Below are 60454 nucleotides of genomic sequence, written 5' to 3'. Positions count from 1 at the left end.
GATCTCGATGCCTCAGCAGTGAGGGGCAGGGAGGCTCCTCCCTCCCTCCTTCACACTAGCTTGGGGACCGGGTTGGGCTTAGGCAGGTGGGGGTGGGGCTTTGGTGGGGCTTCATCAGGCGGGGCGGGACATGCTGGGGGTGAGGCTGGGGAATGCACGTCACTGGTTCACACCACAAATGAGCAGAAAGGTGAGGAGTGGTGAGGTGCAGAAAAATGCAGCATTTTCCACAACGCACGTAAACTAATGTAAAACTTACATGGATGCAACTCGACTGAAAGACAATTAAACTCACCAAAGGGAAAAGGAAGTAATAACACTGGAACCGGGGAGAAATGTTTGAAAAATACGTATGTCAGCGGATGTCGATGTGTAAAAGAAACAACAGAAAATGAAATAGATATGCATGTACACACGCCGATGCATGCCAACTCACCTGCGGTTTTTCATTCCTTTCTTTGTGTGATATGCACATGCCAATATTATATGACTGCAACAGACAGGCTCTGCCAAGCATTCTATATTGCCGGTAATTATCCATTTACGCCTCTGGCTCTGTATCCTTTGCAATGTACAATGCATACCGCAACTAGTAAATACATTTTGGCCCAGTGCGATATGCATGCCACTATTAACCCCACCACTACCCTGTACCACCACCATTCTCAGGCCTGCTGATTCCCAGGCATACCCAGGTATGTTCATCACATGTATCTGTTGGTGTGTGGCGAGGAGAACATGGTACAGAACTGACATGCACATCATGGCTTAGGGCTTGTTCACACCAAATCAGGACCAGATCTGCATGAGTTGCTACATATGCAGTGCAGTGCGTTTTGACGTTTTCTTGACGCATTCCGGTCCATTTTCTTTTTCCTAAAATGGGCTTCCAGGTGTAGTCCTTTTGCCTTCCATGGCATTTGCATGTGATTTTGATGCGTTTGCATGTGTTTTGGTGCGTTCCAGAGCAGAAAAAATAGGGCATGCTGCAGTTTTTTCACATGCTCTGGAAATGAACGCTGTGCTGTGAACTAGAGCCCAAAATACCATTGGAATACATTGGATGCATTTTTTGATGCGTTCTGTAACTGCTCTGCACTTGGTGTGAGCAAGCCCTTAGAAATGTAGTGGCCCACTACTACACCCAGTGTGTACATCTGCTCTGTACCAGGCACTCCTCACTACAAACTAACAGGAATTGGATAAGTATAGTTTGTTATTATTCTCATAAGCAGGCACGATATTTCCTTAGCACAGGTTTTCTTTATTATATCTTATATTATATCCTATTTAGTTCCACTGTAAACACAGACAGCACAAGGCTAAGCATACTGCATGTCAGACGTGCACATACTCTTCTAGCCACAGAGGGCGCTGCAGAGAAGCATCTACCGCAAACTCTATTGTTTTTACCAGTCTTCCGGCTTGGGGACGTCACATCCGGTGTGGTTTGTGTTGGTTCGGCGGTGCTGTTCTCCTCGTTGCTCCTGTGGTGAATAGCCGGGATGTCTCAGCGGGAATGGAGCGTAGTGGAGGTGAGCGACAGAGTGTTGTCACTGGGTGGATGTATAGTGTGAGTGACAACACTGCTCTCCCATCATGTACCTTTGTCTGGGTCTCACTCACCATGTGTCAGAATGTACGTGAGAAGTAAATACTGAGGCACGTCCAGAGGGATGATGGGGGTAGCTGATCTCACGTGTGTTGTGTGAGAGGAATAAACACTAGTGATTCACAGTGTAGGTTAATCAGTTCATGATATGGACGTTTGAGTGCTAAATAACCGTTCACAGATTTTGCATTGTATTTCCACTGTTACAGACAAATCTTGTTTTGCTGACTAGCTGGTGAGTGTGCTGGGAAAAGCTTGTATTGTGTTTGCTCTGTGCAAAGCCCTTCCATGTGCACCTTACTTTACAAATTGACTGTAGCGACTACTTTTATAGTTAACTGTTCCCATTCACATAACTACTGGCATTAATATTTGAAAAATGCTGCTTACTGTTTTACTTCAATCCTACCGAGCATCTATGTAATCTTAAACAGGAACTTCACCAACCCAGGGGTTCATTTGCTTTTAACTGCCTCTTATACTTTGAGCACTGGCTTGAGCTCTGATAGTATATTCACTCACCCGTCCAGAAAATCCAGCATTGTCCTGCTGTGATCTGCTGATCCTCCACCGCATGCCAAGACCCGTGCTACCACCTTGAAAAATATCCAGCACATGTTCAGACATGGTGCGGTTCTTTGCCCAGTCTGTGGGATCAGGGAGACACCCGCGGGCATGTCTGTGTATGTGCTGGATCTGCCACACGTGCAGAGTGCTGTGGTTCTCTGCCAGGTCTGTGGGACCCGGCAGAGACCATTGGCGGTCTGCACGTGTGTGGAATCTTCACATATGCAGACCACCAATGATCTATGCCAGGGACCAGCAAGAAACCCTCAGTGTGTCTGCGCAAGTGCTACATCATAAAAATAGGCAAGTTAAAAAATGTATTTACATTTAAAATACAATTCTTGCAATTTTGTTAGAGGGCGGTAATAACAAATATCCAGTGGGAGTTTCCTAAATTTAGCTGCAAAACAGGAAGTACACTTTAGGTTTGGGTGTCTAAGGTTGGTGACTCTCAGGTAGAGCTCTCATTGATAATGATGTGTTTTAATATCATAGCACATGCTGCAATCTTCCCATTAGACTCTACCTACACTTGTCTGCAGTCAGCTGTTATTTATCCGTCTCTGAAGCATTCCAATGTTTTACATATTCTATGTGGATGAGAATATGCTTACAAGCCCTTTGTTGTTTGCAATAACTCACCTACACTAGATTCATTTTAAGAGGTGATCAGATCTGTTGTGCTGTTTGCTACACACAGGCCTTTGTATGTGTTTATATAAAGCTGTAATCTGCCTGTAGGCTTATAATGTCTGCATAGCACAACATTCTGATCAGTATTCCATGATATTGTATAATGACTTTCAGAAGCTGTGCTGTTGCTTCTAATGATTTCTTAGATGATCACAGAACACTGCAGTCCCATTGTGGCAGGTTTCAAGGGAAATTATGGGGAGAGTGAAATACATTCATCCCCCCCCATAATTAGATCCGACGTGGGACACTGAAGCTGTCACGCGTTGGCTCTATTGATCGACAACTAAGCGAACACATACCGCCGATCCGCTCACTTCCAGATCTTCTCCCTGCAGAGACTGGTGACTGTCAGTCACTGCTCCCCACAGGGATTCCCCCCTCCCCTCTCTCTATTTCTCCAGCACTGACTGGGGTGAGGCATGTACAGCTGACTCTGCCTCTGGAGAGGCAGAGCCAGCTGTCAATCAGGCAGCGGGGTGGTGGTGTTGGGATCTGTCCCAGCTGCGGCACTGTGCTGTCAGCATATAGCAGGCATCAGCCCACTATATGCTGAGTTTGAGGTCACAGGAGGACTTTAGTATGTGTCCTCCGGTGACCCTAAAAAGAATTATGTCAAAAAAAAGGTTGGGCCAGAGTTCTCTTTTAAAAAAAAGTGGACTGTAACACATTTTCTTTAAATTTTAAATGCTGCTGTTTAAAAATGTGCAACGTCCTGGGCCGAACGAGCTGGTGCTACACCGGAACAGATTTGTAAGGCGGCAACATGGTCAAGTTTCTCCACCTTTGCAAAGCATTATCGCCTAGATCTCAATACCGCAGGGGATCAGGCATTTGGCAGGAAGGTACTACAAGCTGTGGTCCCGCCCTAATTGGTAAGTTCTTGGTTATCCTCTCGTGATGCTGTCCTGGAAGACGTTATGGGAAATTCAGAGTTAGGACTTACCGGTAACTCTATTTCCATTAGTCTTTCAGGACAGCAACTGCCCGCCCATTGATGCTTGTAGTATTAATGTGATGTAGTGGTATTGCCTGTATGTGCCTTGTCTTTTTCCAGCTTGCCTTCGGTTCTCGTGATGACTGAGGGAGTGGAGGGTCTTTTAAACAGATTAAGTGACGTGTTTCCTGTGTGTGGGGGAGGAGATTCCATCTCGTGATGCTGTCCTGGAAGACTAATGGAAATAGAGTTACCGGTAAGTCCTAACTCTGAATTTTTAAATTCTAGCAAGTCTGTAAGTAATGGTTGCATATAACATTCTGCAGAGACAGGTATTATTGTTCAGAGCCTGAGCATTAATATTTCAGGGACAGATTTTACAAACTGCTATTGTCCAATGAAACCAGGAACTATTGGAAACTATATACCATTCATGTACAATGCATGGGACAAAGTGTATTCATAACTATATATTTTTAGCACTGTGCCACTTTTTTGTACCTGTTTTACTTGTTATATATGTGTCTGCTAACGGATTGCTATTATGAGTCTCTAATATGTTCTTAACTTTTTTGTTGTGGTGGTGGTGGTGGTGGTGGTTGTGGTGGTTGTGGTGGTTGTGGTGGTGGTGGTGGTGTGTGTGTGTGTGTCATTGGAGTTTTTGTGAGGACCAGAAAAGTGCAGTTTTGGCAGGTGCAGAAGCGCATTTAGGTGCGGTGCCGGCTACTGCAGAATGTGTGGAGGTGTGATGTTGGTGAATGTAGTAGTGTTTGGAGGTGCGGTGTAGTCTGTGACAATAAATGAGCGCAGAGTGTGTTGTCAGCAGGTGAATTATGTGACGGTGCAGCTTCGACTAGTGCAGGGTGCAATAAGGTGAAGTGGTGCTTGTCAGGCGCAGTGGCACTGAGTGGGTTTGGTGATGGAGAAGTGGTGTCCTACCAAAAGTGTGAATTAAGCCAGATGGCTCGGTGCACATAAACATTTAGCGAACGATTCACCTTTAGAATCTAGATGAGCCATGTGGCCAGATGCACACTGTAAAGGCCTCTGAAGGTGGGGGGGGGAAGTGGTAGCCCAGTCTCTTGTTCATTGAAGGAATGGATGTCACTCTCCCTCTCTCTGACAGGGATATAGTGAGAGGAAAAGAGCTGGATGGAAATGGTGTGGGCCGGGAACATGCCCTCAGCCATTGTTATGGAACCTTCTTTTTTTTTTTACCTGCACATGCCTGGGCTAAACTTGTTACTCACTGCTATGGGGCAGCCAAGAGTCTCAAGACCCGCTGTGAGGGGGGTGGAGTTAGCTGTTTGTCTGACTTCCTGAGTTTTTGTTTTACATAATTATAGGATATAATGTATAATAATCATTTGGTAATTGTGCATATGGATCAGTAACAATGCGCTCTAATCATGAACCTAGACTTTCTCAACCAGGGTGCCTTCAAATTTTCACACAGTGCCATGCATTTCCATAGTGCAGGCTAGCTAAGCACCCGCACCATGGAAATGCATGATATTGCTAATGCAGGGTGGGCTGCATCCAGGACCTTTGTCCACACATGCTCCACCTCCTGCCCTCTGCCATACTGCTGCAGTGTGGTGAAGTTTATAAGGTAGGACTAAGGACTTCTGACTGGAAGGAAGGGGGGAGGCGGGAGAGCCCTTATTGGAGGAATTTTCATGTGTGTTTTTTTTGCATGAAACTCCCTTCTTAAGATGTATAACAGACCCCTGTCTAGGATAAGGGTCTGTATAGATTTTGGGGAGAACCACAAGTATGAGATTTTGAATACTTTCAAAGGGTGCCAGAACTGAAAAAAAAGGAAAAACTGCACTTAACTATGTGATGCCCTTGCCTGCTGGTGTAGCAGTCCATTTACCACACTTCACAGCCCCATGATCATATTGCTTACAAATGGCGAGCGTTCATTGGTTAGCATGCTCACATGAACCTATATAGTTACCTTTTTCCAGGCGTCCGGGGGGGTTTTTTTTTATCGTTCGTGCGCGGTGGGTGTGGGGGGGGGGGGGGGGGGGGTCCTAACTGCTGCAGAGATCATTACCATGTAATGTGACGTGGCAGAAGTCACTGCAACAATCTGCAGGGCAGGGGCTGACAAGTTGACTCCCTGTGGCAATGGCCTAGTGAGTCTACAGAGGACAGTGCCAGAGATCAGGTTTTTTCTGTTTAGAATCCTGTGGGGGAGCCATTTCTTTCAGTTTTGGACAAGGTAGAATTGGGCTTTAGCCTTTTAGTTAAAATGTTTTTATTAAGTTTAAAGGAGAACTATGAGGTGAGTGAAAATCACTTACCTCATAGTTCGAGCTGACGTGTGACAATTAAACTGTCACACATCGACTCAATAGATGGGGAAGTGAGCGAACACATACCGTTGCTCGCTCACTTCTCGATTATCTTCCTGCAGAGAGGGAAAGTATATTTGTTTGGGGTCAGTTTTCTTTTGTTTATAAACTCATGTTTTATGTATTTGTAATTAGGGATGTTGAGTACTCATACTCGCAAAAATGCTCTGATGCCTAGCCCGATACTTCGGGTATCGGGAAGCCGGGCAGCGTGTCATTACACCCTGCCCGGCTTCCTGATTGGTCGGAAGCTGGCTTCATGCTCCCTCGTCACCTCATGACGAGGGAGCATGAAGCCGGGCACCGCGTCATTACACAGCGCCCGACTTCCTGATTGGCCAGAAAGCTGGCTCCATGCTTTCTCGTCACCTAGTGATGAGAAGCATGGGGATGGCTTCCCTGCTAATCAGGAAACCAGGTGGCGAGTCATTAGACGCCGCCTGGCTTCCTGAATGGAACTTCCGGTATTCGGTTTCATCGAGTACCGGAAAAAAATATCGGTACTCGATACTGAAATGCCGGTATCGGTGCATCCCTATTTGTAATCCCGGCTCAACGATAAAAATTGAACAGATTCTTCCATCCGCACTGAATAGCATGGATGGACAAATCCCCTGCTGCGGCTTTTGTATTCTGACTGTGGGTGTGCCACTTCACAATGCCGGAACACTGCTGCAGTCACCATTTAGCCAAGAATTTTCAACCTGCCTTCTTTGATTTTCTGATCAAAGGATGTCAGGTGGGAGGCTGCCAACAGGGCACCCACAGAGCGAATTTCATCAAGAATCAGCCAAAAATTTGCCCAGGGTATGGGCTACTTTAGTCTGAATTTCCATAGGGCCTGTTATTCGGTTGTGTATGTAAATTTAGCTTGATTTTTAGCTTAAATTTTAACGTACTGTATCTTTAGTAAAGAAGGACTCCAAGCAAATAAATTAACCCTTACAGTGGGGCTACCCCCACACTGCAAGGGTTAACTGCGCCTATGGAGCTAAAATAACAGAGATATACTCACTAGTACCCCAATCCTGGCTGGCTCCTAGACTGGTTCTTTCAGCCTCGCTCCAGTGGTCTAAGGCCCCACTGCAAGGTTTAAAATTTAGATTTGCTCGGAGTTCCTTCTGTAATCCTTTTGAACAGCTTATGTTTGTATCAGGGATCCCTGTGTCTGTTTCTGTGTGTGTTTAAGCTACCAGTGACTTGCTGGGAAGCCTCTGTGAGCACAGTTGTAGCTTGCAGCATATACTCATTAAAGGAGAACTATGAGGTGAGTGCTTTTCATTCACCTCATAGTTCTAGCCGACCTGTGACAATGAGACTGTCACAGGTCGGCTCAGTAGATCGGGAGGCGAGCGAACACATACCGGCGTTCGCTCACCTCTCAATCCTGTCACGGCTGGATTCCCCCCTCCCCGCTCTGATCCGCCAGCGCTGACTGGTGGATGGGACGGGGGAGAGGGCGGGCAGATAGGCAGAGCCAGCTGTCAGTCACGCAGCTGGGCGGATCCCGGCACAATTGTCGGGTTCCGCTTCAGCTGCGGCGTCTCAGTATACCGCGAGCTACAGCTCCCGGTATACTGAGCCTAGGGTGACGGGAGGACGCTAGTTTGTGTCCTCCCGTTACCCTAAAAAGAACTATGGGGAAATGACTTAACCCCATAGTTCTCCTTTAATGTGAGTTAGAGCCATAACTTAGACCCTTCCTAGTTTTGTTGGCTTGTGAACATATGTATACCATGACCTGTGTATGTATAAGAGGTGAGAACTGCATATGTCAGATCAAAGCAGCATGGATGTCAGTCTTGTGCCTTTGTCATTGAAAGGACACTTGAACTGTCTTTCCTTGGTGCAGCAGTTTCAGAGTCCGTTCTGTGGTTTTATTTTCTGCCATTTTACCAGTGATATTTATTCCACTTCTATCTATCTTCTATTCCCTAGACTTGCATAATTTTATTCTGCTGCATTAACTGGCTGTTGTCATGATTTTATTCTGTGCATGATCTAGAACGACTTTGTACATTGATCAATTAGTGAATGCTGCCCTAGGAAAGATGATGAAGGTAGTTTGCCGTGCATTTGGTATGCGCAGTAGCCTTCAGATATTGCATAGTAATTCAGATCATGTTCCTTTCTGACTGTCTGGAGGGGCTGGGTGAATTGCCAATAGCTGGCAAAAAATGTTACTGTTCTAATAAATGCAAACCTGGTGAATGTAGGAGCAGCTTTAACGTGTTTTCTACCTTTGCAGCAGAATTTGAGAAACCCCACAATACTGTATGTTATGTGTTCCCATTCACACAGCATAGCTAAACATTTATTTAAAAATCCTTCCATACCTTTCTAGTTTCTTTAGAGCAAAATTATTTAGAAAACTCTACGTGCAGCATGTATTGTTCAGAATAACTTGCAATGTGTTTATTTAGGGACATTTTTGGCCGGATTGAAATGCATTAACATGCAATGTACCACCCAAGCGTCAATATCTTTACCGCTGAGCATTTCTTGGTTCATAGATAGGAGAGCCGGGGGAAGGCTGTGGCCTCGATCGGATTTGCCTGTGTACAGAGGAGGAATCGGTGGTCCAAAAGACCCCTGATGTCTCCATTAAGCGTATCTGACACTAAAATAGTGCTATCAGTCCCCCCTTGTGATAATACACTGCTCAACAAAATTAAGAAACACTTTTTAATCAGAGTATAGCTTCAAGTCAATGAAACTCCTGGGATATTGATCAGGTCAGTTAAGTAGCAGAGGGGGTTGTCAATCAGTATCAGCTGCTTTTGGTGTTAATGTAAATAATAACAGGTGCACTAGATGGGCAACAATGAGACGACCTCCAAAACTGGAATGGTTTTACAGGTGGCCTCTTTTCTGACTTTTTTTTCCACTAGTTTTGCACCTGGCTAGAGTCAGTGTCACTACTCGTTGCATGAGGCGATACCTGGACCCTATAGAGGTTGCACAGGCATGCCAACTCCTTCAGGATTGCGCATCAATACGTGCCATTGACAGAAGGTTTGCTGTGTCTCCCAGCACAGTCTCAAGAGCTTGGAGGAGATTCCAGGCAGTTACTCTAGGAGAGCTGGACAGGGCTGTAGAAGGTCCTTAACCCATCAGCAGTACCGGTATCTGCTCCTGTGTGCAAGGAGGATAAGGTTGAGCACTGCCAGAGCCCTACAAAATGACCTCCAGCAGGCCACTGGTGTGAATGTCTCTGACCAATCAATCAGAAACAGACTTCATGAGGGTGGCCTGAGGGCCCAACGTCCTCTAGTGGGCCCTGTGCACACTGCCCGCCACCGTGGAGGTTGATTGGTACATGCCATTGAACACCAGAATTGGCAGGCCCGCCACTGGCACCCTGTGCTTTTCACAGATGAAAGCAGGTTTGCCCTGAGCACATGTGACAGATGTGAAAGGGTCTGGAGAAGCAGTGGAGAACGTTTTGCTGCCTGTAACATCGCTCAGCATGAACGGTTTGGTGGTGGGTCAGTGATGGTCTGGGGAGGCATATCCATGGTGGGACGCACACAGACCTCTACAGGCTAGACAATGGCACCCTGACTGCCGTTAGGTATTGAGATTAAATCCTTTGTCAAACCCTACGCTGGTGCAGTGGGTCCTGGGTTCCTCCTGGTGCATGACAATGCCCGTGGGGGCCATACAAACTGAGCACCATTTTGAGTTGCTGCAATGAAATTTCAGCACAATGGACTAGCCTGCTGCATCATTTGTTCACTTTGATTTTTGGGGTGTCTTTAAATTCAGCCCTCTGTAGGTTGATAAATTTTAATTTCCATCAAACAATGTGGCAACCTTTCGTTCCTAACACATCACCCAGTCCAGTATACAGTAGATATCCGGCATGATATTTTTCCCCATTGGGATCTGATGTGTTTTCAAAGTGTTTCTTTAATTTTTTTGAGCAGTTTACATTTTCTGCACCAGTAAAAAAAAATATTTAAAAGTGCAAAATAAAAAAAAATAATCTGTGCACAGGTATGCATAAACAGCAATAATTTCACAACACTTGCTGGTTATCAGTGCTCATGCCGCAATGAGAGGTTGTCTATGGACAATTTTGGGTATCGTAGGTTGTCATCTTGTGAGTGCGCACAGTTTTGAGTCTTTACATTTTTGGTATCCATTTACTTAATTCAGTCTCCTTTTTTTATGTTTTACAGGTAATATGGATTTTTTTTTTTTCTATTTATGTGCTCTAAATGAATTTTAATGTTTTTTGTTTTTTTTACTGAAAATATAGGTATGATAAACAGGTACACAAATAACGTGTTATGGGTTTTTTCCCCTAGATATATGCAATCTTTGTTTTGCAAATAAATATTTGCTACATAAGAAAGCATGCCCTGCAGACCACAGGTTTACTAAAAATACAACACTGCAGTGGCTGCATGCCAGTGTCGCCTGAGTGTCTGAATTTCCTATTAGCCCTTGTTCACACCTGAACGTTTTGTAGCGCGTTCTACGCTCGACTAACGCTCTACAAAACGCTCAAAAATATAAATCTCATTGTATTCAATGGTCTCGTTCCCACCTTGGCGTATTTCCGCCCGTCCCTAACGCGCTACAAAACGGCCCATGCCTGAAAAGGTACAGGTACTACTTTGGGCCGTTTTGTTGCGCGTTTCCATTGGGCTACAGCCAAGTAGCCTTCGGAAACGCGCGAAGGTTGCGCGACTTTTTTACCGCGAACCGCGGTAAAAAAGCGCATATGCAATACGCCTAGGTGTAAACGAGACCTTAAGCATCCTGCTAAGTCACTGCTGACCCACCCAATTCTGTATGGAAATTTCAGCTTGAATTATGAAGTTGTTAAAAAGTGTTGTTTTTTTTAACAAGCTCTAACTGGGTTTATTTACAGTGGATATAAAAATTCTACACATCATTGTACAAATGCCAGGTTTTTGAGATGTAAATAAAACCAGACTAATATAAATCTCTTCAGAATTATTTTCGCTTTTAGCCCTCATTTATGCCTAGCATTTTGTAACACTTTTTGTGCCCTAAAAGGTGCTAAAAATAACGCCCAAAACAAAATCCCAATTATTTCTCTAGCCATGTTCACATCTGAGCATTCTGTCGCTTGTAGCAAAACGCCTATCGCTGGAAAAAAGTACATGAGCTCTTTTCTGGCAGTTTAAACGTTTCTTGGCTCAATAGACTTCAATGGAAACGCTCAAACACATGTATTTGCGGTGTTTTTGCTCATGTTTTACATGCGTTGCCCGTTTATATCAAGTTGTCATAATGAGCTTGCAAAAACAGTCGACTTAATGTACGCGCATAGAATGTGCAAAAAAACATGCAGCGAAGACGCTGTTGCCAAGGTGTGAATACAGCCCTATTGTGACCTATAATCTATACAACTCAATTGGCCGTGTTTTGAATGGAGCATCAATGGGACTAATGCTAAAGTCCAAGATGACCAAATAGAAAAATAGATTAGTGTATGGAAGCCCAAATACTAAAGCTGCCTAAGTACAGCAGAGATATAAAAAGTCTACACACCCTGTAGATATGCCAGGTTTTTGAGATGTAAAAAAACAGCATATCAAGATAAATCACTTCAGATTTTTTTTTTTACACCTTTTAGGGCCTGTTCAAACAATGTCCGTTTTCTGTGCTGACCTGATCCGTACGCTCCTGCACTAAAAATGCATCCCAATGTATCCCTATGTGTTTTATGGGCTACAGTTCTCATGTGCGCAGTCCGTTCAGGTTACGACAGAAAAATACTGCATGTCACATTTTGTCCGGAAACGCAAAATGCGTCAAACGCACTGCACTGCAGCTAACATACTGACAGCCCCACTCCAGGAACGCATCAAAAACGAGGCAAAACACATAGCACCGCGTCTGCTGATCCGCACCTGATCAGGACCTGAAACTCATGTGAACAGGCCCTTAGGGCACAGTCACACCATCAAGAGTGCGTTCCAGTGCATTTGGCCTCTGGAACACAACCCGGACGGCTCACTTTGTTTTGGGTGGGAGGGGGCGTGGCGGTGCATTGAACTCAATGGCACCGCAGCCACGCCCCGCAGTGCGATCGCCGGCATCCCGAACACGTGGCACATTCGTGCCTGCGTTCCGGTCCTGTGCGATCTGCAAAAAAATGCTGCATGCACTTTTTTTTGCAGATTGCACTGGACTGGAACGCAGGCACTAATGTGCCACGTGCTCCGGTGCTCGCAATCACAGGGCGGGCATGGCTGCTGTGCCATTGAGTTCAATGCACCACCACGCCCTTCCTGCCCCAAAACAAAGTGAGCCGGCCGGGTTGTGTTCCAGAGGCCAAATGCACTGGAACGCAATGTTGTTGCCAGTAGGTGTTGTGTTTTGTATACTTGGGAGGGAAAAACAAACAAAAACTGAAATGGTTTAGGTGGAAAAAAAAAAATGTGGCTGCACATTATTTTATTTCTTTTTAACACATCCTCTTATAACTAGGGATGTGGCTGTGTTCAGAATTAACCAATCACATTCAAATTGATGTTACATAGTAGTCAGCACATGTCTGCCATCAATTAAAGTGTATCTGATTAAGCCCATGAAAAGTTTGGTTGTTCTAGTTGGATTTTTCATTTTTGCCATGGTGTGCAAGGAGCTTATAAAGCAACAAAGGGATCTCATTGTTGGAAGGTATCAGTCATTAAAGGGTACAACATATTTTTCCAAGGCATTAGATATACCATTGTACACCGTGAAGACAGTCATCAACAAGTGAAAAAAAATATTACCAAGAATTGAATGTTCCTCCTAGAGCTGCAACAGTTAATCGATTTAGTCGATTAAAATCGACGATTGAAAACGTTGTCCTCTGAGACATGTAATTTAGAGCATTCAGAGCCTTGGAAACCTCCATCTTTGGGATGCATACCAAGATGTTTTCTACCTCTATAGCTGAAGGTGAACATGTTTATGCTTGGTAAAAGGATCACAATTGCCGGAATGTAGTATATTTACACCACATTCAGAAAGGTACTAAGAGCTCTTGCAATTAGCTTATCCTGCCCTGAGTATCGGCTACCTGCTCGGCAGTGGTAAACTGTAAGGCCTCATTCACACTGCCGCGCATATACGCACGTATTGTATCATATGCAACACATGCAAATAAATGGCTCCATACACATAGCCGCGTATGGAGCCGTATATTTGCGTAGCGTATATATGCACAAAGACGGAATAGAACAGAGATGTGCCCGGGCAGCGTATTTCTGCGTATTTACGTGCGTACATGCGTACAGCACATTAAAAATTCCATTACGAGTGATGCATTCTGGGATTGCATATAGTGCACGCATAGACGCTTGTATATACGCGCATAGACGCTTGTATACGCAATATACAATTTTGCTTGCGTTGTGTGTGAATGAGGCCTAATGGTAACATTTGTAGCCCTGAGCGGAGTGAGAAGATAGAGGAGGAGAGCCTGGGGAGAGGAAAATGTGAGACGGTAGGAGCAGGAGGAGACGGTAGCTTGCAAAAAATAATAAAATATGTCTCAGAAAAGGCTAGGAAGTAGCAAACATTTGGTTATTTGTGATGCCACCATTTTAAATGTTCTGCTGCTGTAAATAAAATGTATTAGTAGCCTGCATATAATTTGCATGAAGTGAAGATTGCATCAGTTATTAAAAGTGTAAATACAATCCTACTTTAGGGACTTGTCTCATTATCAAACATTGGTGTAGCTGTGAGACTGCTGTAGTCATAATTATTTGCTTGGAAGACTAGAGAGCATTTGAATTGTGCAGCATGTGGTTTGCCTCACCATCCAGCCAAACTGCTAATAATGTGCAGAATCTAATCTCCTTCTCTGCTGGTATTCTTTACCTGCCAGTATGCTATCTGAATGCATTCACACTAGTATTTACCATCATGCCTGGTAGCAATTCTTCTAATTGGATGGTTGTGCTTTTCAGTGCTGTAGTTTTTGACTCATTCAAAGGGCTTTCTTACAGACCCTGGCTGTACACCCACCTACTTCATACCTCTTGTGATGGGCAACAGGGCAAATGTGTAGTTGTTGTTTTACAGATGTAGACCCAATGTGCCCGGGCTCGTTATATGGAAACTATTAACAGCTTTTTTGTTTCCCAGATCACTTTTTCCTGCATTCCACACATTTAGTGTAAAACCAGGTGTAAATGGTCCCAGGATGCAGAAAGTTTGTGTTTGTGTAAACACAGCTTCACTGAATGCACCTAGATGTTGCTGAATGTCTAGGTGCACATTAAGCCATAGCAAAGCATTTCATGTTAGAGGTGCCTATAGAAATTGGCTCCATATGCACTTGGACGCATGTATTTTAATTCTTGTGTGCATCGGACCTTAGGCTGCCTATAGACATAATAGGATGTTTGGCTGTAGTATTGGCTAACCTCCATCATGCTAGGAAATCTTAGGTCTTTCCGAAGCCTTCAGAAATTTGCATGCTTGGTCCTGCTGCTAAGAAAATTATGGCAATGCTAAGACTAGAATTGAGTGGGGTATTGTGTAGGCAGAGTATGCTGGCATCATTTATCTTGGGGTAAACATTAGTGATGGGGATTTTCTAATCTGCCATTTTGAGCTCTCAACAGTTCATGGATTGTTCATGGGCAGACCTTACAAATAATTTGCCCATCTTTTGTGAACTTTCAGAATCTTTCTTCATGGCTTAACCAACTTATTTTTCAAGAAGCACTCGCTGAGGAAGAACACTTGCTCAGAACTTGCTATTATTGCTCAGAATGCCTACTTGACCCAACTGAGGGCCAAATGATGTTTGGATTGGATTAGTTGCTGTAAAATATTGGAGCATGCTTGACTACCCAAAATCTAGCTTTATAGCCTTTTGTCTGTGTTTTCAACGTGAAATATGGAAAACTGTAGGAGGGAAAGCTTAGGGGTCTTCCAGGAGCGCACAGTCACTCTTCGTGCAGCTGTGAAATTATGGAGGAACAATTTTGAGCTGCAGAGAGAAAAATAAATTATTTGACCCCCCTGCAGATTTTCTAAGTTTGCCCACTTGCATAGAATTTTTATCATAGGTGTATTTTACATGATCGAGACAGAATATCAACCAAAAATCCACAAAAACCACCTGATACAAATGTTATAAATTGAGGTGCAGTTCAGTGAGTAAAATAAGTATTTTGATCCCCTACCAACCAACAATAATTCTCGCTCCCACAGACTGGCTATGTGGTACACAGATTAGTCCTGGTACACAGTCACTGTGTACCAGGACTAATGCTGCTATCCTGCCTATCCCGGAGATGTTAGTCATTCCAGGTTTTTAGTAGATACAAGATGAGCCTGATACAAGGTATAGTTGAAGTAGATAGCCGGTTTGCATGGCACCTCTGCATATATGGAACAGTTCAGACCGATGGCCCACATAGGGTACATGCCATCATTTTTGAATAAAGGACTTTAGTCGCTTACAAAATGTGTTGGCCGAAGCCCCACCTCTGTAATCGTAAGAAGAGTTGGCCCTGCACATTTTTGGTGTTAAAGGAGAGCAGCATGTGGAGTATATGTGTACTAAATGGGATTTGTGATGGGTATTGTCCTCCATCTGCCTCTGTGGGATAAACCCACACTTGATTTCTGGCAATCAGGGTGTGAAATCGGTCAGTAATTGGACAAAGAGGTAGTGTCTGTGTTGGGTTTCATAAGCATACATATAGAGGCTGACAGGTTGCTTGGAATGTGTTTCCCTTACGATAATGGGGCCACCAACATCTAAGGACTGGTAAGCTGCAATATTTTATGTTTATGGGTTAAGATACTTTTTTTTTATTTGTTTACACCTTCATGGAGTTCAGCCTTCACCTGTCTTCCTCACAAATACAAAGTAAAAGGATTTTGCTGGAGTTGGTAGATGTCAGTCAGTCGAAACTCCCTAATTGTAAAATGCCTGGATGTTGATGTAAGCTGTTCAGTTCTACATGTTTTTTTCTTTTTATGCACGCCTCTAATCACATACTAATTTTGTTCCCAGGATGTGCAGAAACACTCTGTCCACACGCTGGTGTTCCGATCTCTGAAGAGGACCCATGACATGTTTGTGGCTGACAATGCTAAAAGCGTGTCTTTAGATGAAGAAGGGTATGTTTTCATGACTGTATTTTCACGCTTACCGTATATACTCGAGTATAAGCCGTCCCGAATATAAGCCGATGTACCTAATTTTAGCAAAAAAACCTGGGAAAAAGTATTGACCCGAATATAAGCTGAGGGTGGGAAATGAGGAAGCTACTGGTAGATAGATACCAATAAAATTACATTAATATTTATTTAAAAGAAAAATAACCTAGCTCTGTAAGTGGAAAAGGGGGTACAGGGCTACATATCATGTACTACGGATCATTTAACCCATTCATATTAGCAGAGGATAATTGTAAATCTATTGTTCAGTGCACTCTATATGTAGTATATAGTACATGTACATATAGAGTGCCTGCAACAATACATTTACAATGATCCTCTGCTAACATGAATGGGTTAAATGATCCATAGTACAGGGCTACATACAGATCATTTAATACATTCATGTTAGTATAATTGTAAATGTATTGTCTGCACTGTATTAGCAGTATATACTCTATATAGAGTATATACTGCTAATACAGTGCAGACAATACATTTACAATTATACTAACATGAATGTATTAAATGATCTGTATGTAGCCCTGTACTATGGATCATTTAACCCATTCATGTTAGCAGAGGATCATTGTAAATGTATTGTTGCAGGCACTCTATATGTACATGTACTATATACTACATATAGAGTGCACTGAACAATAGATTTACAATTATCCTCTGCTAATATGAATGGGTTAAATGATCCGTAGTACATGATATGTAGCCCTGTACCCCCTTTTCCACTTACAGAGCTAGGTTATTTTTCTTTTAAATAAATATTAATGTAATTTTATTGGTATCTATCTACCAGTAGCTTCCTCATTTCCCACCCTCAGCTTATATTCGGGTCAATACTTTTTCCCAGGTTTTTTTGCTAAAATTAGGTACATCGGCTTATATTCGGGACGGCTTATACTCGAGTATATACGGTAATCCTTTTCAGTGAATTCTCTCTTTTTGTTTTTAAGTAAATTTGTGGTCAGCCTGAGCAGACAATGCATTTAAGCTATAAAGCAGAGGCACTGATGGTAGTGGCAATTCAAGCATGTTTGAAGACTCCCCTAAACAGTATGTGGTGAATTAAATGACCTGCATCTCGCTGGCAAGTGTTATTTTCTTCTCCTTTTTATGTGCAATAAGTAATGTAGAACAGCAAACAGGATATCATTTATACCTGCTGTGTAGGTTCAGAGCGGGAAGTGGTTGCTGATCATTTGCCTGAACAAAATGAATCCACTTGATGCTTCTTTTGTAGAAGTACATGTAATGGATAAGGAACAATGTGTATGTGCAGTTTTCATCCAGCCTATGTCAAATTAGGCAATTGACATTGCATTTGTTAGAATGCAGAATGACTCATTATAATAAATTGAAATGAGCTGTAACTAACGCTAGGCATAGAGCAGGGCTTAAAGTCTCACCATCTGCAGTTTTCACTGCCTTTGACATGACTGCAAGTCAGTATTCAAAAATTAGCTTCCCCAAAACTATTTTTTTGTATAGAATATGCAGAGGTTTTCAGTGCCTCATCATACCCGAAACGCGCTACCATTCCTTGCTTGCCAAGGAGCAGACTGAAATTTGAACTACAGGCAAATGGCTAAATACATGATTGTAATACCTCTTATTTTTACTGTTTTACCTGCCAAAGGCTGTCATTTTAACAAGCCATTCTTGTAGTAAACATACCTTTGCTAATCCATAAGGTCACTCGGCTTTAGGCCCATTCATAGCAACCGGCACAGTTATGTTATGGTGCACTTAATGTGTTCACTGCTGTACAATGTACAAGCATGCCACCTCATAGTTCTCCTTTTAACCTTTTGTATTGTGTCTGTCTCTTTCCAAGCTTTCCCTCACCCTGTCTGGTGATACACTGTCAATGCGTTGGCAAGTTAGGACATTCCTTGTAACAGAACAGAGAATAGCATTAAAACTTAATAGGGGTTCTAATCCTTCCTCACCCTATCCAAAACTAAAAAAGTAAAAGGTTTGGGTGGATTTACACTTTAATAAATGTTATGCTTTCTGCTGATCTAGATTTTTTGTTTCCTTCCTATTAGTCACAAGCTAAAGATGTCTGTGAAATTACGGACTGAATACGGCCCTGTACTACACATGCCCAAACCTAAAGAAACCCGTGATAAGGCCCAGCTTGCCATTGGTGATTCATATGAGCACTATACCACTAATCAAGGTCTGTTGGATGTTTTAATCAGCATGATTTATTATATTTTGTGGCTTTTTGTACAATTACCCAATTGAGCAGTTTTACCTTTTGTAAAAAAAAAACAGTTACAGGCCTTTTTTATTCTGATGACCTTTATCACATTAGACCCACCGTCTTGTTTTTAAGGGAAGAGGTTCTGGGCTTTCTACTCCATGCAGAGGAGACAAAGGTTGGACTGCTTTCCCCCACTTTCAGATAGTTATCTTTGTATCTGCTATGTAGCTTCTATAATGGCTGTCTGGATCCAACATACAAAGACGTCCATTGTAAACCTTTACTGAGATAAACATGGAGGCTGCCATTACTGGCTTACCTGGCTGCCAAGCTGACCTCATTGCTTCAATACCTCGCTCACCCAGAACACCTATGCAGATAAGGACTTTGAGCTTTACTCTGACTACACACATCTGTACATGTATTTCAAGTCAGTAAAAATATTAGTAGCCATTGGGTCAAGACAACAGACTGGCAATGAGTGTTTTCACAGGATTTCAATAATCGTAGCCTACTGTAAGAGCAATGTCATATCTGATGGCCAGGAGAGCAGTTCAGATCTTTGAATTCTAAACATTATTTAAAGTTGACCTGTAGCCAATTGGATAATGCTTTAACTATTCATCAGATGTCCTGATGTATAAATAAAAATGTATAATTTACTATTAACATCTTAGCCATTAGAAATCAGTGTGTCTCGAACAGGGGCGCCCACTATTTTTCATCTGGAGATCTACTTTTCAAATGACGAGCTCATTGAGATCTACCAACGAAAAAACACCTGCGTTCAGGGGCGGGAGGAGGCGTGGGCTGCACAGGCAGGCCCCTCGCCCACAGAGCGATCGCCTGTATTAGTGCCTGTGTTCCAGTCCAGTGCGATCCGCAAAAATGCTGCGAGCACTATTTTTGCAGATCGCACTGGACCGGAATGCAGGCACTAATGTGCCTGCGTTCCGAGTGCGGGCGATCGCACTGTGGGCGATGCCATTGACTTCAATACAGCTCCACACCCCCTCGCGCACCGGAATGCAGGGAGTCGGCCTGCTTACATTCCAGTGCATTCCAGTACATTACAGGTCCCGGCGTCCTGTCCTCCCGTGGTGCTCGTGTGGCCGACGTTGCACAGGGTGTCCTGCACCTTTCCATCTGCAGCGTCTGACACATTCAGCCGCACGAGCACCACGGGAGCATAGCCGTAGCCAGCTCCTTTTGCGCCTCAGGCAAGAAAAAAAACAAAGTTTTTTTAAATCTATTTTTTACTATAAAAAATAAACTCGTCCACGCACAGGGGGGCTGCAACTTCTCTGGATCCCCTGCTCTCCCGTGCATACGACGAGCCGCGGGATGGGGGGGGCGGAGCCGCTGTGACACAACGGACGAGCAGTGAGGGGAGAGAGAGAGGCGCCGGCTGTCAGATCCTGGCCGAGCGTCTCTCTCTCTCCTCACTGCTCTGCATTAGTTAGTGACAGCGGCTCCCTCCTCCCCCCCTGCTGTAGCGCTTCCTTCACTTCTCCTCGATCCCCACTGCATACAGGCAGGTAGGAGAGCAGCGGGCATCCAGAGGGAAAGCTGAAGGCTGAGCTCTGTGTGTGGCTGAGCGGTGGAGGATGGGTAGATATCAGTGATATCTACCCATCCTCCGTGCAGAGCAAACGCTGGAGCGATCAGCTGATCAGTACTATGTGTCTCCAGTTATGAATGAACAGGAAATGCTTTACATCACTTCCTGTTCATTCTGAGGCGCCGGCTGTCAGATCCTGGCCGAGCGTCTCTCTCTCTCCTCACTGCTCTGCATTAGTTAGTGACAGCGGCTCCGTCCTCCGCCCTCCCCCGCCGCCGGTTCCTTCACTTCTTCTCGGATCCCCGCTGGGGAGAGCAGCGGGGATCCAGAGAAGCAGCGGGAGGAGAGGACATGGCGATCTACCAGTGATCGCTACGCAATCGACTTGTAGATCGCGATCGACCTTATGGGCACCCCTGGTCTAGAATAACTTATGTACAGATCTTTCATATCAGCAGAGAAAGATGTGTGTACTTTGTGTGAAATAGCTTCTTCTGACTTCAGTTGGCATGGTCACAGGCTGCCCCCTTCCATAGTACACACTATGAAGAGGATCACATAACTGTACTCTGGCTTGCCCAGAATCCCTCTGCAGAATCAGCGACCTTGCTATCTGTTTTCCAGCTACCAGCACGACATAGTACTACTTCTGGCATAAATCAATCCAGTCTATTGACATAGGGACCTGCTATTAAGACAAAGCATGTTTGCGGTTGTTTGCTTTGATGGCTACAGGCGAGCTATAACATAGTTGTTAAGGATTTCAAAGTAAAATGTATATTTTAATATATTTAGGAAGTAAAATACATCTGCATAATTGTGTTCTGTTTCATTAGGTCTTGAGTCTGAATACATGATAACTGGAACACACCCATATCCATCAGGCCCAGGTAATTTACCTATTTCTATTAAATATTTTACAAAACGTATCTGTCTCTGTCTCTCTTTAGAGGAAACCTGTATTAAGGGCAAAGTTGTCTGCCATTGCGGGCCTCATCTTCTGATTGGTTTTCACGTTGATCCCATTATTTTCTGAGTCAGTGTCTTGGAATAGGTATAGAGTTAATGAGCTAACCTCAATTTGACTTCAGAAGCTGGTAGCCCCTTTATTTTCTTAACTCTGTTCATCATAATGTTAAATGCTAGACTGTTGACTAGTCCAGCGTTTTTCAACCACTGTGCCGCGGCACACTAGTGTGCCGTGAGATATTGTCTGGTGTGCCGCGGCTTTGGCTCACAAATAGACCAATCATACCGGTGCGAGAGCAGGGGACGCGGGTCGGCAATGGAGCCGCGACGAGAGCTGGGAGCGTGGAGCAGCCGCGATGACATAGCTGGGGCCGTGGAGCGGCGGTGACCGGGTATAGAGCGGTGATGCAGCCGCGTGACAGAGCAGGGGGGCGTGGAGTAGTGACGGCGTGGAGAAAAGATGAAGCAGTGACAGAGACGGAGGGGTGGAGCGATGAAAGGTTCTGTCACGTCTCCAGCTCGGAGGGAGGAGCCGGTGACGTGACAGGAGCTCTGAGCCGGAGCATTGATAGAGGCAATTCTGCCAGCATCCCTCAGAGGACCCCCCTTTCTGCAGGTCTTGTCACGCTCCTAGCAACTGGGAAGGTGAGGGGGTTCTTTTCCATGACACACCAGCAGTGTGCACTTGACTAGTGTAAAGAAAAAGAAAAAAAGTGGGGCTTTAATGGTGCCAAAAGACAATTCTGAATAAAAATGTATTTTTATTTGAGATATGTATACACTTTACACTTTCAACCCAGGTGTGTGGTGCTTAAATACTCAGGCCTTGGCCAGCACTTAAATGTATGAAGAGTGTGCACTAAAGTTAAATTTTTTTAAGATTTTCTAATGGTGGTGTGCCTCGTGATTTTTTTTCATGAAAAAAGTGTGCCTTTGCACAAAAAAGGTTGAAAAACACTGGACTAGTCTAAAAGTTTTTTGTTTTTTTTCTTATTTCAATGCACCCAAAATGAGTCAATAAAATCTGATATCTGGTTTTCACCAATTGCTGGATGCTTTACTCACAGTGCCTCTGCCCGCCTCTCTGTTTACAGCTGCCCTTGATTTGGCATGCCTGTGAAGTGTTGACTGACCTTGTTTAGTAAAAAAAGACAAGATGTGCATTGTGGGGGTCTTTAAACATTTGGTATGATATTCCCATATCTTATAATCACCGTCTTACTAGCGAGAGTAATGTTATTTGCTGATTTAAAGGTATTTTTGTCACTTTTAACTGGTTTATGCATGCATTGTGCAACAGTAAGATTTGTGTTTTTATCTCAATATAAACTGTTGATGTACCCATCCATGCCATTTATTGAGTATTTTAAATCTAATTTTGCATTAATTGCTTTTTATATGGACTATTCTAACTTTCCCATATATTTTTGTGTATTGGGGTATTTCACAAAGGGGATGGAAAATAAAATTACATTGGTAGCTGAAAGATCTAGAAGTTTGTCAGGGGTGGGGAATGACTGACTCATATGCTTTTATCCATAGTCATGTTAGACCATACTTGGATTAGGGAAACTTGAAGCTTCAGATGGAGCTTGCCATGTTGTATCTGGTCAAGCACTAAAAATGGACAAAAGGTCTGCAGAGTATTTTCTGCCCATTGCCCTAAGTCAGGTGTTCATTTTTCCATTATTCAAATGCACACCTACCCTTCAAGTGATCATTTGTGTAATCCTAACATAGTTTTAAATCCATATGCTTCTTCTAATTCTTAGCAGCTATGATTATAAACACAAAGAACAGCCATGTACTATCCCAGTTGTACATATTACACACAGTCGCTAAGACACATGCAGTAGAAACCAAAATGCAAAGCCATCTTCATACTGCCTTTTAACATGTCATATGGTATCCCCATTTCTTAGGTCTTGCTTTGACAGCTGATACTCAGATCCAGAGGATGCCCAGTGAATCAGCTGCACAGTCTTTGGCATTGGCACTCCCACCTTCACAGTCAAGGTATATATTTATTAAGCTACCTCCAATTAATTGTTTTATTTCAGTAAATATATTGCATTGAGGTATATCTCACAGCTTGCATTGAGGTATCTCTCACAGCAATCTTAAAAATGCATTCAGGTACCTTTTTTTTTGTTTTTGTTTATTATTGGTATTTATATAGTGCTGGCAATTTACGCAGCACTTAACAGTGCAAATACCTTAACTATTAACAGAAATGTAGCTTATTTGTATATCAGTCAGCGGTAGATCCTCAAATCATCTCTGAATTGGTGCTAACACTGTCCTTCCTTCTGGAGGGTGGCTACTTGTGTTCCCAATGGTCACTGTGTGTGTTGTAAAGTAGCCATCGCTCTAAGCTCACTCACAATCCTCTGTCTCCGAGCAGATTCTGAAAAGTCACAGAAGCTGTGAGATGGGCAGTCCTTGAATCAGGAATCTGGCATGCAAACTCTGTCATGCAACACTGTATTCCAATTAGTCAGTTTTAGCGGAAAAGAGATGTTATCCATCTCCTACCGCCAATTGACACATCAATATCTAGAAATTGTATCTGGCTAAATGAAATGCCGGGAAACATTGATTTATTGAACTTCACAAATGCAATCAGTTCCTCCAAGAGTCCCCCTGTAACATGAAAATGTCATCAATATACCTTCTCCACAGCTACATGTTATCACCAAGTGGTGCCGAGGGAAAGATATTTATAGGGCCCCATTCACACATAGCGACATACCTTTTGCAGCGGCCGGGATAGCGCGACTTTCGAGGGGGGGCGTTCCAGCGACGGTAGCGCGACCTTCTCCGTCGGGCTCCATTAGAAAAAGAGAATTCCGCAAAGAAAAAAAGGGTCCTGTAGAAGCGACTTGCGACCGCGACGAGCGACTTTTGGCCATCATTGGCCAAAAGTAAATTGGCCAATGATGGAGCAGGAGAGCTGCCTATTACTGTCCCACATATTTGTTAATATATGCAAAGGAAATTAAATAGTTTGAAAGAATGAGCTCAAGTCCTGCTAATAGAAGTTGAAGTCGGCATATTCGAAATCGGATCCGTCAGCAGAAAGTACCCAACCGCCTTGACTTGTTGAGAATCAAATTATACAGCGTCGTAATGTCCATCATAGCCAACAGGACCTTCTGTGTTTGTGGATGGAAACTATAAAGACCTGTTAAAAAAATCTTGCGTGTCCCTGCTATATGCAGGGAAAGTTTTTAATGTGCTCTTGTAGAAAAAAAAAGTCCATTACTTTAGAGAATGGTTGTTTGATGGATACACACCCAGAATCAATAGGTCTATACTTAAATAGAGAAACTCCAGGAAATGTAAAAATCAACCCTTGCTGTCGGGCTCCCCCCTTACTGAAAGGGCTAACTGTTCATTTTGGTCTAGGGGCTAAAATAAAAGATCTGATCCTTGGTCCCACTTGACTGTTAGACAGGTCCCTGCAGACTCTTCCTCCTCAGGCTTTAGCGGTCTAAGGACCTGTGACATCACATCTAATGCAGCTGCATTAGACGTTAGGACGCCGAGGAATATTCTTACATACACATGGTTTGTGCCATGATTGTCACTGCTTGCCTGATGAAGTGGCTATGTGCTCCCAAACGTCACCTTACAATGTGAACAGTAAATATGCTCTGCTTTGAGCAAACGATGTGCAGTGAGACTTGAAGTTTAAGTATCATCTTAGGACAGGACTTGAAGTTAGTGGTAGAGAAAAACTGATATGTGTGACATGGGACAATGTGTGGCATGCTTTTTGATTTGATGCTTTATGTATTTATGCATAGGATTAATGAAATACTATACAGTTTCATTGTAACTCCAGTAATAGCTAATAGACATTGCCAGATATTCACAAATAAGTAATAGTTTTTTCTAGAATAACTGTTTATACTATTACTGAAATGTTTTTATACAATTTATTTGAAGAATGTTTTTGATCTGTATCATCTTTCATCTGTAAACAGGTTAGATGCACAACGCACAGCTGCTAGTGTTGGAGATATCTACAGACAAGCTGGCATTCCAGAGCGCTCACAGCCCCCTGGCTTATCAATGGTAAAGTTACTCTAGACTTTATTAGCTTGGTAAAGGAGTTTCCTCTGGTGGCTGGTCAGGTGATCAGTACCCTAGTATTTGCCACCTGTTAAAGGGCTTTTTACAATTAATGTTTAGTCAGAGATGGCCAATGAGAAGCTAAGTGTTTCGGCCTTTTGGTTCTTGTGTCTAGCCATCGGGGGTTGCCCTGACTCAGGTTATCAGAACTAAAGTCAAGTTTTTCATCTGGTTTCTTCGCAAGCATGGATCATTGTCTATTGAGGGACACAGGAAGCCTACCGTCTTTGGGTCATACTGACAGGAGGATTGGACACTGGCGCAAAAAAAACTGTGGTCCAGCCTATGATAACCCCCCCCCCATTACCACCATGCCTCAGCTTTTTCCTAGTGTCCTAGGAGGACATCCTCTCCAAAGACTAACCTATTTTTTGCTAGCACCTTTTTTACTTTTTAAGACTTAATTCTTTAGTCAACGCTCTTCTCTACATCACTCCTAAAGCTTGCCTCTTCAGTTGCAGCTATCTGATGCTGTTATTCTCAGCTTGACTTTTGTAGTGCTGCATCCAGACCACCAGGTACTGTATTGTGCATAGGGCACTTTCCAGACTCCATTCTAATAGCCGCTGTGCAACTTCCCAGGTCCAAAGCTGCTTGCATTGCTTCAGCGTTGGCCCGGTCTTTGAAGACTCATTTCGGTTGGGCCGGGTAGCAAGAGATCCCTCAAGTACATAGCTTGCTGGTCACCTTTAAACATTCCTTGTTTCCAGAATGGAATGCCATCTCACCTTAACTTGCTACAAGCTGTATGGGTTTTATGAGTACTTTAGACCTTACCTCATACTGTGAGCCTTGAGTTGCCTTACAACCATGCAGTCACAACATGTTTCATTCTAGACACAGTGGGGGTACACAGTGCTGCTGTAACAGGCACCCCCAGCTTATAATCTACAAATTGCTCGAGACCTGCTTATGGTGCCAACATCTGCAGCCTGGAATCCTCTTTCACCCGGGTACTAATGTCTACCCCATCATCGGAGTCATCGTTAGCTCCATCAACTGTTGCTGGCCCCTTTGTACTCTTAGCCAAGGTTTTCACTATAGTCATGCAAGAGTTTATTGTCCAAATCACCTAGTTGTTTGCTGACTGTGTCTGCAGAGGCCAAAATCATGTTTCTTTGCCCTCTCCATCAGATTCTGTATCTAATCTACCTGCAGCCTTGGTGACCCACAGCTGGTGAGATTTGCCAGACCTCTAGAATGCAAAATTGTGTCATCATAGGACCAGTCGGTCAAGTTCATGGACATTCCAATTCGTTTGGCAATGAGGACCTGGTTGTCCTTGGCCTGGTGGCTCAAGGATCTAGCTCTAGAATTTGGAAAGTCTTTTATTTGTGTCTTCATGAAGAGCCTTATGTCGGATACCAGACTGTTGGGCTGGGGAGGAGTCCTGGGCACCCTGTTGGTGCAGGAAACTTGGTTATTGGAGTAGTCTTGTCTCCTGATCTTAAAACTTTGAGCAATTTGACTGTATTGCGCTTTCCTACTGGAAAATCATTTGATTTATATTCAGCTGGACAATGCCACAGTGGTGATGTACATCAACCATCAGGGAGAAACTAGAAGTCTCGCCGTGGCAAGAGAGGTAGATTGGATCCTGCCCTGAGCAGAACTTCACATTCCGACCTTGTCCACTGCAATGGTCCAAGCATAGACTATTGCCTGGCAGACTTTCTACGCTGACAGCAATTTGACCTGATGCATTGGTCCCTTCCCCTAAATGTGTTCCAGGACCTATATTCCAGGTGGGGGTGTCAGATGTAGACCTTCTAAACAGGTTCAACCACAAATCTGACAGGTTCAGGAAGCATCAAGCTGAAGCAGTGGATGCCCTTGTGGCTCCTTGGAATCGGTACACCATGATCCATGCTTTTGCCCTCCTAAAATTGCTTCCTCATCTGTTTCGCAGGATGGATGGAGGCCATTCTAATGATCTTCATTACTCTGGACTGGCCCAGGTGGGTGTGGTGCATTGACCTGGTAAAACTCCTGATGGACGCTCTGTGACCAGATTGTCAGGATTTTCTGTCTTAAGGTCCGATTTACAATCCTGCTTGACCCCTCTGGCTTTATTGGCATGGATGTTAAAGCCCAGGTTTTGAGAGATGTTGTGATTCCTGCAATGCTAAAAGCTACTTCTGTAGGGTCGATTATAATAGACCCTACAGAAGGTCCAGACCCTACTTCCATGTCTATCAGACATGGAAGATATACTTCACTTGGTGTGAGTCTCGGGCTTCCAACATAGAAGTATTTTCCGTGGGATGAATCCTCTCCTTGCAGGTGGGTCTGGACCAGCATAAGGCTCCCAGGTCCAGTTTTTGCCTTTTCTTTCTTGTTTCAGAGACTTTTGGCCTCTCATTTCTTGATTAATACCTTAGCACAGAGAGTCCCCATGTAGTGCCCCTTGTTTGTTATCCATTGCTTCAGTTGGATCTGAATCTGGTTCTCAATGCAACTACCACTGTTTAAGCACATTAGAGACATTCTTCTCTCTACTGTCACTCAAAGGGGGTATGCCTTGTAGCCATCACCTCTGGAAGGCAATTGTCTGAACTGATGGCCTACTGCTGCATGGAATCTTTTTTCTAGTTTTACATAGAGACAAGGTGCTCTTGAGGCTTAGGACTTATTTTTTGCCTAAGATAGTTTCTGCATGTCACCTCAACTTTCACATTTTTTTTGTACCCTTTTGCCTGGCTCCAGTTCACCAAAATAAATGTTCCTCCTTTACCTGGATGTGGTTCAGACTGTGGGAATATTTTTTATCAGCCACTGCTGGAAGACTGATTGCCTGTTTTGTCAAATTTAGATGATCCTTGTAATGGTACACCGACTTCTCATTCCACCATCTCCTAGATGGCTTGGACAGACCATCTGAGTGCATCCTGGACCTTATGGTATCGAGCAACTGTTTCCTAGATTGGTGAGGTTGACACCAGGTCTTCTGTTCACACATTCCATAAGTTCTACCCGGTGGATTTTGCCACGTAATGCTTCAAACTTAAGTTCCTTCAGGCGGCTCTTTGTGTTGCTGGTTGTCCCAGTTCTCCTCAAGAACAGAAAGACAAGAAGAGAAGAAAGAAAACATAATGTTTGTACTCGCTGTAAAAAACTTCAGGTCCCATCCCTCTGTTTATGATTATGTTCTTGGTGTTGCTTTGTGACAAAACTAAGGCATGCTGGGGTTATCCTAGGGCTGGTCTACAGGTTTTATTTTTATTTTTTTATCCTCTTGTAGACGGCCCTGCCGTATTACCTCCTAAAATCTGGAGGTAATATATCCTGTGTTCCTCAATAGACTCCAAGAAATAAGTTTTACACCGAGTACAATAATCCTATTTTTCAGTATATGTGTGCTTTTCTAGTTTAAATTTTGGGGGCTACTTTGTTTTAAAATGACTAAAAGACACATAAAGGCTACCAGTTGTCATTCACTTCTTAAAATACTAGCTGCTGGCACAATACTTTGAGTCACTGTCCTATAACAGGTTTGCATATAAGGACTTTTGACTTTCTCTGACATTTGCATAGCTGTTCCAGGGAAGTGTCACCCTCCATATTTTGCGCATTATATTTAACATTTAAGTATTTGTTTCTGGTTATGTTTTAGGCTTCCATGGAATCTGGTGGAATGAAAAACTCTGCATTAATGGCAAAGAAGGCACCAACCATGCCAAAACCACAGTGGCATCCACCGTGGAAGCTGTACAGAGTGAGTATTGGCTTATGTCTTCACACTGTTCTATAACAGCAAATATTGATCATTAGTCTTTAGAGGTGCAGCTATCGATTATTTTCAAAATCGATTAGTTAGCCGATTATTAAAGGAGAACTATGGGGTCAGTGTTTTTCCCCATAGTTCTCCTTAGAGTAACGGGAGGACACAAACTAGCGTCCTCCCTTTACCCTAAGCTCAGTATACCACGAGCTACAGCTCGCGGTATACTGAGACGCCGCACCTGGAGCGTATCCCGATGTAAATGACGGGATCCGCCCAGCTGCGTGAGTGACAGCTGGCTCTGCCTATCTAGAGGCAGAGCCAGCTGTACCCGCCCCCTCCCCCGTCCGTTCCGCCAGTCAGCGCAGGCAGATCGGAGCGGGGAGAGGGGAATCCAGCCCCTCCCCCTGTCACGGCAGAGAGCCGTGACAGGATCGAGAGGTGAGGGAACCGGTATGTGTTTGCTGACCTCCCGATCTACTGAGCCGACCTGTGACAGTCTCATTGTCACAGGTCGGCTTAGAACTATGAGGTGAGTGGAAATAACTCATCTCATAGTTCTCTAAGTTTATTCGGATTTAAGCAAAAAGGCTCCAGTGATGGACTTCTAGTTTGTATTGAGTTTGTAGTCCATCACGGGAGCAAGCTTGGAGCGGTGGTAGTAAAAAAAAGAGTGGTGTGCAATATAGTATATTATACAGCGGCGCAATGCAGAATACCACCAGCTATAGAAGACTACAACAAATCCCAGCAATAATACATTATACAGCGGCCCAATGCAGAATACCACCAGCTATAGAGGAATACAACAACTCCCAGCAATAGTACATTATGCTACAATGTATTATTGCTGGGATTTGTAGTCCTCTGTAGCTGGTGGTATTCTGCATTGCGCTGTATAATGTATTATTGCTGGGATTTGTTGTAGTCCTCTATAGCTGGTGGTATTCTACATTGCATTGTAAAATGTATTGCTGAGATTTGTAGTCCTCTATAGCTGGTGGTATTCTGCATTGTGCTGCATAATGATTATACAGCGCAATGCAGAATACCAGCAGCTATATAGGAATGCAACAAATGCCAGCAATACGTTATACATACAGTGTGTAATGTATTGCTGAGATTTGTATTCTTCTATAGCTAATGGTACATTGTGCTATATATATTATACAGAGCAATGTACCATCAGCTATAGAGGAATACAATTCCCACTATCCCAGCAATACATTAATACAGCACCATGTGGGGGGAAAGTGCAGGCTTACCGAAGCAGTCTCCCTGAGATTGTGGGCCTGTCTGTTGGCAGCTGCCTTCCCTGATACACGGATGACCAATTTTCAAATTTGTGTGAAATGTGATAATCATATATGTATCAACTTTGATGTAAACAAACGGTGTGCTTTTTGTATAGGTCATTAGTGGTCACTTAGGATGGGTGCGGTCCATAGCCGTTGAACCTGGGAACCAATGGTTTGTCACAGGCTCAGCAGACCGGACAATTAAGGTAAGAGAACTGCAGTGCTAAAGTAGACTTTTTATGATTCATTGTGCTGAAGGGTATTATTTCCAGTGCTCCCATCGAGTCTTTGTAATTTTCTTCATGCCGGTTTTTAGCTGCTTTTTTTTAGTGCTGTGAAGAAAAAGCAATTTTAGTTTAGGTTTAGCAGTGAGAATCAATACACCTAACAAGTATATTGCTGTTAAAGAAACATCCTAGTTTTACCCGAATCCTTAGCATTTTTATACATCATGAAAGGTTTTATGTTCCCAAATCCAGAAAAGAAAAATCTGAGAGCCACATGTATAAAAGTGCTCGGTCCCTAACCTCGATTGTCTCTACTCCAGGCTACTGCACTTGGTGACCCAAAAATGAAGTGACCTTGAAGTGTCCTGGTACCATAATACAGTTTTGGGTTTCATGTTTCTGCCATGTCTCTTTCCCTTTTCACTAAGCCCAACATTTAGCAGTGTGGTACAGATGGCTGCACTGCAATCACCGGAATTTGCTTTGCTCGCTGTCTCTGAATTAAACAGCACAACTCCATTCACTCCATAATAAAAGACCCGGGAGAAATATCAGGTTAGCACAGCGCATAACACTGAAGTGATTTTTGTGCCATAGTTTTAATAAGATTCTTTGTTTATGGAGAGTATTTTTGTCATAAAATATTAATAATGTGCTGCACAGAGCTTAACTTCTCTTCTGTCTTCTCTTGAGATTTGGGATCTGGCAAGCGGTAAATTAAAGCTGTCCTTAACTGGACACATAAGCACTGTCCGGGGAGTGATTGTGAGCACCAGAAGTCCATATTTGTTTTCTTGCGGTGAGGACAAGCAGGTGAAATGCTGGGACCTGGAATACAATAAGGTTTGTATTTTATCTATAAACAATGATTTATGCTAAGGATGCCTTTCGTTATGGATTAAGCTTAACATTTAGAATATCTTTAGCAGTGTTGCTAGAAATTTCTCCTTGTTACCGACATGAATGTATTTAAGTACTGATACAGTGTACTAAATTGAATGGTATAAAAGCATAAAATGATAAAAAAAGGATAGTTGGGTAAACTTCCACTTGCATTTTTGTGCTCTATATGCAGAGAAAAAATTGTCAGGCTCAACGCTGTGTTTATGCTTCTAGATGTGTTGAATGATGTGGGTTTACATGGATATGCGTTTGGATGCATCTGGTACCAAATCCTAGCATCAGATCATGTTTACATGTGTTTCATGCATTTACATGGTGCATTTAGCTGTTAGATGCATCTGACTTCTATTTTTTTCTAAACGCAGATAAAAGCATCTAAATGCAATGTGCGCATAGATCCATTTGGAAATCATTAGCTACATATATGTGTGATTAGAAACGCTTTTTAAACTATCTACTCTTACCTGGTGTGAATGTAGCCTTACCCATACACTAGAGATGCTAGCCCCACTCAAGTCTATGGGGCACAGGCAGCATTGAATAACATTTTGGGCTGGAGGAGTCTGCCAGACTATACATGTGAATGTATAGTGATTTCATAAAAGTGTAGCACTTTTAGCTGTCATGTAATGAGACTCCCAGCGTAGCTGTTCTTGAATCTGTGGCTTCTCTCAGTATGGAGATAGTAAAGGCAAGCATAAGATATCACCACAGGACCGTTTTGCAGTAGTGTTTACAAAAGGTGACGATGATGGTTGGGAAAATGTCCATCTGTAGATAAAATTGCGCAGTTAAACTCCATTTTTAGGGCTGGTAATGATTAAAATTTTCGTGAACTAGGATCACACTAATCCACCACGTTATTAATCTCACGTGCCCCACTCAATATAGCCGCCGCTTGAGTGGGGCAACTCAGATTAATAACGTGCTGGATTAGTGTGATCCTAGTTCATTTTATGACTTCATTGCTCTGCTGTATGTGTATAGGCCAATGCCTTGGCTGGCACTCATGCAGAAAGTTTTTTAAAAAAATTAATCGATCAAAAAGATTAACGATTAATCGTGAAATTCGTCGTTAATTTGCACAGCCCTAATTATTTTGTTACAATACTATAATGAGTCATTTTGTTTTCTCTAAAATAGTACCACTGGGTCTGTTAGTTTTCTGTCTTTTTGCTGAGTATTTCACTGATATACATTGCTGGTTCTAGATGATCATTGTCGGTTACTTCCAGCATCTTTTTTCTCTCTGAAAGAGATGACCTCACTCTCTTTTGGGTGCCATGGACAGAATTCGGTGGGAAAGATAAGTGTATTACCTCATTTGTTTCCAGCAAAGTGGAGGGGGTAACATTTAAAAAGCAGACCTTATCAGGAACAAGGTCTGCTTTAAAGCAAAATGGTAATTTACACCTGTACTGGGTGTTTTATATTATTTTTTAAAAGCTGCCATGTGTGGAGGGCTGCTGCAAAGTGTAAAAAAATCTTACCTTGCAGCATGCTGTCCCCTACACAGGACGCTCAGACATTCTGTGATTGGAGAAGTAGAGGAGGGGACAGGGATGTAACCTCATCTCTCCTCCTCTAATCACTGAATGTCTTGTACTAGACATTGTCTGAATGGATAATAGTGAAGAGGGGCTGGTTTATGTGACTGGAGCGCTGTACAGCTCAGGTCGCATCTCTCCCTCTCTTCAGTGCCTGGAAGGTGGGCGTTGTGTGTGGGCGGGAGGCATGCTGCAAGATCAGATGTTTAAATTTTGCAGGAGCCCTCAGCACATATAGTAACACCCAGCTTTTTAATGATATTTTACACACCCAGTTCAGTGTGTAAATGATCATTTTGCCTGGAGTATGGCTTTAATCTCTATTGCGAGTAAAACCTCAGACTTTAAGGGACATATTTATAAACCCGGGAATTTGACATTCACCAAACTTTCACTGCAGGTGTATCAATCACTGCAATTTAAAGTGTGCACCAGGAAGATGCATGTGCAATGAATGTTAAGGGAATATAATGATAACATAGTGCTAATGTTTTTTTTAAATTAGAGATAATTTCCCCTCCACTTGTGAAGTATGATAAGTCACTGTGGAAATGCCTGCTGTGCCCTTTGTTTTGTTTTTTGTCATTTGAAAGTCTGCTTCCATTTATTTAAACCCAATTTACTCTACATTTCTTCGCAATGAAGTGCTTTTTGTATATAACCTGTATTGTGTTTTGTTTATATCAGGTCATAAGACATTACCACGGTCACCTCAGTGCAGTGTATGGTTTAGATTTGCATCCCACCATTGATGTGCTTGTGACTTGTAGCCGAGACTCCACAACCCGTGTAAGTAAATGATATCTGTCTTTTGTACTAAGTGGAAACTTTGAGGTTACTACAGATATGCCTTTTATAGCCAATTGATGCAAAAGTGTCAACTTGTCTTTCTTCCTGTTCCCAACAGATCTGGGACATAAGAACAAAAGCTGGGGTTCACACCCTTATTGGACACACAAATGCTGTAGCAACTGTAAGGTGTCAGGCTGCAGAACCACAGATCATCACAGGTAAGTCATAGCAAAAAGCCTTTACATGGATTACAGAAGATTCTTATTGGAGTTATACGGGTGCTCTGAAGGGTCAGAGTTCAAGCACCAATAGCGACCAGAGTACAAAGGACTAGTTACCAGGATTGCCTGTGGGCCCCTTGCAGATAATTTTTTATCCATTTCTGATTTACTGTGCCTTGCTCTGCACTGCATTTCTGTGTGTAGGCAGCCATTTTGGTCAAGTAGCAGGCCATTGCTTCCTCACATCAGGGTTTCCCCTATCTTAAACTGATAATTTGTGGGGGAACAATCAAGAAGCAACATGAGAGCAGTATGAAGAGCAGACCTGCAGAATGAATGAATTAGAATCCAGGTGATTCATGCAGTGCAGGTCCTCATGTACTGAATCTTCTCCAGCATGCAGCGCAGTGATGACAGTAACCAAATCTCCCTCCAAATTTTGTGTGACCGCGGTCTGAAGAAGCCGTGCCTTTCGCACTTCAGATATACAACTATAATGATGTAGTCACAGGAGTTCGAGGCACAATCTCATGCCAGGAAGTCCACTGCTATTTCTCTGGAGGAATTCAAGACAAAAAGTGATATTTTTTTTTTTGGAGTAGTGCTTAGGCAGTGCCACTATTTCAAGGTGATTTCTTTGCTGGCCGGGAGCTTCCTGGATATGACCGGCCGTCAGATTCAGCACGCGCGAGCGGGAAACTGCCCAAATGTAAAAACAGGCAGCGATGCCTGTTTTACATACAAGTGATCCGCCGGCTATAGAGCTGGCGGAACGCTTGTATAATGTCCCGGTCTGTGCGGGCCCACCTCCCGCTGGTCCCAAGCTCCACTGTGCCCGGTGTGAGCCCGGGACCAGCAAGGTGGCTCTCTGACAGGTGATCATAGGGAGATTGGTACACTATCTCCCTCGATCCCATCTCCGGTGTCAGAATGCCAAAGGGATGTATATTACATCACTTCCGCATTCTTGGATCACTCTCCAGCTTCAGAAGCTGATAAAGCAGAGATCTGCTTCATCAGCTTCTCTAGGGGTCCCTAGGTGACATTAGGGGTCTTGGAGACCCCTGATGTCTCCATAAAGAGGACCTGTCACATACTCTTGGCTATCACATTGAGGGTTGCAAAAAAAAAAAAAATTCACACATGACAAAGAATTTAAAAAAAAATTTGTTTTAAAGCCCCCACCCATACATACACGCATGCAAACATGTCGGGTGCGCATACGTGCAAAAATGACGATTGCGCCCATTACGCCGCACATGTTACATATCGCTGCGAATGTCGCAGTGAGAGCAATAATTCTAGGGCTATCAATCACTGATAACACTAAACTGATGAGCGGTAAAAGCTTCTAAAGTGTCGCCTATGGTCAATTTTGGGTTTGGTAGTTTTTTTGCGATTTCGCGGGTGCGCGCAATTGTAAGGATTGACATGTTTGGTGTCTATTTACCCAACGTGACCCCGTCTTTTATATTTTACAAAAAATTTGGGAAATAATAAATGTTTCATAACATAATGTAAAAAATATATTTTGTCAACATTTTCAGTAATTTTTCCTTAAAGTAAAAAATAAAAACCCCCAGTGGTGATTAAATACCATCAAAAGAAAGCTCCATCTGTCCCCAAAAAATGGTATAAAATTAATTTCAGTAGCAGTGTTGTCACCCTAGGTTTCGCTCCTCATTTCCAATACATAGGGGGAGGTGTTTTATATTTTACAGCAGATAGCTGGAAAGGCTGATAACATTGTTTGAAATTCTGAGTCATATGTAATAGGGGTCCATACTTTTTTACTGTATGGTTCACTTTAACATTACTCACGTTACAGACACAATAGCACTAATTGGAAATCTTTTATAGTGACTACAGTCAACTTTGCTGATAGCTAGGTTAGATCTAATATGCGAGTTATAGGCTAATCTCATTATGGGAAAGTCTAACCAGTATGAACAAAACCTGTTCATAAGGGGTTAAATGAAACCTGTTTGAAGCTGGCTTGAGAGGGAAGAGTCACACATGGTAGAAGCCGAGCTGGAACAGCCTGTACTGTACTGAGCACTTTCTAGGAGTCGAAGCTAAGATCAATCAGACACATTCAATAGTCCCTGTCTGTGACTGCTTTTGTCTCTACAAGTTCCCCAGACATTTTGCTCTCTGCAGAAGGCATGTGCACTAGTCGGAAGTAAATTTATTTTTATCTGGAAGGTCCTCCGTATGTTTTTGGTGGAAGTTGTTGGAACAAAGACATACTATAGCATAAATTTTATTAGATGATAGCCAATTTATTTCATTATAGATATAGGTTCATTTTACTGGTTTATACATGTTTAATATTCGTATTCAATGTATTCAACAAAACTTTATCAGTTCCAAAGCTTCCAAAGAACATTTTGTAAAGTTGTGCACTGTTTTTGTTTTTTTTGTTTTGTTGTTTTAAATGTGCAGTACCACTACTATATAAATAGACTCCATACACTTGCGTTGTGAGATTGAGCAGTAAGCCCAATCATTGCGAAGCAGTATATAGGTTTCCTTCCATATGCATATTTATTTGTAAATTTAAAAACAAAAACAATAGAAGGACTTTTCTTTACACGTCGGTCATATGAAACTCATAGAGGGGAAAAAAGGTAGAGAGGTGCCCTTGTAGTGTAGTAGTTCCTGTGATGACCATAAGTACAGTGAGGGAAATAAAGAGTGAAGAAAGTAAAAACTGGTGAGACTGGGAAGACCACAGTAGTGCTGTACACAGCTTAAGAAAAGCACATTTGAAGAATGCATTGGTCTCCCTACAAGCCATTAGAGAGAGGTGATTTCTTTCGGCTGTCCTAGATAGGCCAAAATCCAGTCCTGTAGAGCGTAACTATGAAGTGATGAAACTAAGAAAAATAAAAGTTTGGTGGCAGAGGCAGGAAAATATCTCAGCAGACCATCAATTTCATAAATGGTTGATATTTATTTATATTTGTTTTATATTTATTGAACACCAACTAGCAGCTGACATGCAGTACACTCAGTGGCGAGATCAAAGCGTGCGTGGGATGTGATATCTGAAGAAGCGACAGTGACCCACAAAACGTTATGTGGTGGTCAGTGCCTATTAGAGGTGTACCGAAATGAAATTTTGAGACCAAAACCTAAAATGTAAAAATGTCACACCAAAAAAAAAGAAAAAAATTCTAACCTTTTTTTAAAGTTTTCTTTTTTAATTTTTTTTTCCCTAAACGTTAAAGTTTTTTATATTTTATTTATATGTATAAAATATTTTTCATTTACTGCTGGGGGCTCTTGGGAAATATCAGGGGTCTAAAAAGACCCCTGATATTTCCCTTTTACAATAGAAAAGGAGATTGAGGACACACAGTCCTCAATCTCCTCCCTGAATGCAGGTGTTTTTTCGTTGGTAGATCTCAATGAGCTTGTCATTTGAAAAGTAGATCTCCAGACGAAAAATAGTGGGCGCCCCTGCTCTATACTGTACTGAGTGTTCATAACTTGTGGATATAGTATGAGTTACTATGTCCACAATCATGAATGAATAGGAAGTGACGTAGATAATTTCCTATTCATTCATAACTGGTACATAGTAACTCCTACTATGTCCCATTATTTACAAACATTCAGCAATCACTGAATGTTTGTATACCGCTCTCCATCCTGGATCGGCTCTCGCAAGATGCTGAGCCGGCGGTGCAGGGAGGAGAGTTTGGTCTCGTTTGACAGCTGACTTCTCCCTCTCAACGCTGGCTCGGTCTCCTGTGACAGATGACTGCTGTCTCCACCCACACACCACTCTCCTGATCTTTTACAGGAGGCTGGGCGGCACAGTGTGGGGAGAGAGGTCCTCCTGTGAAACGCTCACAGCGCTCTCTTCCCCGCTCCGCTTGGCCTCCTGACAGTTTCTCTCCTCTACGCTTGACGCTGCTCTGTGTCAGAGGAGAGACAGCAGTGCACAGCGGGGAGGAGAGAAACTATGGATGCACCACAATTTCGGCCGAAAGATGGCACTTTCTGCATTTTGCCCAAAGTGCCGTTTTCGGCGGCCGACATTTTGGCACCCAAGTTCCTATCAACCTTTTATGAAATTGATTATCTATTGAGATTTTTTTTTTTCTTCGACCTGTTTGTCACTGCCGCCAAACAGGTTTAGTTATGGTTTCTTTCATCAAACATAGAAATAGGATCTTTAAAACATTTAAGATACACTGCCTGGCCAAAAAAAAGTCACCTGGATTTTGGAAAGCAAATAGGTAAGAGCCTTCTATTTTATAATTACTGCAGTGATTAATATGTTTCATCGGGCAACAAGAGATTTAACTGTGTTAAGAACTATCCAACCCATTATTAAAGATAGTGGTGAGCCATCATCTTTGAGGGAGAAATGTGGTCGGAAACAAATCTTGAATGAACATGATCGGAGATTACTTAACCCCTTCATGACTGAGGCCTTTTTTCCATTTTTTGCACCCATGTTATATTCCACATTTTAGGCCTGAAAATTACTTAAAACCCCCAAACATTATATATTTTCTGAATGCCAAGACCCTATAGAATAAAATGGTGGTAGTTGCAAATTTGTATGTATCGCAATATTAGCGCAACTCTTTATTAAACCCCAACATTTAGTGACAAATTTAATTAAATGCCCCAGAACACAATAAAATACCCATTATTTTAATGAATATAAAAGATGAGGTTACAACGAGTAAGAAGATACCCAACATGCCCAGTTTACAAATTGCGTGCGTCCGTGAAACGGCGAATAACTGCAGTACCCCAAAAAGTCCATAGACGCTTTAAAAGTCCCCACAGGTCATTAATTTAGAGATACCCCAAAATACTGGCCCTAGAATTATTGCTCTCACTCCTGCGTGCGCGGCGATACCCAGCATGTGTAGCGCGTTCGTCGTTTTCATACGTAGGCGCACCCAACGCGTGTTTACGTGGCGACGCGGGGGCTGGAGACTTTACATTTTTTTAAAATTATTATTAGATTTATTTTAATTTAACTGCCTCCGGGCCGGCCGTAGTAAAAAAACGGCCGGCCAGGAGCTCTCTCGATCTGAGCGGGCGTCTCTAGACGTCCGCTCAGACACGCCACCAGGCGCGCGCAAGCGGGAAATGGCCGGTCAGTACATCGTTGCATGACGGAATAAACGTCAGTCAAAATATCGCAGCGCTGAATACTGAAAAATGGCCTGGCCAGGAAGGGGGTCTAAACACCTGGTCTTAAAGTGGTTAAAAAACTGTTTTTTTTTGTTTTTTTTTTAACTTTACTTTGACTGCTATCACATAGGGGGGCTTACAAGCCCCCCCCATGTGATAGCAGATGGTGGTGACGGGTACTCTTTAAGGTGATGCTGGGGGTCCAAAAGACCACCAGTGTCACCTTTACACTAGAAATTCTGCAGGAGCCCAGAACTGACAGCCCAGGAACCGGAAGTGATGCAATCTGCATCGCTCCCGGTCCCATAGAACAGGGAGGGGAGCGATGAGCGGAAGTTCGTCGACCTCCTCCCCAGCTCCCCGCAGACACCAAGGACGGCGGTCCCGGGCCCGTAGGAGAGGCTACGGAGCCCGGGAAGCACGGCGGGGGCGGCCCCTTCTTCGGGACACAGAAGCGATCTGGTGACAGGTAAGTCGCCAGAATCGCTTCTGTTGTAAAGCAGACAGTTGGCTCTACGAGTTTAAACAGTCTGTTTAAACAGCCCCGATGCTGGCGACGTACACTGTACGTCGTCAGTCACAAAGGGGTTAAAAATTTGGTGAAATCAAATCAAAAAACGGTAGAACTCATGGTTCTGTTTAATATTGAAAGTAAAAGCATTTCCACACACACAATGTGAAAACAACTCCAGGGATTGGAACTAAACGGCTGAAAAGAAAACTACTCATCAGTGAAGCTAATTGCTAGGGAGCATAAAGATTGGACTCTGGAGCAATGGAAAAAGGTCATGTGGTCTAATGAGTCCAGATTGATGGGCGTATCAGGGTAAGAGGCAGATGAAGTGATGCACCCATCATGCCTAGAGGCTACCGTACAAGCCTGTGGGGGCAGTGTTATGATCTGGTGTTGCTTCAGTTGGTCAGGTCTAGATTCAGCAACATTTTTGCCCACAAAATGAGCTGTCAGCTACCTTCCTGAGTATATTGACTGACCAGATTTTTTTCATCAATTAATTTTTTTCTTCCAAGATGACACGGGCATATTCCAAGATGACAATGCCAGGATTCAACGGGCTCAAATTGTGAGGGCGGTTCAGAGAGCATGAGACATCATTTTCACGCATGGATTGGCCACCAAAGAGCCCAAACCTTAACCCCATTAAGAATATGTGGGATGTGCTGGAGAAGGTGCTATGGAGTGGTCTGGGTCTCCCATCATCACTACAAGATTTTGTTAAAAAATTTATGCAACTCTGGATAGAAATAAATGTGACATTGCACAAGCTTATCGAAATAATGCCACGACCAGTGCGTGTCGCAATCAAAGCTAAAGGAGGTGGTCCAATGAAATATTAAAGTGTGTGGCTTTCTTGATTTGGCAGTGCATAGTAACATATGCAATGTGAATGAGAACATACAACAAATATAAAGTAGGTGTTATACCAATTTAGCTGCATAAGTGGAAATGCACTAAGAAAAGTAGAGTTTTTAATGGGATTGAGGACTGATGCTAAGTAGAGTCTTTCAAGGTTAGAGTTACAAAAGATTGCCATTGGTTGTAGCAGAATTTTAGGGCAGCAGCTAACGATTTTTTTCATAATCAATTAGTTGCCCAATTTTTTCAACTAATCTATTTGGTTTCATTAAACTTCTCTCTCCTTCCCTCCCCCACCAACTAACCGATAATGAGTATAGTTGCCAACTATTATCATTTTAATCGATTAGTTGTGGCAGCCCTACGAGAATTTAGCTGCTTCTTAACTAATATCTGTACTGAATAAGTGGAAACCATTGAAGAAATAGCTACGTTCTGTACTATTGTAGAAGAGAATGTTAATCCAGGCTAATGGCTTTTTTGCATGGAAAGATGGAAGTGCGTAAAATCCTTCTGTAGTTTCTGGTGCAGGGCACCTGTGAAGGTGTTACTGTGTGAAGTTTGCTGATTGTTAACCGTTGTGCTTTATAACTGCAGACCCAGTTTGCTGGCATGTCATATTAGTCTTTGTTAACATCAGCTGCTGTACATCTGCTGTACATATTTGTAACTCCTGGTATCAGGACAGGTTTGTTGGAGTACTCAGTCTTATCATTACTTAGAATAAGCCTTTCTTTAAGAGGGTTTTCTTTTCTTTTCTTTTTTTTTAAATCCTTTTTGCAGCATTTCATTTGCCCCCCATTATGTGATCATGTCTGTCATGCAAACAATCCAGCTACTTTTAATCCTTTGGGTTTATTCAATACGAAATAGTGAAGAACAGTGACGTTCCAGGCCCAGCAACCCATAGCAACCAGATTCTACCTTTCACTGATCACTTTATGGTAAACTGAAATTTGGCAGCCATAGGTTATCTAACTTTCCACATCGTTATTGCTTTTTCCACTGCCCTCATCAGTTAGACTGCTAGTTTTATCTGGATCTAATCAAGGTTTACACGCAAACGTATTCCTTTATGCATGAAGGTGCTGGATCTTTTAAGCTTGAAGTTCATTGCCTGGGGCTTTTCTGAAATGAATTAAATGCCAGTTCATTTATGGCTGAGCACCTTAATAGCCATCACAGGCTGTTTTGGAGCTTCAAGTGCAGTTTCCAGACCATTTTCCTAAATCTGATTGTTTGCATTTCAGATATTGCTGCAGGCTGGGAGGATAGGGGGTTGATTGATTTTTTTTAAATTTCTTTTTCTTAGGTAAACCTGCATATTTTAAACAACATGCATAAGTAGAGGTTAAATTTAGTGAAATCATGCGTCATCTAGGCTGGTGACATTACCTGCAGTTTTTACCTTTTTCAGTAAAGGGTCAAGTTTAGCTCTGTTCCTTCTACGTACCGTCTTCCTATTGATCAATGATGTTGCCTACCATATAAAAAGACCAGTAAGGAAAAGTGAGAGGCTGTTGCCAATTTTGACTATTACTAAATATTTGCATATAAATGTTTGTGTCTGTAAATCTATTGATCATTTTGTCATGAGTATCCAATTATCTGATGGGTGTTCTTCCAGGAGCACTCATTACTCACTGTGGTAGCCATTTGTTGACCTAAATGAATGTACATGTGAATGCGACTAGTATTTTTTTGGAAAAGGTTAGCAAATGCATGCACACACTTATACTCCTATACTTCTGACTTTACCAGTTCCCTTTTTAAGGGCGTGAGACCACTTTTTAAGCTGACATTTTTCTTGGTTTTTGTTTTTACATTTCTCCTTATTGCTTTTATAATCCGTTTTTTTGTCTTTTCAGGAAGCCACGATACCACCATTCGGCTTTGGGATATGGTGGCTGGAAAGACTCGTGTCACATTGACAAACCATAAGAAGTCCGTCAGAGCTGTTGTATTGCATCCACGGCAGTGAGTATATTAAGTCAATATCTGATTTTATGATCTACTTCAGAATGCGGCCCGGCCCGTCATTTGTCTTACCCGGCCCGTGCGGCATTTGTCTTACGAGCAGGCCACAAACCCGCCGACAATCGTACGATTCTCAGCGGGTTTTTCGAGCCTGCTCGAAAGACCAGCGACCGTACAGTAGAACTGGTCGCACGCCTTCCATACACCTGCCGATTATCGTACGATCGCGGGATTTCCTGCGATTCTCGTACGATAATTGGCAGGTGTATGGCCACTTAAAATTGAAGAAAGAAGAGGAGCTGATTGGTTGCCATGGGCAACTGCTCCAGATTTTGTCTGCTCCAGTTTTGATAAATTTCCCCCCAATCATAACAGCGTCTTACAAAGACAGTTTGCGTAAAAAAATTACAGATTGAAACTGAAGCACACTAAATGGCATCTATCTTTTCAGATGCACATAACCCGAAGATTGCCTCAATGATCTCACTGCTCCTCCTTTCTCAGTCCAGGTGACAGTAATATGTCAACTTTATCTACACATGATTAAATGTGCATCCTTCTGGCTTGTGAACATAGGCATGTGGGATGTGCACTAGAAAATAATGCAGACGTTGAAACCTTGTATTCTCTTATGAGGTGGGGAGGAGGTGCGGCGCACAGCGTGTGGAGCTGTGAACAGGGCCAACTGATCGGAAGCCGATTAATCGATTATTGAAAAAGTTGACAACTTTTTCAATAATCGATTATAATCGATTATGGCGATTAGTTGTTGCAGCCCTAGTTTTCAGTAAACTTCAGATTTTTTTTCTTCTGACTTTTTGTTCTATTGCCGTCATTGCAACGCATTGTAAATTCATGGCAAAAGCAGAGCATGTGTTTCCACTGTTTGACATAAGTTTTTCGGTGCATCTACCACAATGACCGTACTTTTTGTTAACAAGTAAATTCTGTTCAAACACATCAAACGTGCATCCCCGCATGTTCCAAATGAGTGTAAGATTTATCATCCAAAATAAGTTTTAAATTGACATTAAACCCTCTGGGTTTTTCAATTCTCCATAGGAGATCCACTTGTGTAGCTGCTTTTTTTTTTTTTCTTTCCATATCATTATTTTTTTTAACTTGATGTACTGCAGCTTCTCCCCATCTTTTTAAGGGTGTCTATGTTTATTTAGTTGCTAACGGAATTCTAGACAGCTAGATTCCGAAGTTAGCAGCAGAATGTAAACAATGGGGAGCAATAGTCAGCCTGATATTGGCTATTTCAAATTGCACTAGCTAATAGCAGGCTGACTATTGGACCCATCCACTGAGCAGAGGAGCGGATCTGAGAGAGAGAGGTTTCGCAGGTCCACACCTCTGCTCAGTGGACAGGGTTTCAATAGCTAGCCTGCTATTGGCTATTTCAAATTGCAATAGCAGGCTGGCTATTGCTCCCCATTGTTTGAGAGTTACTAATAACTCTCAAGCAACCAGAAACTACATTTATCTAGCACCTACCGATCCCAGTGAGTGCCGGATAACTGGGAGTTTACTGTTTGTTTGTATTTATATTTAATGTTTATGTTGTGCAATGCAAAAATATAAGCTTCTATTGTTGATTGCAAGCATGTAAACATTTAGCATGGTATCGGAAACAAATATTGTCATGTACTTTTTCCATGCTCATAATAACAAGCCTGGTATTAAGATCTGAAATGATTCCTAAAGCATCATCCCAGTCTCAGCTCCGCTAATAAGTCTAATTTGCCATATTTATCCATTATATGGATATTTTTGGGCAGGTTCAGGTTATATTTCTCCGTTACACCAGTGGTTCAGAGAATCCAGTAATTGGTAGTCAATGACATTTTTTTTCTTCATCTGTAATGAAGTCTGACGGAAAGGCTGAAAAGCAGAAGAAAGAGAGCTGAAAGATCAGAAATAGTTTTCTTTATTGAAACTTTTTTTTTTTCTGCAGTATCCCAACAACTGGCCTTCAGAGAAGCCTAAAATAGCTTTACGTGCACAGAGTCAAGCTACATGATACAATAAGTGCCACTGCTGCAGTTCTCAGCTTGTCGCTAAAGTCAGCACAACTCTGTTTTGTGCCGCACAGTCAATTCCAAAATTATCTGTTACGTTTGCATGCCTCACCGTCTTGGCTTTTATTCTAGGTACACATTTGCATCTGGGTCACCGGATAATATTAAACAGTGGAAATTCCCTGATGGAAACTTCATCCAAAACCTTTCTGGCCACAATGCTATAATCAACACTTTGGCTGTGAACTCTGATGGTGTGCTGGTGTCAGGAGGTAAGAAACTGTTTCTGCTGATTTCCCTTTAGAGAAAATTACTTCCCTTTAGAGAATTACTTTTAGCTCTCATTGACTGAGCTAGGTGTGGTTTCTGTCTGACACCTCTCTTTTCTGCCCTGCAGCTGATAATGGAACAATGCACTTATGGGACTGGAGGACGGGTTATAATTTCCAAAGAATTCACGCTGCTGTCCAGCCAGGCTCTCTAGACAGTGAATCTGGTATATTTGCATGTACATTTGACCAGTCAGAGGGCCGATTGATCACTGCCGAAGCTGACAAAACTATTAAAGTCTACAGAGAGGATGACACTGCGGTATGTATTCATCTTGTTGGAAGATAATTGGCTAAACTTTTTGTTTTTTGGGGGTTTTTTTTCACTTCAATCAAAAGATGGAGATGGAATCATTTTGTTGTCGGTTCACATCCAGCTTGCAGTCTGAATGTTATACCTGCTAGCCGCTTTATTTATTTAGGTGACAGTCACTTTAAAGTGACACTAAATTCAGGAGTTAAATCCTAAGAATGCATTCAAGTACCCTGAACTATTAACACAAATGTAACTTATTTGTGTATCATTTAGCTGTAGATCCTCAAATCATCTCTGAATTCATGCTGACACTGTCCTTCCTTCTGGAGGGTGGCTACTTTTGTTCCCCATGGTCCCTGTGTGTGTTGTAAAGTAGCCACAGCTCCAAACTCTCCTGTGATGCACTGCAATCTAACAAGTGAAACAAATGGCAAATGCACTCATCAATTCATATCTAGTTAAAAATGAGTAAGGTGCACATGGAAGGGCTTTACACCATACAAAAGCAAAAATTTCCCAGCACACTGACCAACCAGCCTGCAAAAAAAAAACTACATCTAGCTATTAGGGTTAAAAAAAACAGAGGTTTTAGTTGCACAACTTTTGCAAAATACGTGAAAGCCACACTGCCTTGGCAGCCTCTGTGTAGTGTGGTTCTAACTCTAATCTATGAGAGTCTCCTTCTTGGAGCATATATAACAAAGGATGAATTGGGTGCAGGTTCACCAGGAGGCAGCCCGTTCCACCTTAAAGGCACAGGGACACACCAGAAGCCCAGCACGTCACAATGGCAGCTAGAGCCCCCAGTGTGTCCCCACACCAAATCCAACAAGCAAAATAAATGGCAAACACACTCACCAATTCATAACAAGTAAGGTGCACATGGAAGGGCTTTACACAATACAAATGCAAACATTTCCCAGCACACTCGCCAGGTTGAAGCATCTTGATGTGCACTGGATCATTAATAACACATATAACCATGTTTTGTATGGTTTTTATCAAGTATTGATTTTATGGAATCGTATTGATTTGTAATATTAAAGATCATTTGGGGGGCGTGGCCAAGCGGCGTGCATGGACGGACGCTGATCGCAGCAGCTCCGGTCCCACTCTCATCCTTACCCTATCCTGACGGTTCCAGCGACTCGGTCGGCACCCGGGCTCCTTCCGCTCTCCCTCAGGATCCTCCTGGCAGCTGCGATGGGGAAAATCGGGGACCAAAGGGACGTCTCAGCGGCCGAAAAATTGGCCCGGTTCCAGCGGCAAGATGGCGCCGGACATGCGGCCCTCCGCACCTCCTCGGGCTCCACGATGAGGACGGGGACTCCTCAATCCTCAAGTAAGGGGGCTTCCCAGGGGAAATCTGCTCCACTGTCCCAGCTGGGCATGAAGGGGAAAGCAGCACAATCCCCCCAGGCTGAACACACAAAAGGCCAACCTGTACAACGTGCTGGCAGGGCCTCTGAGGAGAGGGGGATGGGGGAGACGTTCCCTGCAGACACACAGGCCCCTGCTGAGCCCACCCTCCTACAATTAATGGAGGCTATTCGGGACTGCAAAACCTCCCTGGCATCACAGATTGAGGGGGTACATATAGACCTCTCTCTGCTGAAGCATGATGTTCAGGGTCTGCGTGACAGGGTCACCGAAACTGAGGGCCGCATTACTATCCTGGAAGATGCGATGACCCCGTTGTCCAGGGATACTGCTGGATTACAGAGGGAGCTAGCGGCCTGCAGAGCTAAAATGGATGACCTGGAGAATCGCTCCAGGCGGAATAACGTCCGCTTTGTTGGATTTCCTGAGCGGTCAGAGGGCCAAAATCCTGAGCAATTTATTCAAGATTGGCTTAGAGAGATGTTTGGAGATTTCACCCCCTCTTCTCCTTCCTTTGTGGAGCGGGCGCATCGCACACCACCCTCCTTGCCTCCCCCTGGTTCCGCTCCCAGACCTATTTTTGCCCGGATCCTCAACTTCAGGGATAAAGTGGCGATTCTGCGTGCCTCACGGATTGCAGGGGAGCTCTCCTATAATGGGAATCGGGTCTTCATTTTTCCTGACTTTTCCGCTGAATTACAACGCCAGCGGTCCTCCTTCCTGGAGGTCAAAAAGCGGCTGCGCCAGGAGGGTGTCGCCTATGCCATGCTTTATCCTGCCAAACTGAAAGTGACAAGGGATGGTAAAGTACAACTCTTCTCCTCACCCACCCAAGCCTCGGACTGGCTGGATGGTAAAGGTCTTCCCCAGAGGAGACGCCGCCACAATGAAGTCCGTTAACCTGTCCACTTGAGTACTTTTTCCTCTGTCGGATCACACCGCCTATCCATGGACAGGGAGCTGAACGTCACTCCTACAACACCATGCTAACTTTCAGTTCCTGTTGGATGCAGCTGGCCCAGTATCCTGACGCGGTACTATTCCTTTGGACGTGGACTAGTCAGACTGCATTGCTACTACTCCCTGGGCCGGTGCTCTTGTCCGTGGAAGCGATGAGACATCCCCCCTGCATTAGGGGAACCGTCGCCATGTTATGTCATTACCACTTGGGACCTGGAAATGTTTGGGTCGGGTCCTGATAGAAGTGGCTACACCCCCAGCCTTTTTGGGCACTGTTCTTGCACTTGGTGCTTGAGTTTTGGTTACGTTAAGGGGTCCGGGCTTGTTAGAGTTGGGTTAACAAGCGGGGTGGGATGGGAATGGTAGTTCATGTTGGGAAGTCGGTTGACGTTTTCTACTGTTTGTATGTTATGACGCTCTACAGCTTGCATTGGTTCACAAGGTTTCGCTGCTTCAATTCACAGGTTCACCTTCTAACTGCCCTGACTCTTTCCCTGTCCTCTGATGCAATATAAATTTATTTCATGGAACGTTCGGGGCTTGAATTCCAGCCTCAAACGCTCCCTTGTATTCGACTTCCTCTTTAAACTGCAGGAGACCCATCTGCTGGGATCTAGGATTCTGGCATTGAAAAAACACTGGGTAGCCAAATCCTTTAATGCTGTATACTCATCATATTGCTGTATACTCATCATATTCACGTGGGGTGTTCATTCTGCTAGCTAAGTCGCTTAATGCTGATGTTCTCCAGGTTAAGACTGACCCGCACGGGAGATTTGTTATCATTCATATGGCGATAGAGGGGAGTCCCTTGACACTGGCCTCCGTTTATCTCCCCCCCCCCGGGGTGTAAATCCTCTATGCGATCACTAATGCTGCCCTGACCATGCCCACGGCCCCGTTGATCATGGGCGACTTTAATATGGCCCCTAACCCTCTACTAGTTTCCCCCAAGCTGGAAACGCATGTACAGCAACTGAAGCAGCCATACTAACTTCCTTTGAATCCCTTCAAAATGTAGTTTATAGAGGGATTAATCATACCCAAAAGCAGCAAGGGGCGGAGATGATTTCTGTAACTGTCCGGATCCTACGATATGTTATTAATAGCTTATCACCTCAATGGTCCCACTCTCCCTTCTCCCCCTTGTGGAGTAATCTTGCCCTCTCAGTGCTGCAACGTCTACCATCAGCCGCCTTCTGGTCCTCAAAAGGCATTAAATCCTTGTCTCACTTGTTTAGAAATGGGGTAATGCTTACCTTCCCACAGCTTAGGGAGGAGCTGAGACTACCCCCTTCTGATTTTTTGGCCTACTTTCAGCTGCTGCATGCGATACGTACCCAATTTGGTTCAACTACTTTTACACCAGCCCAGTCACCCCAGGAGGGAATGCTGCGAGAGGAAGGTTCGTCAAAATTGATCTCCACATACTATGCGGAACTCATGTCCTCCAGAGCCGGTAGATTTAACGACCGAAAACAGAAGTGGCGGTCGCTCCTCCCGGACCTGGTGGAAGATGATTGGGGTGATTTTGAGAGCAGCTATATGTCATCTGTAATAGCGTCTAGGGACAGACTGATCCAAATGAAGTTCTTCTACCAGGTCTACTACACTCCCGCCCGGATGCATAGACTCGGCCTACGCCCGACTTCGCGTTGTTTTAAGCGCTGCGGGCGAGAGGCCGACTTCTTGCACTGTTTCTGGGAATGCCCCGTCATAAGAGCCTTTTGGTCGGAAATCACTTCCTTCATGGAGGTCAACCTCGGCTTCCCCAACATTTGCAACCCCTCATTCTGCCTCCTGGGTCTCTTTGGGGAGCTAGCACTGGCCTCCCGTTCTCAGACACTCATCCGCCTCCTGTTATTTTATGCCAGGAAAACCATTCTCCTAGTCTGGGGTAGCCAGACGGCCCCCACCCTGGGCGAATGGAAAAGACTGATCAATCAAGCACTCCCCATTTACAAACTAACATACGAGCAGAGAGGTAACCCGACACGCTTTGGCCGCATATGGGACCCATGGCTGGCCTCCTCAAACACAAATTTGGAAACGGGGTAGTACTACTAACTTTTGGCCCTGAGTCCCCCAGTCCTGGACCTATGAGTCCTAGGTGATACTCTTGGTCGGCTGATATATGTGGCTGAGTTGGTTTCTCAATGTTCTGTGATACCTATCTTAGAGCTTTATCACCATGTCTTGAACCTTGAATATTGCATCCACAGCTTGTGTAACCTTGCAACCTCGTGACAAACATAGAGAGTGTACTGATGTGTAAATGCCTGGGTTATGTTGACCCAATTGTTGTTTGTTGATGGTGTTGTTGTTATCATTGTTGTGTCTCTGACACTTGCAAAAATCAATAAAAATTATCTTTAAAAAAAAAAATATTAAAGATCAGTTGCTTTTATAGGTATTTTGTGTGGATTGGTACGTGAAAAGTCTGATTATGAGTTTTTTGAGATTTGGTAATTCATTTATACTACAAAAGGGGGATTCCTGCTTCACAAAAGGAAGAGATCACTGCTGTACTTCCTATCCTGGTGTCTCCTATAAACTGTCAGTTTTGCATAGACATAGCCTTTAAAATGCTTTTATTACCGACTACCCCAAAACACTACAGAGGAATCTGTTAAAGTACTTGCCTTACATCTTGAAGGCATTGGTGGCTTGGGCATGTGACCTGCACTGGAGGATTTAGGGCATTTATTGTTGGGAGATATTTGTAGATGTTTAACCAGACATGCATTGAACTCTTTTCTTTTTTTGTCCAAACCTGGATGCCTTCATTTTCCTCTCATACTTTTGTCCTTAGCGTATCTGCAGGTCTCTAATGAGACTCTGCTCAGCAGTCTTTCTTTTTAATTAGATTTATGGAACGCTGCTGTCATCCGATAGAAAGATCACATTGAGGACATTTTTCATTTGAGTAGTCAGATAAATTATTGAAACCGCTTTATAACCAGCTGAATAAATGATTACCTTGAACTTTTGTGGTTCTTACTTAGAAACATTTAATGCCAGAAAGCAATCATTTTAGCCACCTTTTTATATGTAAGATTTTGCAGGACATTATTTCCTGCACAGCCTGCTGTAAGAAGTGAGCACAAAATCCTAGCAAGCTGTAATCAACCCTAAACATCTACCTCCTCTCTTAGCTTGTGATTTCAAAAAGTAATATGAGGAAATCCTGTGTGGTGGCTGCTAATGGACAATAGGCCTTTTAATCCAGACGTGGACCATTCCCATAAACCTGGTAGTCAGTGGGCCTGAAAATGAATCAAACGTTTAATTCTAGGTTTCACCAGAGTCAATGGAATAGAATATTCTTGACTCCTAATATTGCTTTGCAAATTCTAAACATCCTCAAAAAACTAGTCTAATGGCTAAAACCTGAACATGAAAAGAAGTTCGCATTTACAAATCTAAAAATCACGATGAAATAGTTTTCAGATTTATGGTAAATTCAGATAAAGAATTGTCAATGTTTTTTTTAAGTTCATGTAAAAAAAGATGTAAGTTTGCTTGTTTCTGTATGTAGTTTGTAATGGCACTATATGGCTAAACGTTTGTGAACACATGACCACCGCACCTTTTATAAGCTTTCTGGACATTGGGCAGTTATATGGAGTTGCCCCACTTCCTTTGCTGTTTAAAATCTTCTGGATTAGAGATTTTGCAGTGTGTCTTTTAGTCATTTGTGTCCATTCAGCCAAAAGAGCATCAGTCCCTGATGTTTAGACAAAAAGACCTAGCTTGCGATCATCCCAGTTCTTCAAAACCGTGTCCAATACATTGGAGGTAATGGCTCTGTGCAAGCCACTCAGTGTCTCACCAAACTTGTCAGACCATGTTTTTATGGAGCTTGCTTTGTGCACAGGGGCATAGTCTTGCTGGAGCAGAAAATCGCTGGCAACATACAGTTGTCTAAAATGTCTGGGTGTGCTGTTGAATTAGCAATACCCTTTAATGGAAGCACCTGAACTCTATATTTGAATGAGCATCCACATACTTTTGCCCATATAGGTAGATGTAATAGTCAGTTGTACACACACAATTGACTATGTACTGTATCTATGTATAGGGGAACAGATGCACTTCCCATTTGAAGTTGTTGATTTCTGCTTAGAGGTGGTGCACAATGTTTGCCTTTTTGAACCTCTTATCGCAGTGGCAGTCTATCAGACATGGTCTGTCTCAAAATGATTAACTGCATTCTGTAAAGGGATGTAAAGCACTCTTAATTTTCCTGGTATCCAGAGACCATGCAATCTATTTTGCCTAGGCTATAGGTTGCACTAGATTGCTCAGGAACAGTATTTTCTTAGTTATTGCAAGTTGGATATCATTTTTTTTTTTTTTTACTCCAAATTAATGTAATTTGGTAATGCTGACAAGCAGTGTGGATTTTATGGTTCATTCTGTAGGCTGCTTCAGACGGGCATACACGTCCTTAAGCTGGCCACACACCTTACAACCATTGCAAGACTTGGTCTTGCGATGGTTGTAAGGTCATTGAAAAAACATACGATCTGCCCATCTTGGACAGGCAGATCGTACTTGCGACAATCGCAAGCCCGCTTTGCTGAGGGGCGGGCTTCCGATGACCACAATGCTGAACGGGCAGTGTACGCTTGTGCACACCGGCCTGTGCGGCAATTATCTTACGATCATGCCACAAACCAGCTGAAAATCGTACGATTCTCGGCTGGTTTTCGAACATGTTCGTAAGACAAAAGTCGTGTGACCGTACAGTAGAAACGGTTGCAAGGTGTGTGGGCACCTTTACAGTGTGCACACCTGTAAAAAGACCCGATCGCGGAAGGGACAGGTGCTGCTTGTAATTGTGCACATCAGCATGTTCTTCCCTATGAGAGGACCCAGCTGCTTACAATTACACGCAGTCACACGCACACCTGATCCTGCACACCCGTGTGAATCTGGGTGTCTGCACTTGCACACAGACGGTGCACCTTAGTTCAGGTACGCGTACCCACGCACACCTGAACCTGCACATCCATGTGGATCCGGGTGTCTACACTTGCACACAGACGGTGTGCGTCAAGGTGCGGGCACGCAGACCCGGCCGGATGTGCAGGTTCAGGTGTGCATGTGACCGCATGTAATTGTGTGCAGCCGCGTCATCCCTTAGAGAAGAACAGGCTGTTGCACGCAGTCAACTCACTCTAACTTTTTACGGGCGTGGACACCTGTCTGAATAAGCCCAGGCTAAAAAGGTTTGCTTGGGGGATACTCATAATACTTTTCCAAAAATCATATTAAAAAGTGTTGTTGTAAATAAAACATTGTCTTACAAATAAGTTATTCAAAATTTTGTTTCTCCTTCTTTCAGACTGAAGAAACTCATCCAATGAGCTGGAAACCTGAAATTATCAAAAGGAAAAGATTTTAATAGGCTGCATCTGGGGGAGGGGGGGGGGGCGTTTTTTTTTTTTTTTTTTTTTACATTTTACTTTTTTCTTTATCACAATTTGACAAGCAAGGATTCTGTTTCAAACATTCAGCATAATTTTGGCTGCAGCCTTTGTCTTTCATCATTATATTAAAATACATCCTGTTATGGCTATTTGTTCTGTGATCCCTGGAAGACGTCACATCTTTTTTTTCCATGAAGAAAACCTATAAAAGTCAGAGACGATGTAGGAAGAAAAACTTGTGTCCTCGTTTCCTTTCTCGGTTTTGAAGATCTGAGCTCATTAAAGAAAACATATTTACAAAGCAAGCTCTCCAGCACACAACATAAACTGGCCGTGTATTGCAGTCCTTTGTTTGTAGCGTATTGAAATATTGCCCCATTATGCAGAATTACTGTACTCCAGCAGGTGAAGAGATTACCTCTTTCATTTTAACAAGATGAAGGCCAGTGTTTGGTAGCGGCCACCCAGATGTTTTCTCAGTAAATGTTTTATATTTCCCTCTCTATCCCAATAAAATGGAGATATGTACACAATTCAGGTTTGATGCTGACATGTTAATAAGCTGTTGGGCTCTTAAATTTAGAGGTAGTAAGGTGAGTTATTGTTGAATCTATGGTGGAAGGTTTATATTATATTTCAGCTCCTACAGTCCGATATAACGAATGTTTGTGAGTGTATTATACCAGACAGAGATTTTGTATGCAGAGTGAATGGGAATAAAAGTAGGGTGAAGTTTCAGCTATTGCTTGCAATATGGGAATGTGAGGGAGAATCTCACTGTTACCTTGTGGAGTGGTTTAAATAATTGGGCAGTGTTCAAGGGAACGTTAAAGGTCCCCTTTAAGACATTGAGCATTATCTGAACACAAGAGACAGTAGCTGATTGAAGATTGCCAGGATTCCATATCTGAGATTATATTTTCAAGTTGTAAAACAGGAAACTATCTATGATTCCCGTTCTCCTGGCCAAAACCTCAATGTTACAAAATGGAAAATGATGTAACACTAAAGGCGGTTAGGCTTCAAAACATTAAACAGAACAGTTGACTTTTTTTTTTAATGTTAATTCTGTTCAGTAGTCCAGAAAGGATATTTACAGCTTAGGCACTTGGATGGATTAAGACTGAGGTCTGTGAAGCATGCACATCAATGGGAATATCACAAGTCCAATTATGCTCCCATCAGCCAAATGGAAGAATGTGTGGCAGCGGATGCCAGGGAAAGCCGCGCAATCAAGACCTTGCAAAACTGGCACGTGGTCTTCATTACCACCATCCTGGAATCAATTGTCTGCTTCTGAATCATTTTCTTAGAGTAGCTCAAAGCTAACATCAGATCTTAGATCATACATTACATATTGAATATTTGGGTCCATTCAGATCTCTACAGTGCTGTGCGTTGTGGGAACGTGTCGATGCACATTATGGGCGTTAGCAGGAGTGGTGCCATTCATTGTCAATGGCACCCTAATCCATTAACCTGACGCACATGCTTTTCAGTGAATGCTTTCTGATGCACTGACTGGAGAAATGGTCTGTTTTCATGGCAGCCCAGTCATTTGAATGAGTTGCCTTAATGCAATGCACAGGAACGGAGAGGTCTGAACCCTAAATCTGTTCATTTTTCTATAGTCTGTGAGGTTTGAGAGCTGCCTTTGCTGAACAGGTGCAGGCTTTGAGGCTGTTATGTTTCTCCTGACTTCAGTACTTAGTGAGTTACTGGCCTGATCACAGTTCAAAGATTTTGGAATTCACTGCCTGTATGTTTTTCCAAGTCAATGACTAAGTAAGCACAACCAAAATGAGGGATACAGCCCAGAGCCTGCACCTTTAAAGGCAAGTCTGCCATAGCATCACTTATCTCTCTATCATTGCAAGTTCACTTAAATATACATTTTACAATACCTGTACTGAGGGTTTACTTGTTTTCCTGTGTATAGTTTTAATCCTGTTGCATCTAGGACTGGTACTGTGAAATGCAAGTGTCAATGATGTGCTTTTGGAATACAGGCAAAAAGAGAAAATCAAACCGTATCGTTGTGTGGCAATAGATATATAAGAAAGCTAAAATGAGAACCTAAATCAGTTGCTATTCATTTGGGAAATGTATATCTTTTTTTATAGGGGTTTGTTTTAGGGCTGCAACCAATAAATCGATTATGAGAATAGTTAGTTGGATCCCCTAGCTCACCTCTCCTCCACACTGGAAGGGAGGGCACAGCAAGCAATGGGGCGGGTGCAATAGCCAGTCTGCTATTGGCTATTGCAGTTTGAAATGGCCAATAGCAAGGTGGCTTATTGCACCAGCCCACTACCTGCTGTATATACATTCAGTCGCCATCTGCGGAATCTTGCCACTGGCAGTTGTCATTCCCTGGCTGAAGCTATTCAAGCGCCATGTGCTCACAATACAATTATTAAAAAAACAAATTATAAAAGGTGGGAAAAAAGTAATTTTTGATTTCAGCCTGACACATTCTGCTGCTGGAGTTGCGTTGCAGTGCCTTACATTTAAGTGGCACCCCAAACCTGCCTCCCACCCACAGTGTGATCACCCGCACTGGAATGCATGGTACCCCAATGCCGTGCTTTGCAGTGCGATTGCAAAAAATTTTGCATGCAGTTTTATTCTGAAGTAAACAGTGTAACACTGTATTTGTGTATTTTATTTCATATTTAAGGATGATATTTTTTTTTTTTTTTTAATCTGATTAATTGAAAAAATAATTGGCAAACGAATCGATTTATGAAAATAATAATTAGTTGCAGTCCTAGTTTGCTGTTCACTTTTTTACAGTCTGTATGAATCGATTTGTGAGCTCACTTTTTCTTTGAGAATATTTGTAAGAAATAAGCAATAATATGAATAAATATAAAGAGGAGCTTCTCTAATTTTACAAACGAGACTAGTTCACACCTTGAGACAGATTTAGGTGACTGTTAATGGTCATATGGTCTTCATATGGTATCCATTGAGCATTGGGGAGAGAAGCAGGAAGCTGGTAGGTGATTCATAATTGCAGCAAGTGATGCGAGCACATTGGATACTTGCAGCTTTGCTCATGTTTCGCCCGTTATTGTCATAATAAAGACCTAAAACATTCAATCTGCAATGTGAGAGCGACAACTACCAAGTGAGTGCGAGTATAATTTATTATCCGAATATTACATAAAGTTATCAGCTTTCACATAGGCAATAAATTGTATCCTCCCCAGTGTGACAAACTTTGCAGGGGCACAGAGCATTGCGTAGGACGATCTTAGTGTATACCATTAAGCATCTAATTTATTTCATGAATTACGCATCTGCACTCGGGGACCGAACTCGACCCTGCCAGTTCGTGCTTGGCTCACAGTGCATTTTTCTCACAAATGACATTTACCCATATTGCTAGTTGCAGCACTAAAATAGCCCATTTTCAAAATTGATCAGAATAAGATGTAACCTTTCACTATGATAGATTCTGAATGTCAGTAACCTTTGTACTCTCTTGGCATTCAGTTGGTGCAATATATGCTTTCACGAATAACATCACTGAGACAAACAGACAAAAGCATTAAATGGAAAGTAAATTGGCAGACTGTATGGACCCCTCAATGTATATACGTCATGTGTATTATGGGTTTTAACTAGATTTAAAACGGAACTGTAGGCAATCTGCTAATGTTAAATTACATACGGTAGGTGCAGTTTAACTGCCAAAGGATTTGCAGTGCTGGTCAGTTTCTCTTGATTATCACTTACCTCTGCCAATCAACTGACTTCACTGTTCTCAACTGCAAGTAGAGTAATACAAATTGGTCATGGATCTGCCAAAGCCTGTGTTTGGATAATGAAGGGATAGCAGCATACGGAAGTCATCACTCTGCTCTCTCCTCCTCTGTAAGTTTAGGTAGTACCGTGCAATGTAGTCGTGTCCATCTGACTTACTTGTCCTCCTCCTATGCAGTGAATTTTGGGTTGCTAAAGAAAAACAAAAAAACAGATATTGAGGCTGATTTGCTAAAAGAGTTTGAGAATCTTCACACAATAGTGTGAATATTCACTTTAATCATGTGAAAAGCAAATTCATGTTTACTTCATCTGCACAATTGGATAATTGAAATTCATATTAACATTTGTTGTTTATATGAATCTCTTTTCTCCTTTAATAAATCAGACCAATTATAAAAGAATACATTTAAAGATTCTTGGCGACTTCATAAATTGAATGTGGGTCTTTTATATCTATAATAATTCTGCTTTAACTCAAACTTGAAAAGCTAATTTAATAGTACAATCTGGTAGGTATTTGTTTCTTGTAGTGATTTGAATATGCTGTATTAAGATAACTGCTAAAGGAGCTCATATTTATGTCATTAATGGTAAGAAGAACCACTCAGTGTAAGCATCTTTAAAAATCTTGTCCACTGAGGAACACTGTCGGCACAGGATACCCCACCCACAACCACCATACCAATTTTCAATTTTGTTTTACTAGTCTCTTCAGAAAAGTGATGGGTAGATGGGGAAGCCTTCCGCACACCTTGCAGCAATCCAGGCATATGTAGAAAACGGTGCTCGCAGTGACAACCACGGATGGCTCCCTGTAGACACAGGGTAGAGACACAAACCACAAGCACTCAATGATATCATCAAACATGTCCATTTAATTTGACAAAACATCACAGTAACAGCAAGCCAACGTTTCGGGACCGCACAGGGTCCCTTCCTCAGGGCAGAAAAACGTGACCTTAAAAAAAAACCGTTTTTCTTCCCTGAGGAAGGGACCCTGTGTGGTTCCGAAACGTTGGCTTGCTGTTACTGTGACATTTTGTCCAATTAAATGGACATGTTTGAGGATATCATTGGGTGCTGGTGATCTCTACTCTTCAGAAAAGGGGACGTGACTTCTGCTGTTCTCTGATTGGAAGATTTTATTTTTCTACTATCAACAGCTGCTGGCAGATTCTTGCAGCATATGTCAAATCCTAGAAGTCTCTCCAGTCAACCACCAAACACAGCTTTTCCCAATTGATGCTGGTGTTCCGTCTGCAGCAGCTCGGAATTTATTGCAGCTTCTTTACTTGTCAGCTACTGTTAGATTCAGGACCGATATGGAACCCTGAAAACTCCAGTTAACCAAAAAGTGTAGATTCCCAGAACATTATCTATGCTGGTGTTCTTTCTTCTAAAGTCCTTCAGTCAACAGTGACTTCCCTTGTGTATTTACGTTCAAACAGGATTTCACTATTCAGGTCAGTATGTTGTGAGTTTCTAGCAGGCTTGTACCAGGTTGAGGTTCCTCTTTTTAAAGTACTGAGGTCACGTTTTTACTACAGTAGCATCTGTTGTTAATTGACCATTTCGTGTTGGAGTTAGTTCCTCGTTTATTTGAGATTTGCTTATGTACTTCATAACTTGGTCACATGGAGAATCCTTCCTTTATTTTTGTACAACAGGCACTAATGGGACATGTTCCTCTTTTTACTTTTCTCTTTCTCTTCCTTCTCCCTGACTGTTGATGACACAGCTCTAATTCAGGAGTGCATGTGTGTTCATGCTGTTCAGTGGCTAATTGCTGTATTTAGAGTAGCCTGTGACCAAGGAGTTTGTTTGTCAAACAATTTGGTTCTGCCCAGCCACCACATGTTCCAGCACAGTTTTTTGGACCTATACAGAGCAGAGGCCCTATGTTAATGGAGGCCACAGGTGTATAGACTACGGTTAGTTTGTACTTGTGGAGTCTACTTTTAAAAGCCCCTGGCAATTTTTAAGTGCTGTGGATTTTTATGTGCAGTTCTCAAGCAGCATCACCTACCCTGACGCAGATGTTAACAGATCATGGTCAGATTGTACTCGATACCAATGCCGGCTGAGTAACAGACCCCAATCAGATTGGAGTTTAGTTTTAAAGGAGAACTATGACATGAGTGATTTCCACTCATCTCATAGTTCTAAGCCGACCTGTGACAATGAGACTGTCACAGGTTGGCTCAGTAGATCGGGAGGTGAGGGAACACATACCGGGTTCCCTCACCTCTCGATCCTGTCATGGCTCTCTGCTGTGACAGGGGAAGGGGCTGGATTCCCCTCTCCCCACTCCGATCTGCCAGCGCTGACTGGCGGAACGGACGGGGGAGGGGGCGGGTACAGCTGGCTCTGCCTCTAGATAGGCAGAGCCAGCTGTCACTCACGCAGCTGGGCGGATCCCGTCATCTAAGTTGGGATCCGCTCCAGGTGCGGCGTCTCAGTATACCGCGAGCTGTAGCTCGCGGTATACTTAGCTTAGGGTTTGTGACACAAACGCTAGTTTGTGTCCTCCCGTTACCCCAAGGAGAACTATGGGGAAACACACTGACCCCATAGTTCTCCTTTAAAGTCTCTCCTTGTTCATTTACAATATGTTTTATGTTCCATGTGCACAGTTTTACTCTAGACCTCTGCAACGTAACATTTTATCATTATGGGACAAGTCAGTCCAGTCCCTGGACAGTCCAATTCGTTTTGTAACTGTGAACGTTTTGCAACTGAGAATCAGGTTGTCCATGGCATGATGGTTCAATTGGCTCTGGAATCAGGGAATTCCTTCATTCCTCTATTGTGAAAGATCCGCATGACATATGCCAACCTGTCAGGCTGAGGAGGAGTGCTGGGCACCCTGTCGATGCAGGGACTTGGTCTGTTGGAGGAGTCTCGTCTCCTGATTATTATCCCGGAACTTTGGGTGATTTGGCTGTCTCTGCAGTATTGGACCATCCTGCTGAAAGGTCACCAGATCCAAATTCAGTCAGACATTGCCACAACTTCAAGTTTCCACTTTTTCCACCCCCAGATGGACTTCCTCAGCCAGCAGCACTTGGACCTGTGGAAGTAGCCCCTACACCTAGAGATGTTCCAGGACCTTTGTTGCAGTTGGGGAGGATGCTGCATATGGACCTTTTCACTCCAGGTTCTACAACAAACTGTACAGGTTTATCTCCAGGTACAGGGATCCCCTAGCAGAAACAGTGGATGCTCGTGTGATTCTGTGGCATTAGTTCACCTGCTCTACTTCTTTTCTTCACTGAAACCTCTTCCTTGTCTGCTTTGCAGGTTAGAGATGTAGGGCATTCTGGTGATCTTCATTGCTCATCCCAGACAGATGTGGTAAGCCAACATGATGAGACTCCCAGCAGATCTGTACGCACTGTTGGATCATCAGGATCTTCTTTCCCAAGGAATGATTTGCCATCCCACTTCACAATCACTAGCTTTGGAAAGGATGTTGAAGCCCCGTTTTTTGAGTCGGGAGCATCTCTGAATTTGTTTCCTAAGACGTTAATAGCTAGGAAGGCTACTGCCTGTAAGGCCCACCATCAGACATGGAAGGTTATTTATAGCAGTTGCGAATCTACAGTGATTACAGTTAAAATCTGGGCAGATAAAATATCAAACCACCATTTCTTAAAAATGTTTTGCTGCTCAAACACCTTTTTTTTTTTTTTTTAAATGTTTTTGTGTTCTATCACATGACTGATGTTGCCCTTCATAAATCATCACCGAGCTCCAAGTGTGCATGACTGTTTACCAGCCAGGGTAGAGCAGGAGAGCGCTACGACTCAGAGCTGGTAAGGGGCATGCATGCAATGTACACAGAAGAG

General features: G+C 43.0%; 1 protein-coding gene across 1 annotated transcript; it reads left to right on the top strand.

Annotated features, from left to right (window-relative positions):
- The first annotated feature begins 1430 nt into the window (after positions 1 to 1430).
- PLRG1 (pleiotropic regulator 1) lies at positions 1431 to 52823 on the top strand. Its single transcript, XM_018557930.1, has 15 exons — positions 1431 to 1535; positions 16185 to 16291; positions 18394 to 18527; positions 20952 to 21005; positions 23007 to 23100; positions 25074 to 25164; positions 28835 to 28936; positions 30354 to 30446; positions 31161 to 31310; positions 33605 to 33706; positions 33825 to 33927; positions 42340 to 42448; positions 44605 to 44744; positions 44870 to 45063; positions 52748 to 52823. Exons 1-15 carry the CDS (start codon positions 1506 to 1508, stop codon positions 52805 to 52807), a joined length of 1563 nt encoding a protein of 520 aa, XP_018413432.1. The 5' UTR covers positions 1431 to 1505; the 3' UTR covers positions 52808 to 52823.
- The last annotated feature ends 7631 nt before the right edge of the window (positions 52824 to 60454 follow it).

This window comes from Nanorana parkeri, unplaced genomic scaffold, assembly GCF_000935625.1.
Source record: "Nanorana parkeri isolate BGI_ZX_2015 unplaced genomic scaffold, ASM93562v1 scaffold311, whole genome shotgun sequence".
NCBI classification, from domain to species: Eukaryota; Metazoa; Chordata; class Amphibia; order Anura; family Dicroglossidae; genus Nanorana; species Nanorana parkeri.
The sequence above is the reverse complement of the archived record's forward strand: the minus strand, read 5'-3'. Positions and strand labels throughout refer to the sequence as shown.

Excerpts from the sequence above, each read along its gene's own strand:
- PLRG1 (XM_018557930.1), top strand. The coding sequence starts at position 1,506 with ATGTCTCAGCGGGAATGGAGCGTAGTGGAG. Across the intron at positions 1,536-16,184 it reads GGGAATGGAGCGTAGTGGAG|GATGTGCAGAAACACTCTGT; the intron begins GTGAGCGACAGA and ends TTTTGTTCCCAG. Across the intron at positions 21,006-23,006 it reads CCCATATCCATCAGGCCCAG|GTCTTGCTTTGACAGCTGAT; the intron begins GTAATTTACCTA and ends CCCATTTCTTAG.